This window comes from Condylura cristata, unplaced genomic scaffold (assembly GCF_000260355.1).
Source record: "Condylura cristata isolate star-nosed mole 26May11 unplaced genomic scaffold, ConCri1.0 scaffold00019, whole genome shotgun sequence".
NCBI lineage: Eukaryota > Metazoa > Chordata > Mammalia > Eulipotyphla > Talpidae > Condylura > Condylura cristata.
In genome coordinates this window covers 25,936,294-26,008,382 of record NW_004567120.1, presented here as the reverse complement: position 1 = coordinate 26,008,382, position 72,089 = coordinate 25,936,294, and the positions used below count along the sequence as shown (strand labels likewise).

The 72,089-nt window shown below is 39.0% G+C and overlaps 1 protein-coding gene across 2 annotated transcripts; it reads right to left on the bottom strand.

The window, feature by feature from the left end:
* Positions 1-29,478: 29,478 nt before the first annotated feature.
* XIAP (X-linked inhibitor of apoptosis, E3 ubiquitin protein ligase) lies at positions 29,479-58,912 on the bottom strand. Of its 2 annotated transcripts, XM_012727044.1 has the most exons (8): positions 58,825-58,912; positions 58,452-58,578; positions 42,271-43,181; positions 40,957-41,056; positions 39,629-39,707; positions 38,973-39,015; positions 35,557-35,757; positions 29,479-30,416 (listed from the first exon to the last, which is right to left on the bottom strand). In XM_012727044.1, the coding sequence occupies exons 3-8, from the start codon at positions 43,145-43,147 to the stop codon at positions 30,223-30,225; spliced, it is 1,494 nt and encodes a 497-aa protein (XP_012582498.1). In that variant the 5' UTR covers positions 43,148-43,181; positions 58,452-58,578; positions 58,825-58,912; the 3' UTR covers positions 29,479-30,222. The 2 variants fall into 2 exon arrangements, with proteins under 2 accessions (XP_012582498.1, XP_004685831.1); XM_004685774.2 differs by lacking the exons at positions 58,452-58,578; positions 58,825-58,912 and adding an exon at positions 57,984-58,017.
* Positions 58,913-72,089: the final 13,177 nt, after the last annotated feature.

The window sequence follows — 72,089 nt, the reverse complement described above, 5'->3', positions numbered from 1 at the left end:
AAACAGTGATTGCAAGCAGATGGGTCAGTGATTGCCAAGGGTTAGGTTTGGGGAAAGAGAGTGCCCATTAAGGGATAATCAGAGTGAAATTTTTTGTGGTTGTAGAATATCAATAACTTGTATCTTGATTGTGATGTTGCTTACTTAAATTTACAAATCAATAAAATTTAACAGAACTATACACACACATCTGCATGAAAAAAACCCTGAATTCTGAATAGTGTCTACACTTGAATTGATAGCATTGTGTCAATGTTTATTTCCTGGGTTTGACCACATACTGTGGTTTTATAAGTTATTATAAGTAAAAACTGTGAAGAATACATGAGAATTTTCTATTATTTTTTGCAACTTTTTAAGAGTCCTAAACTATTTCAAAAGAAAGAGTTGTAATAAAATGTTTAGTACTGGTAATAAAAGAAAATAATTTTTAAATTAATAAATTCAATTTCTAGTTTACGAATCAGCTTTGTATGAAGTCGTATATTTTGACTTAATTTCCAAGATCCTCATCATCGTCATCCCTGTATGAACTTACATGATTACAGGCCTAATTGTTTGATAATCAGGAGTAGACCAGGGCTTTTGTGTCATACCAGTAAGCAAATCTGGCACCTCAAATGCCATATGACTGATTTTGCTGGTTTTTCAATTTTTGAATGCCATGCAATATTTCCAGTATGAACTAATGGAACTGCAGCTACATATACTGAAGAGTCAACTAATGTCCAGTTGCTTTTGCACCAAATACTATTCTGGTTAGAATTCTACCCTACTTCTGTACTTGTTCTCTTCTTATTTGCTTATTTACTTTCATTCACTTACATACGCTTTTATTGACTCAGTTGGCCTACAGCAATACTCCTCAAATGTTAATGTGCTTAAGATTGACCTGGGAGGGCCCTCCCTGGTGGCGCAGCCGTTTAAAGCACAGCACTGAGAAGCTAAAGCCGCTTCTGCATGAGTTCGATCCGCCTGCCCCGGAGGAGACCACATGGCGTGGCAGACCTCTCCTGGCCCGCCCGCTGCTCCCCTCAGCAGTGTACTTCGTCCATCTGCCTGTTCTGCTCCCCGTTCAATCTCTGGTGAAGCCTCTCACCCCTCACCCTCCGCATGTCTGACCTGTACCCCAGTTCTGTACTAATAAATAAATAAATCTTAAAAAAAAAAAAGATTGACCTGGGAATCTTGCTAAATACAAATTCTACAGGAAGTCTCAAGCTAGAGCAAGAGGTGGAATTTTGCATTTCTGACAAACGCCCAAGTTAAGCCCAGTCTACGCTACAGATCTAAAGTCCACACTGAGTGCTAGGGCCTGAAGGACAAAGTACAAACCCTTTGGGCACCTTTCACTGCCTTCCACAGTCTTATCCAAATCACATCATGCATAACTATGAACTCAGGCAATGTCCAGTATAGTTCACTTTTGTACCCCCAACACTTAGAATAGAGCCTGAAACAGGACAGGTGCTTGAAAAATATTGTTGACTGAAGGAATAAATGAATAAAGAACTACTAACTTTCGAAACAAACTAAATTACTTTCTATTTACCTAGTACTTTCCAGTCTCTATACATGTGCTCAAACTGTTTTCTCTTCTTTCCCAACGTGACCCCATTCAAATTCTCTCCATCTTTAAATTCCCAGTTTAAGTGAGAAAATCTCCATAAAGTCTTCCCCTATGTCCCATTATGAAAATAATCTCATTTTGCATTCTACTAGATTTTGAATGCCTTGCAAATAATAATCATAAATAGTAATCATGTATGTTAACATTTGTTATGACCACCATATTTAGCACAAATGGTAGTTCATAGTAGGAATTCAATGTTTATTAAATTGAATTGGGAGAATAGAGAATTATGTAGGTCAGCACTATGTATTAAAATGTTTTCTTCCAATCATAACCATTTCTGTCTTCTGTGCTGTCCAGTACTGTGGCCACAGTTAGCTACAGAGCATTTGAAATGTGGCTAGAGGCAGGAATTGAATTCTTTATTTAAATTAATTAAAAGTTAATGTAAACAGACACATGTGGCTAGTGGCTCCATAATGAACAATAGCTGGCTAGATAATTCTAGTTGCAATTGTTCTTCATTCAACATTATTTACTGAGTGCCTCCTATGTGCCAGACACAAAATAGGCTAGGGGGTGGTGATACAAAGATGAATAATTCATGGTCCTTGACCTCGAAGAGCTTGCACCCTATTAAGGAAAAATAGTAGGGATTAAATAAATCCAATCAAATATGATCGTCGCTATTATAGATGACAGATAAAGTATAATGTGTATACAAAGGAGAACATAGGCAGGAGTCAGTAATGAGTCTTTGAGGAAGGTAAGAGTTGAAATGACATAATAAAATAGACACTTTGCCCAGGGAGGAGTAGGAACAAAACCTCAGTACATGGAAACAAAAAAACTCTCTCCTCCACAAGTAGCTCTTCTGGCCGACACCCAGGAAGTGAAAAGGGGGCCGACTAAAGGAAGAGCTGCAGTAGTTACTGCTAGAGACAGTCAGAATGCAATCACAGCGGGCCCTTGGAATAAGGCGCCCAAGAAGGAACTGGGTATCCGACAGGCAGGGGAAACCATGCAAGCGACCGGCTCTGCTTGGCGTTTAGAAAGATAGTCTTTGGAGGACGGGTTGAAAAGTGTAGACTGAAGGGGCTTGAAATAGGCAGTGACAGTGAAAATGCAGAGTGTAGACAGGATATATGTGCATATAGTCTGAAATGGGGAGGTAATTACAATTAACATAGTTGTTTTGTCTTTCTTTGATAATCCATTCGATTTCCCTTTTTTATTTTTTATTTTATTTTGCATATAGAGAAAGACACAGCCTTCACTGAATGGCCAGATCTCCATGGAAGCAGAGTGAAACTTGGTACGCATATGTGGAAATTTCAAGGAAAAAATTACCTCTTCCTTCTGCTTACATTGTTTCAGAAATCCTAGCCAAAATAATATACTCCTATCAGTAGCTAATTCTTCCACCACTTAATGCTGGTACTGGTCCTAGGTATTTGTATTAAGCAGTTAAACATGTCAGAGGATTTGTTTGTGTAGACAGATGACATTTGCATTATTGTTTGAGTGCCAGTATTTAATAAACAGCCACAAGAAAGACTTATCAAGGCACAGGCAGACCAATCAACTCAGACTTATGGATTACTTTAAAGGTCCTATTGAGATGCAGGATTTTTCAGTATGTTCAGGAGACATTTATCATTTTATTTAAGATTTATTTATTTATATATACAAGAACTGGGGTTCAGACCAGTAGTGAGAGGATTCACCAGAGATAGAGCAGGAAGCAGAACAGGTCGATCCACTAAAACACACTGCTAGGGGAGCAGCGGGCGAGACAGGAGAGATCTGCCATGCCATGTGGGTCACCTTCCTAAACGGGGACCAAACCCATGCTGCAGTGGCTACAGCTAGCTTCACAGTGCTGCACTTTAACCCGCTGTGCCACCAGGGAGGGCCCACATTTATCATTTTAAACCCACACAATTTAATGATTATGTTAGCATTTATTTTGTTTGTTTCTATTGTGGAACTATTGCTGGGAATCCATTTTTATAGGTATAGCAATAGTTTTTGGAAGAAAAGTATTATTGTTAGCAGAATAACAGAAAGAAATGCCCCCAAATAAACATTTTTCTGGCTATTTCCCTATATTGCTAAAATTGATTTGGTTAAAATTAGCATTGCTTACAACCTCCGATTAGACCCTCTGTTACTGAGACACACACAAGCTTATAAAACAAAGGTCAGATTAATAACTAAGATGGACACTAACATTAGTATCAACAAAGACTACTCCTTGAATTTAAGTGCATTAATTTTAAGTGCATTAAAAGTGTTTGTTACTAGTATCTGCCAAAGTTAAATAAAATTCAAACACTAGAACTACTGTCAGCATTTGATGTCTCTCATTGGTAACAAGTTTCCTGTTGTATGTTAATAGCACTTCTATTGTTAGACACTAAAAACTAATGCTAGAACTGCTTGTGGAAAGATTAAGAGGTGCGAAGAAAGGACGAACGGAGATTTGTGAAGCAAAAGGGCTTGAGTTAGAAACTTCTGAGAAAATACTCTTTTTCCTAAAAATGAATTATAGACAATACTGGATTAGATACTGTACCAAAACTTTTTTTTTGGGGGGGGGGGAGCTAGAAAGGGTATTATTGGGACAATTGATAGAATTTTAATAAGGCAAAGTCAGTCTAATACCTAGTATTTAAAGGTATAGAGAACATTATATAAGCAATTTATGCTTAAATGGTTTGGAAAGAAAGGGAATTAAATATATTCCTTATCTATGCTACATGTTATGGTAATGAGTACATCAGTCTTCAGGACTTGATAGTTACTTCACACTGGAAACTTAAAGTCTTCCATGGTGAGAACATTTACACCATGCAAATCAGTAACTGCTACATACTTGTTTTCCCCCATCTGGAGAGCCAGTAGCGAAAAAATTTCCATGGATGAAAATCAAAGATAATGTCCACTTCACGAAATTTTTGTCGGTAGCATTTCCTGATTTTCATGAATAATTGATGGACTATTCCATTTTGCTTTTGACCTGAATTGATACATTCACCAAAAACCTAGTGGTGTTAAATAAGTAAAATAATAATGCTTAATAATGTTAATATACCCTTCTCTAATCATCTGGAAGTATCTTTCAAACTTATCTTTCCAAGAAATAGGTAAATATGTACATTCTCCCAGTTTTGAAATTATGTATTATTCACTGTAATAAAATACAATCACCTAGGAACCAATTTAACCTTCTCCAAACACTTGTTTTTCCGAGTCCTTCGGGGACTTTGTGAAGCCCCCCATTCTCCATCGTGCTTTCTTGAATGCCACATTTTATATTGGCCCCTTCCTTTTGGTTCACAGAACTGTGTGGAAGCTACATAGAAGAACACTCAGACCACCGTCCTCATTTTTCAGATGAAAAAACTGACGAGTCCAGAGATCTTCATGCCCAGTATGCCACAATGTCCAGGCACAGAGTTAGGAGAAGCACCCCAGTTCTTTCCTCCCCAGAGAAGCCCTAGGCTATTTGTCTGCACCACTAGAGATCACTTACCAGACCAGATTGAGATACCAGACCAGAGTCCTCTGCTTTCTGACCAAACTTCTGTTTATTCATTTCAAGAGAAAGAACAACTATCTAGCACCAGAAACAATAAAACTTGGTGCTCAATAAACACTTGAGGTACCCAGTAACTTGGTTGCCTTCACACTGTTTTGTCTTTTTTTTTTTAAAGATGCTTTTTATTGACAAAGCAATATAACCTGACATGTATTTTCTTAGAGCTGTAAATGAAGAGTTGGCTACCAACAATAAAAGTAGATGACTTGGTTCACTGAGGGCGGACCATCTAAATGCCTAGGTGCCAAATTATAAAATGAGATCATCCTTGGAGTCTTTACTGAGGTTTTCATCTTTCAGATTTAAATAGGACTTATAGAACACTTCAAGAGTCAATTTAAAGTCATTGTGGAGGGAAAAACATTATAGTCATTTAGATATTCTTAAAGGAGAACTGTATCAATTAGTTGCAGAAGAAAGTGCAAAAAATGAGTAGCAGCAGTTTGTAGCTTTTTTTTTTTAAGATTTATTTACACTTACAGAACTGGGGTGCAGGCCAGAGGTATGGGGGTGAGCGGCGTCACCAGAGACAGAGTGGGGAGCAGAAGAGGCAGATCGATGAAGTACACTGCTGAGGGGAGCAGCGGGCTGGTCAGGAGAGGTCTGCCTCGCCATGTGGTCACCTCCGCAACGGGGAATCGAGCTCACACTGAAGCAGCTGCAGCCAGGTTGCAGTGCTATATCCTAATCTGTTGTGTCACCACGGAGGGCCCCGTTTGTAGCTTTTTTATTTTTATTTTTTTCTTGTTTCCCCACTCCATTTTTTAAAATAACACTTTGCTACAATTTAGAATGACAAAATGATAAAATTTGATTAGGCTTTCCAAAGGACAACCAGATGAAACTTAATGAAGCTAGTAGTCTAAGATGCCAATCATCACAGACTTTTTACTTGGGGTCTTTATTCCTTTATGAGTTGTTGAAACATTCTTAGGGTTTACAACCTACTATTCAGCAAGTTAAGACCTACTATTCAGCAATAAAACACCCACTTGACCAATTCAGTCTTTCCCAAGGAGAAATAGCAAAACAGTTTGAAAAGACATTCATTAGTTACAACTATTGAGACACAGAGCTCAAAAACCTTTGAAGTAACTTTTTAATAAAAAAAAAAAAAACCTTTGAAGTATAATGATCAATCAGATTTTTTTATACCTAGTATAAAAATGGTATGCTGTTTGATTTTCTATCATTCAATTTGCAAATATCAGTATGTGAAAATTAAAATGCAATCTAATTGAATTTATTACTAAGACCAGTATTTGCTGTTATGACATCATTACTTCAGCCAAATTGTAATTCTGTTGCTCAAATCTTTAGAAAATCACAAACCCTATTGATTTTGATGTCATGGAATGGATGAGACACATGGATACTTTGCCTGTAAAAAAAAATATATTAACGACATATTTTCTAAAAGTATGTCTCTCTAGAAAGTAAATTAAAGATGAAGAACTCTAGATAAATTCTCTCATATGTGAGATGTTCATTGCAGCGCTTTTTGTAATGGAAATGACACAAATGTCTATCGAAGAAGAGTAGATAGTGCCTCCCTGGTGGTGCAGGGGCTTAAAGTCTCAGCACTATCAAGCTATCACCAGCCACTGCAGCATGAGTTTGCTCCCCAATCAGGGAGCTGACCCACATGGCACAGGAGACCTCTACTGTCTCCCCCACTGCTCCCCTCAGCAGTGTATTTCAGTAGATCCATTTCTTCTGCTTTCCACTCTGTGTCTGGTGAATCCTCTCACTCCCATACCTCTGACCTACACCCCAATTCTTCTATACAAAGATAAATGAATAAATCTTTAAGAAGATTATAAAACAGGCTTACAAAGTAGGCATTATGACTCCCACTTTATAGTGACAGAAATGAGGCACAGAGACTTGTAAATTTCCCAAAGGCACCCAGCCAGTAACGTGTACTGCAGATGAGGCCCTCACTGGTGGCACAGCATGTTAAAGCTTAAAGCCAGCACTAGGAAGCTAGCGTCAACTGCTTCAAGATGAGTTCAATCCCCGGCCAGGGAGGTGACCCACATGGTGCAGTAGATCGCTCCTGTCTCACCTGCTGCTCCCCTCAGCAGTGTACTTCATTTATCTGTGTGTTCTGCACCCTACTCTGTCTCTGGTGAATCCTCTCACCACCCCTATACCTCTGGCCTGTACCCCAGTTCTTGTATGAATAAATAAATCTTAAAACATGTACTGCAGATATTCCAGACTCTCTGACTTTATGTTTGTGCTCTTACTCACAGTGCTATTCTGCTTCTAGTATTGATAGTGTGCTAGTATTTATATAAAGCTTAAAATATGCAAAGCAATTTTCTATACAGTTTATGAATAGATACCTACATAGTGAAAAATATGAAGACACTTGTTTAAAGAAAAGGCAACAAATTCACTACTGTCACTAGCTCCTGAGAAGATATGACAATGATGGGTGGTAGGTACATGGAAATTTATTATAGTATCCTCTATTTTCTTCTGTGTATATTAAAACATTTCATAGTTTTAAAAATAGAAATTTGCAAAGAAGAAATGAAAAGGTATAATGTAAAGACAATTTGTCTTGGTTCTCAAGTATAATAAACAATTCTGATTATAATTTTAAATACTTATGCAAATAATGCAAAATAAAGATTCTGTGAGAATCAGAAATCCTTTTTCATTTTATTTGAAATACACTAGAATCTGAAAAAATTAGATTGTACAGATATATATCATGAAAACTTCACAATAAAATACCATTAGCATACATTCACCAAAGTCACACATACATGGTCTCTTGAGAGACCATGTCTGAATTCAAACCAGAAAAACACAACCATTTTGGAATTCCTTAAATGCAGTTCTGTTATTTCATACATTTAAATTACATTGTTTTTAAAAAATCACAATCAGATAAGAGAAAGGACTCTGAAAACAGCCTTTAGAAGTATACAGATAAACTACCAGTTTGAAAAGATGCATAATTCCCTTTGAATCATAGGACATTTTATTCGTGTAACAAATGTACAACATTTTAAATTTAAAGGTCAAAGCATTGACTTGGAGCAAGGCAGGAGAAAGGAAACTATTCTATCTCTCTATTTACAGATATCCAAGAACTTACACAAGACCTTCCTACATCTAAGAGGCAGTGACTTTTTCTTAGTTTGGTGGAAAGGGGGTTTCTGCTTCTTGCAAATGGTAAGAAACAGCTTTGTATCTATGTTCCCCATTTTAAGTAAAACAGATAATCCCCCAAATAGGTATCATGCCACTATATCTCACCCAAGGGAGCTTGGGATTTCATAAATTATCATCTAATATTCCTCTTAATTTTTTTCTGCCTTCCTTTCACTTACATATTTCAAAGCACATTTTTTCTTGCCCAGAGAATTATCCCCTTCTTTTAACCTGGGAGGAAGAGGAATTTTGCACTGCAAATGTTGCTATCTAGTTACTGTGCCCATAAATTGTGTTTCTGAAGCATTAAATTTCAGTGATTTCTAAAGCAATATTCGCTCCACACTCTGGGGGTCAGGCAACTTTTGGCTCATCCTCCAATCTTGAAAGTAATATGGAGCTAATTACCATGTTTATGAGACATCTGTTGCCTCTTCTCTCTTCCTCCATTTGTGTGAGCTCACTCTTTGGTGTGGAAGATCTGAGAAAAGAAGGTGAGAAAAAAAATCAAGAAATGATAATACCTTTAATTTTTATAACAAAGGCCTCCAGACACTTTTATTTTATAATCTTGCATTTGTTTTTGCAACTTCCTGAGAACTATATGTGGAAGCTAAGAGGAAGGCTTTAAGAACTCGCTTAACCTTTCAGTTTCATTATCTGTTAACTGGGAATAACAGAACAAGCTTGACGTACTTTGACTCTCTGAAGGTAAAGTTAATAATACATATACTAGTTCATTCTCTTTTTAAAAAGTCAAAACATTAGAATGTTAAAGCTGTGTTATTAAAGGTTCACCAGAGAAGAGAACTTAAAGTATAGTGATATAGATAATTAATATTTATATCAACATTGATCAGCACATCTATATGTGTGCATGCAAATATGTATATGTTCATTAGTAAGTTTATTTTCTAGTAAACATAACAAATCACTATGTATAGTGCCATAAAGATTATATGTTACATATAAAGATATATAAAATATATAAATGTAATTTATATAAAGAGTATATATAAGGGGGAGGGACTTCCCTGGTGGCCTAGGGGTTATGTCTCAGCATTACCACAGCAATGGTTTTCCGTCTCAGCCTGAGTTCAATCCCTAGCCAGGGAGAATGCCCACATATGGTGCAATAGACCTTTCCTGAAATAACCCTCATCAGTGTATTTCAGTACATCTTCCTGTTCACCGCCCCACTCTGAGAAAAGGTGAGAAGAAAAAAAAAAATCAAGAAATGATAATACCTTTAATTTTTATGCCCTACCAAGGGCCTCCAAATACTTTTATTTTATAATCTTGTATTTGTTTTGCAACTTTCCTGAGAACTGTATGTGGGAGCTGACCCACCTGCCCTACACCACAGTTCTTCCACGCCAAAATAAATAAATTCTTTTTTTAAAAGATTATGTATAAAGAGATTTATTATAAGGAATTTAGTCAGCACAGTTATGGAGACTGAGAAGTTCCAAGATCTGCACTTGGCAAGCTGGAGACACGGGAGAGCCCACAGTCTAGTTCCAGTCCAGAGCTGGCAAACTTGAGACTCAAGAAGAGCTAAGGTTTCAGTTTTAGCAGCTCAAGCAGCCAGAAGGAGCGTGGGTCAGCCTTTTTGTTCTATTCAGGCTTCCAACTGATTGGATGAGGGCCACCCATGTTAGGGAGGGCAATCTGCTAAACTCAGCCTACTGTTTTAAATGTCCAAAAACTCCATCACAGAAACATCCGTTATTAATGTTTGGCCTAATATTTGGGTACCTTGAGGCCTAGTCAAATTGACACATAAAATTAGCCATCATAGACCCCTTGATCACCTCCCAGCTTCCTATAGATAACTATTTTTGAGTTAATGTACATTCTCCTAGATAAATCTTTTAACTACTTATACCTGAGAAGTATAGAAATATATTTAGTTTTGAGGGCATTAGGCTAAATGAAATAAGTCAGAAGGTGAAAGACAAATACCAGTGATTTCAGTCATATTTGGAATATAAAGAAACAAAGACAATGACAAAACTAATCCAAAACAAACCCTAGAGGGCCCTTCCTGATGGCAAAAGGGGTTAAGTCTCAGCACTACGCAGCTATTGGCAGCCACTTCAGTGTGAGTTCAATTCCCTGCCCCAGAGGTGACCCACATGGCTCGCCTGCTGCTCCCCTCAGCAGTGTACTTCGTCAGTCTGCTTGTTCTGCTCCCCACTCTGCCTCTGGTGAATCCTCTCACCTCCCCCACCTCTGGTCTGTATCCCAATTCTTGCATGCATAAATAAATAAATTTTTAAAAACCCTAGAAATCTAGAAATCTGACTGCAGAATTGAGACTACTGGGGGGGGGGGTGGGAACAAAAGCAGGAAGGTGTCCAATGTCTCAGGTAAAGCACTATATGTTTTTCGGTGGTGGGCACGGTGATAGTCTGAGGAGGTGTGAAATTACTCTCCTAAATCATGTACAGTACTGTCAACCAATGTTACCTTAATGAAAAAATTATACAAAAAATCGTATGTTGTCAAAAGGCAGTATTTGACACAAATAGTATCATACTGTATCATACTGTTTTTGAAATTTTAATCACCATACAAGATCCATGTGATCCATTGTATGAATGAGCTACAGACTGAGAGGGGAGCAGGGGTCATGAAGCATCCCTAAGGACTGAGTCTTTGTTTTTTTAATTGAAAATTTATTTATTTGTGCATACAGAACTGGGGTACAGGCCAGAGGTGCAGTGGTGGTGAGAGGATTCACCAGAGACACAGTGGGGAGCAGAACAGGCAGATCGATGAAGCACACTGCTGAGGGGAGCAGCGGGCGGGTCAGGAGAGGTCTGCCGCGCCATGTGGTCACCTCCGGGGCAGGCTGGACAAACTCATGCGGAAGTGGCTTTAGCTTCTTAGTGCGGTGCTTTTACCCGCTGCGCCACCAGGGAGGGCCCAGGACTGAGTCTTTAAAGAAAACTGGGAACAACACAGGCAGGGAGCAGGTAATGATGCTTTATAAAGTCTAGCATGGGCAAAAGCATACAGGAGCATGGCATGAATTGAGGCGCGACAAGTTTGGGATTGCTGAAGTCTGAAAGGCAAGGGCAGGGCAGAGTAGAGGAATTCATGAAGGTTTAGAAAGAGGGAGCTAGCTAGCATCAACAGCCCATTTGGATGAAGTATGGCAGTTGGTCAAGGGAGCAAGAATACTATCAGGGAAGCTCCTTAGCAGGCTATGACAATCAGTAAGAGGAGAAAAGAGGCTCTGGACTAAAGCCACACAGTATAAGGGAAGATAGACAGAGTCAAGAGATATTATGAATTGGAATAGGCTGCATTTGGAGGTAGATGAAGATTTGAGCCTCTATTTCTGCCATTCACCTAGAAAAGAGACACAGGAGAAGCAACTGGAAGAGAGAATATGTCCTTAACTTCAGTTCTTAGAGCTTGTAAAATAAAATCCAAATTCCTTAGCGTGGCATTCAAGGTCGGAGGTCTGACTGCAAACTGTATTTACAACTGCATCTTACAGCTTTCCTCTTATCAGCTATCTGAATGCTAATCTTTTAGACTCTGTACTTGTTTCCCTAAACTATTGCTTCCTTCAAGTGAGTTAAGGGTATGCCAGATCATAACTGATGAAACAGACATAGAAAGAAGGAACATGATTTTATCAACGAAATAATTATATGTGCTGGCCCTTGGTAGGAATGTGGCTACTTCAGTTCCGTCATTGTTAAAAATGGCTCCACAAGAATGGACTGGTAAAAATGCCTCCTGAGTTCTTGTCCCTTTGCAGTAATTCTGCAGTTCCTCCTATCAAGAGATGGAGTCTGTGCCCTCCCCGTGAATCTGGGCTGCCCGCGTAACTTGCTTTGCCAATAAAATGCAGCAGAGAAGAGACACTCTGGGATTTCAGGCCCCAGGTGGACCTTAAAAGAGAGTTAGCAATAGAGGAATCAAAGTGTACAGGCTGTTCCAGGCAGGGCAAATGGTATTGTGTGGTTAAAGAAAAGATAGAAGGAACAAGGTAAAGAGTAGCTCACAAAGGATAAGCTGGGTCTAGGTCTGGACAGGAAGTGTTACATTGTGTAATTTTTTATAAAGATTTGTTTATTCATACAGAACTGGGGTACAGGCCAGAGATGCCGAGGGTGAGAGGATTCACCAGGGGCAGAGCAGGGAGCAGAACAGGCAGATCAACAAGGTACACTGCTGAGGGGAGCAGCGGGCGGGTCAGGAGAGGTCTGCCGCGCCTCTGGGATGGGCGGGGATCGAACTCATGTGGAAGTGGCTTTAGCTTCTTAGTGCTGTGCTTTAACCCGCTGCACCACCAGGGAGGGCCCCACCATTGTATAATTTAATGCTGAACTTAACTATATCACACCTTGCATCATAATACATCATCATAATAACACCTCTCTGTGTTGTTCCTTTCCATTGTGAACTGTCTTCTATCAAACTTCTTCAAAGAAATTAAGTCTTTATCTAGTTTTGTTCAATGTCACCTTTCGAATTTAGCCATCTAGCCAGTGGGTAGCTTCATGTAGCTTTTCATTTTTGGCTAAGTTTGCTTTGCTGCTCAGTTATTAAAGAAGCAAATATTTAGTGAGGTCCTAGCACATGCTAGGCACTTGGGGTTCAGAAAAAGTAAGCCACATTTCTTATCTTTCAGAAGTTCATAGTCTATCTAGTGAGATTGACGGGTAGTGGGATATAACCACACTTTATGCTTAGCTCCAAGGAAGGAGTTTCATATGGTTATTATTCCCTAAGACAACACTGTATTTACAAAAGTATCACCTTCAAGATCCTTTTTTTCTGAAATAATAGACTCTAGGTTTTTTAAGTGGCCATGAAATGATTTTCTTGGTGCAGTGAGCTTTGGTTAGAGACCACTTTAGTATACTTGAAAATCAATGTAAATTTTGCTCCAAAAAAGCCAAATTACCTATGATCAGGCTCCCTTGCGAGTTCCTATGTAATACTTTCCTGAAATTCTCTTTTTTAAAAAGATTTACTTACTTGTGCATACAGAACTGGGATACAGGCCAGAGGTGCAGGCCAGAGGTGAGAGGATTCACTAGAGATAGAGTGGGGAGCAGAACAGGCAGCTTGATGAAGCACATTGCTGAGGGGAGCAGTGGGAGAGGCAGGAGAAGTCTGTTGTGCCCTGTGGGTCACCTTGTGCTGAAGAGGTTTCTGCTAGCTTCCTAGATGTGCTTTAACTCATTGTGCCACCTGGGAAGGCCCTGAAATTCTCTTTTTTTTTTTTTTAAAGATTTATTTATTTATTCGTACAGAGCTGGGGTACAGGCCAGAGATGCGGAGGGTGAGAGGATTCACCAGAGACAGAGCGGGAAGCAGAACAGGCAGATAGACAAAGTATACTGCTGAGGGGAGCAGCGGGCGGTGCAGGAGAGGTCTGCCTCGCCATGTGGTCGCCTCCGGGGCAGGCGGGAATCGAACTCATGTGGAAGTGGCTTTAGTTTCTTAGTGCTGTGCTTTAACCCGCTGCGCCACCAGGGAGGGCCTGAAATTCTCATTTTTTAAAGCCCTGATTGTCTTTTATTTTGTTACAGCCTAGGACCAACTCTATGTTCTGTGCATTTTTCATTCATGCAACATTTTTCAGTCACTTGGAAATCTTAGAATCAGTTCTGTGTTAATACTTGCCACCTCTGGATCTGGAGCTCCATCTTACTTCTTTTCTCCTTCTTGCTCCCAATAATCCCTTTTCAAGTTTCCTGCATCCAGTCCTTCTTCTGGTTCATTAGAAATTACTGTATAACCCTTAATTAGCTTAATAGTGTATCTGGCTGAGTTTCATTTTGCCCACATCTTTGAAAACCTCCAGACCAGGGTCCTCCCTGGTGGCGCAGTGGGTTAAAGCACAGCACTGAGAAGCTAAAGCCACTTCCACATGAGTTCGATTCCCACCTGCCCCGGAGGTGACCACATGGCTGGCACACCTCTCCTGACCCGCCCGCTGCTCCCCTCAGCAGTGTACTTCGTCGATCTGCCTGTTCTGTTCCCCACTCTGTCTCTGGTGAAGCCTCTCACCGCCCCTGAGCCTCTGGCCTGTACCCCAGTTCTGTATGCACAAATAAATAAATCTAAAAAGAAAGAAAGAAAGAAAACCTCCAGACCAGCCTTTCCCTTTCTCCCAAGTTTTACCCAGTGTAGTGGTAATCGTGATTGTGTGCCTGATAAGGTATGAATTCACTCCTATTCCACGCTGGCCCTGAGATCCCTAACTCAGCCTTCAGGAAATTATGTTCCTTTTTGCTTGGATGACATCCTTCAAGTCTTTGTGGAGATGGAAAATATCATCCTGTTGAGCCTTCAGGATATTGTTTGAAAGACCGTTGTTATTTGCAGGAATATGGTCCAGAAGCTGGACTTTCAGCATATGCATTAATCATTATTGTTCAGCCACACCTATTCTTGCTTATTATACTAATCAGATACAAGGCAGAGATTTGACTTTGACCCGGAATTCTTTTCAGTTTTAAATGAAGGTGTTTGTTACTTAGGTTCTATCTGAATTACCTCATTATTGACTCACAGAATAATTTAATTGGAGGAGGCTTTAATACTTAAACAGATGGGCTGGGCCGGTTCTTCTGCTTTTATTCCCTCAGGATAATAATTATCTAACAGAATATCAATGGCTACTGTAGAGTCTCAGCTCATTTTAGTCATATTTACTGTTTTGTTGTTGTTGTTCAATACCTAGTCAAAACCTAGACTAATATTTCTTCATTTCCACAAAAGTTTGTATCTGCATGACTTGCTGTCACTCAATGCTCTCAGTGTGAAGACTTAACCTTTGTAAGATTTATTTTTCCAGACAAATTTGAGCCAGTCATTTTGCAGTAATGGCACCTGGATTAGAGCAAATTTGTGCCCAAACTTCAGTATGATTTTCCCCACCCTTATTCATAAAAATGCAATTCTACAATAAAATAATGAAGCAGGCATTGGCAAGTACAGTGGTTTTGTAACCAGTGGCTGAAGCCAAAAGTCTGTTACAGGTGGTGCCCCCCTAGAGGGGGCTGCTGATTAGGATCGATAGCCCCAGGGAAAACGCTAAAAACTATCACATTTTGGGGTGCAGGGACTGATAAGAAATATAAGTGACTGAAGACGTAGCCAGGGAGATTCGTTTGGTCTTGGGGATTCCAGATTTTTGGATCATCAGCATTTGGGGATTCCAGCCCTCACACTGTGTTGATCTTCCAGAAGGCTGTTGTAGGCCTCTGACAATGGAGGTCTCCAGCAGCCAACCTCAGAGAGGAAATGTTCCGGGGCTTTGCAGGTGGCCAAGCAACTGAAACTTTTCCTGCTTTTGCTGCTGTTACAGTCTAGCAGAGAGGCAAAGCCCCAGAGCTGGGTACCTCGCTGAGCCGCATGATTGTGGCTGTTTTTCTGGTGCTTCAGTCACTGCAGCTGCTATCTTGTGTGTCTCTTGTCTGGTGCTGCACTAGGGGCATCCCAGAAGCTCTGGGAGCATCTTCTTGTATCTTGTCTTCATGATGGCCTAGAGTCTGGCTGCCGCTGTTCCCAGTGGCAGGAAGAGGCCATCTTGGACACATGGCCTATTGTTGGAAGAAGGGTTCTGAGTCCTCAGTGGCAGGAAGACACTATCTTAGCTGCTTTTGTGTAGGACTGAAAGACACTGGACACTGCTTCGAGTGAGGAAAATGGCCACTTTTGGCCTCAGTACCTATTTGTTTTTCCCTGGCTTGTTAAGTAAATCCCATTGTTGCTGTTCCCTTAATATAAGTAGTGGTTTGCAATTGTATGTGTGGGTGAACAACTCAGTGACCAGTAAGCTATTTGCTCAGTGTCCTTGGCCAGTTTTAGTGCCCCTTGCTGCCCTGTATCAGTTTATTTTTAAGAGTTATTATCTGGGGGCCTCCCTGGTGTCTCAGGGGTTAAAGTCTCAGCACTATCAAGCAATTGCCAGTCATTGTGACATGAGTTAGATCCTGGCCAGGTTGCTGACCCACATGGCACGGCAGACTTCTCCTGTCTCGCCCGCTGCTCCCCTCAGCAGTGTATTTCAGTCAGTCTGCTTGTTTTGCTTCGCACTCTGTCTCTGGTGAATACTCTCCCTCACCCCAGACCTCTGGCCTATGCCCCAGTTCTTGTATCTATAAATAAATAGAAACAAATCTTTTTAAAAATAATAAAGTTCATCTCAGACCAACTTTTAAAAGAAGAAAAAAGAAGTAAACAAATAGTGCACAGGTCAGCATGTTTATTATTATTATTATTATTTTTTAACTTTACATGTTAGGCCAAATTTTAAACTTTTTTTCTTGTTTTTTCGTCTATCAAATCTTGGTTCTGTGTCACTCAGTCCTCAGTGGCCAACTTTCTTTTTTATGTGTTAGCCATGGGCAGTTTGTCTCCTTGCCTCTATATAAGTGAGACCTAGGAAAGTCCTAGTTTTTATTTTTTTAAGATTTATTTTATTTTCTTTATGTATAGAATTGGAATATAGGCCAGAGGTAGGGGTAAGAGGAGTCACCAAAGACAGAGCAGGGAGCAGAACAGGTGGACTGACTGAAGTACACTGCTGAGGGGAGCAGCAGGCAAAACAGAAGTCTGCTGCCCCATATGTGGGACGTCTCCCTGGCCGGGGGAATCAGACTCAGGTCAGAGTGGTGATAGTGCTGATACTTAATCCCTAGGCCACCAGGGAGGCCCCTATTTAAGTTTTTTTTTTTAAAGATTTATTGATTTAGGCATACAGAACTGGGGTACAGGCCAGAGATGCGGAGGGTGAGAGGATTCACCAGAGACAGAGAGACAGAGTGGGGGGCAGAACAGGCAGATCTACAAAGTACACTGCTGAGGGGAGCAGTGGGCGGGTCAGGAGAGGTCTGCCGCGCCATGTGGTCACCTCCGGGGCAGGCGGGAATCGAACTCATGCGGAAGTGGCTTTAGCTTCTCAGTGCTGTGCTTTAACCCGCTGCGCCACCAGGGAGGGCCTATTTAAGTTTTTTAACTGATATTTTGTCGAGATCATTGTAGGTTGCCAACCATTGTAAGCAATAGTACAGAGAATCCATGCATATGTTGCCCACGTTCCCCCAAAGGTAATATCTTGCACAAGTACAATATTATATTACAAGCCGAACACTGACATATTATCTACTGGTCTTATGCTGATTTTCCCAGTTTTAATTGTACTCATTTGTATACAGTCTTGTCACCTGTGTAGATACCTATTACCACAGTCAAGGTAGAGAACAATCCCAACAGCACAAGGATTCCTGGAGTTGTCCTTTCATAATCTCCCTCTGCTCGCTCCTTATAAGACAACTTCTTATCTGGGCTCCATTTCTTCAATTTGTCATTCAAAAAAAGTTATATAAATAGACACGATTCAAAAGTTTTCTGCACTTCAAGTGAGAAACATGCAGCATTATTTCAAGAAGGGTAAAAGCCCCTTGTGTTTCTTACACCATTTGATGGAATATATTTCCCACTAGCAGAGTAAAAAAGTTAAATTGACTCACTCTTGATGGTCTCCTCGACGTTCTAGCTTTGTGATGGGTAATTGCAGTCTCTCAGGAATGGGAGATTGTCAAGGAAAACTACCCTGCATCCCCGTAGTGCAGACAGAACTCTGTGACCTGGGCATTGAAAGAGTTTGCCTTAGATTCATATATTGAAATTGCCACATGATGATAAATGACACATTTCAAAGAAAGATGAAGAAAAAGTTTTGATTTACACCACTGCCTCATATTCTGTTTCATATTCCATCTTGGAACCAGTGTTCAGAAAGTCCCCTTGAATGGAAGGCTGTCACTATTGGATCCCAGGTCATTAGGATCTATTAGAAGGACATTGTTTTTCCTGTGACGGGGAGGGATACTCACTTTCTTGCTCTCTTTGCTCAAATGGCAAAATGCAAAAGGAGTCAGTGGGAAGGTAGCTCTGGGTTAGTGGTTCATGGGTCTTTTCTCATGTGTCCTCAATTGGCTTTGTGGGTGGAGGTTTCTGCTTGCTACCCAGGGAGACGGCAAGGTTGTCACAAAACCCTGCTAGCTTGTCCCCACTAGTTTTCTGTTGGGCCAATCCCAGCCCCTTTCTCACTCTACAATTCAACTTCCTTACTTCACTGTCTCTTCTCCGGTGGTGAGTCATCTAAAGAATTTCACCTGCTGTGTGTTTCCCACAGATCAATTAAAATGGGGGAAGGGAGGGGAAAAGGAAGGAAGAGAAATAAGTACAGCAAAGAAGTCACCAAGCATTAAGCAAAGAAGAAGCTCCTGTTAGGTTTTAGAGACACCAGTGATATTTTATGATCTTCTGGGATTGACATCAGAAATAGAAGTGAGCCAGCTGAAGTGGAAAAATTGAGAAATGGAAGTAGAGAGTGACCTGGTAAATTGAATTCCCTCAAAGAAAAAACTAAGACCCTAAAACCAAAGAATTTGTGGTCCTTACTACCACTGTGATCAGCCGTCTATGTTTTTTTTTTTAAGATTTATTTATTCATACAGAACTGGGGTACAGGCCAGAAGCTCAGGGGAGGCGAGAGGCTTCACCAGAGACAGAGTGGGGAGCAGAACAGGCAGATCGACGAAGTACACTGCTGAGGGGAGCAGCGGGCGGGTCAGGAGAGGTCTGCCACGCCATGTGGATCTCCTCCAGGGCAGGCGGGAATCGAACTCTCATGCGAAAGCGGCTTCAGCTTCTCAGTGCTGTGCTTTAACCCGCTGCGCCACCAGGGAAAGCCCAGCCGTCTATGTTTTTAAAAGATTTATTTTTGTTAATATATGCACATGGGAACTGGGGTATAAGCCAGAGGTGCAGGGACAAGGAGGCCTGGAGGTGAGAGGATTCATGAGAGACAGAGAGGGAAGCAGAACAGGCCCATGGACTGAAATACTCTGCTGAGGGGAGCAGTGGGCAAGACAGGAGAGGTCTGCTGCACCATGTGGTCACCTCCCTGGCCGGGGATCAAACCCATGCTACAGTGGCTGTTGACAGCTTGATAGTGTTAAGACTAACCCCTGCACCACCAGGGAGACCCTAGCCTTCTATTTTAAAGGCAAGTGCTATCAGATGCCAAATAACATAGCCATAATATGAAAATAAGGAAAACCTACTTGATTAAAAAAATAAGCTGTGTCATTTTGAATACCTATTAAAGAGTGAGTAAAAGAAGTCAGTCTGAGAGACTCACTACAGTCTGTAATTACGCAATTTGAAAGCATCGTTCATCCATGGATCTCAAAGCACATTGCCAACTTTAATTATTTTTCATGACACCTCTGTGAGACAGAAAGGTTACTAGTCACCTTCAGTCACGCCATGAATCACCTGAAGAGTTTAGTTGCTTCTGTTCCAGATTTGTCATTTGAATTAATTGACCATTTCCTAATAAAAAGGGAATGTTTGAGTAGTGCTTTGAATTTTGGCTTCCATTTTTGTTTGGAAGCATGGGAGGCTAAGCTCCTTTTAAGATGGAATGCTGTTCAAAGAGTTATTATTTAATGGAGTGCATATTAAAATATTATTCAAGACACATTCCAGGACACACATAAAAGCCTATATAGCATAGCAGGCCAAGTGTGCTCTGTTGTTTTCCATCATTAACCTTGCCTAAAAAACAAAACAACAACAAATATATCCAACTGAAAAGATTTAGTGTCTGGAGTGGCTTTCAGCAATGTCAGGTCCTGTCACTTGGTCACACCACTCACAGGAAACCTACTCCAATTATTGGGCCATACCCTCACTTGCCCTGTGTTCCTGCAATAATGATAGTCCATGCCATGTAATCTAGCACCATGTCACACTATATTTATACTCTTTTGTTTCTTTGCTTTTCCGAGTTAAACAACGCAGTGGTTGCCAGTAGCATTTATGTTATGTTTGGAATGATGAATGACGAATGTAAATCTCTTTCTGCTAACAAGACTCCAGGAGGACCCAGCCTGAGTCTTATGTTTTCTCGCATCATTCCCTACCAGAATTTCGGAATACACTGCAAACACTTCATATACATTGTTAGTAAGATTAAGAGATATTTGGGAAGGCCAATAATGAAGTGAAACAAGGGTTCATTAAATTCGTTAAATAAGGTGGCTTAATTTGGATATATGTTTCAAATAAAATGGAACCTATGTGAGATTTCTCCTCCTTGCAACCCCAGCAAAGGCCAGGAACAGGTGATGGTTGCCTGGTGAAAAAATATCCTTTCCCTTACGCCCAGCTTATCTCACAAAGCCTACTTTAGGAAACATCTTGTGAGTTCCCTGCTCAGAAATTGAAAAGCCATCATACGACCTTAAATTTATCCAATCTAAGGAGAAAGATGACGTTTATCCAGAAAGTATGCCCCAAGAACCCCTGTGCACATCAAGGGTCCTTGAGTATTCTCAGTACATCTTTTGCCCTCTCATTCAAAACCTTTCTCACTTCTTCAGTGTGCCAGACTTTCTTGCCTCAGAGCGCTGCACAGGCTTCTCTCCCTTACTCCATCTCCTTGGCTACTTCCAGGGCTCTTCCTCCAGAAGTCTGTTCCCCAAACAATTTAAGTTACTATGTCAATAGTCTCTATTGCCTTTCATTATTTTAAGATGAATGTACATCCCCGTATCTAGCACTGAGTCAAGCACACAGTAGGTATTTACTGTTTGTCCATACAGAAGAATTCACTTTGTGAAAGATCAGTCCAAATACAATCCAAATTGTATTCTATTTTCTTTTCTTTTCTTTTTTTTTTTAAAGATTTATTTATTTGTGCACACAGAACTGGGGTACAGGCCAGAGGCTCAGGGGCAGTGAGAGGCTTTACCAGACACAGAGTGGGGAACAGAACAGGCAGATCGATGAAGTACACTGCTGAGGGGAGCAGTGGGCGGGTCAGGAGAGGTCTGCCGTGCCATGTGGGATCACCTGTGAGGCCAGCGATCAAATTCAAACTGAAGTGACTACAGCCCACTTGCAGTGCTGCACTTTAACCTGCTGCACCACCAGGGAGGGCCCCTATTCCTTTTTTAAAAAAGATGTATTTATGCATATAAGAACTGAGGTACAGATCATAGGTGTGGTGATTGTGAGGATTCACCAGAGACAGAATGGGAAGCGGAACAGGCAGATCTACTGAAATTCACTGCTGAGGGGAACAGGAGATGTCTGCTGTGCCATGCGGGTCAGCTCCTTGGCTGGGAATGGAACTTGTACAGTGGCTGTGGCTAGCTTCCTAGTGCTGTGCTTTTTACTTGTTGTACCACAAGGGCGGGCCCATCTTTCCCATTTCTAAACTTGTGAAATCAGAAACACAGGTTTTTTAGAAATCTAAAAAAAATTTAAATTTTGTTGTTTTGGAAGCTTTTTAAGAGTTTTTCAATTCTAATTTAGTAGACATGCTAAGGACCACATATATTTGCTTATTCTACTTGGTTTTGTGGTTTGGTATTATAGGGCCAGCCGTATCTTCCCATCAAAAAAACAGCCCAGATTTGGACACACATACCTTAAGTTCAGACAGTGAGGCAGCTAATTCATGATGAAAATTAGCTAGAAGCATTTTCACTGCCTATAAGAACAGCTTGACTAGTGATTCACCATGTGATTGAGGTGAGTCACATGACCTCTATGTCTGGGATTCCTCAGCTGCAAATTACAGGGATGTTAGGAATATAATGAATGACAGATACAATGGCATTGGGCAAGAACACCAGATCAATTATTTTATTGCACCAAAATCTATTTTATCTATTCTTAATTTTCACATGTTAGAAAATAGAGCTGACCTTACTGCCCAAGTACATCTATTTGAGAGCCACTTGAATGGCAGCGTTTATGAACACAATTTCCACAAGTGTACACAGTAACAATTTCTCCAATTATCTCTGCTCCATTACCCATGTACTTCCGATTTACACACACAGACTAAACATGTAGAGAGTGGAAGGCAAAGAGAAAATATTTGTAAGGTTTTCAGGAGCAATGGAAATGGCCAAGAAACTGTATACATGAATTTCCTCATTTTACATCACTGGCTTATCAGATATTGATCCATAATGGTTCATTTTGCATGAAACTAACCCATAATTAGTATAGTAAACTCTAATTAGATGAATGGTTCCTTGGATTTACTTACAGGGTTTATATTTTTTGAAGTTCTTTCATGTATGTTTACTCATAGGAGCTTTACAACAATCCTTTGGTAGATGGACTGGGAATGAAGTCCCAATGTATTAATATTTTTGTTACATCTCATTTCATATAACTGATCAAATAATGATTTATAATTCCTATATAACATGGGCTTTTTTACTTAATTTTTATAGCTAACATAAAAAACAACTGAAAAATTTATAGTAGAAAACCAAGAAAGGTACTAACAAAAGAGTATATTCTTTTTAAAAAAGATTTATTTATGCATACAGAGCTGGGGTACAGGCCAGCAGTACAGAGGCCAGGAGAGGATTCACCAGGGACAGAGTGGGGGGCAGAACAGGCAGACTGACAAAGTACACTGCTGAGGGGAGCAGCAGGGTGAGACAGGAGAGGTCTGCCGCGCCAAGCGGATCACCTCCGGGGCCAGAGATGGAACTTGCGCTGAAGCGGCTGCCGCTAGCTTGCCCTCCTCGGTGGCCCTCTGGGTCGCCAGGAGGGCCAGAAGAGTATATTCTTTTTGGTAATCAAAGAATAAACAAACAAACAAAAAATCTATTTGAAAGAAAAACAGGTTTTTCCAGAAGAGTTAGGTCATTCTCTTAATGATTAACAGAGGTCTTTGTTAAAATTCTACTAAGAAATCCATGCACAATATTTGTTTAATGAAAAATAAAATAATGTGAATTTAAACAAGTTTTTCTTGACTTCACATTAATTTCATGGGCTGAAATGGGGGTCCTTTGTAATACACAGAGTTCTTCTGAAACATCAGCAAGTGTTCATGAACATGCTCATGTGCTTGCTTTATTTCCTAACGTAACTGTCAGTAATCTGGCAGAAGCAGAGTCTAATCTCTGCTAAGCAAAATTCCAATATTTAATGAGAAAATACATTTTTGATGTTTAGCCAAAAAATGCAAACCCCACTATACAGGCTAATGACATTAAAAATACTTCTCTTGTAAATAAAGATAAAAGAAACACAGTGCACAGACTTAAAAAAAAATTAACTTTAAAAAAAAGTTTATGTAACAGTGGATATCTATAGTTTTGTATGTAAGCTATATTTCCTTGTTTTTAAAGTTTTATTTATTCATGCATACAAGAGTTAGGGTGGAGTCCAGAGGAGCAGAGGGTGAGAGGATTCACCAGAGACAGAGCGCGGAGCAGAACAGTTGGATCTACTGAAACAGAGTGCTGAGAGGAGCAATGGGCAAGACAGGAGAGATCTGCTGCACCATATGGGTCACCTCCCTGGCTGGAGACCCAACTCAAGCTGTAGTGGCTTTGGATTACTTTATTGTGCTGAGTCTTCACCCCTTGGGCCACCAGGAAGGCCCCATATTTCAAGTCTGTTGAAGTTAAAATTAGACTTTGAAGTAAAATTGGTTTGAATTCTCTTAATGATACCCTTCTCTTTTTTGAAAATTTTTTCTCCAGTATTTATTCATAAGCCTAAAATTAACAAATTCAGGCCCACATAAAATATTTATGTTGTCATAAATCATGGTGCACAGAGGATCTTAGAAACCTCAAATTAAATAGATCAATTGGAAAAGAATTCCAGGCAGACTAAATCTATATAAAGTCAAATGACTAGGATATTGAAGTATTTGTTGCAAGAAAATTAGCAGTTTGGAGGAAAAGACAAGACTAACTCATTTTTTAGATAGCTCAAGATGAACTTATTAGTGTGAATCTATGCAACTGTGAAGGTCTTTGGAGAGCTAAGATATTTATTTGAGATTTCTTTAGTTCTTTTGTGCCAGTTACTTCAAAAATTTCACACGTAAAAAAAGAATTCATAACTGCTACTTATATTATGAATTAGAGAGGCTGACCCCTTCCAACTCTTAAATTCTATCATTGTAGATTAACTGCCCACATTTTGCTGAAGTTTTGGCTCTTTCTGTACAGGTCTGTTCTGTACAATTCCAAGTGATTGCTGATGCACTAGCACTTATGAGTCTTCAACTAATTTAACTCCTTCATTGCTTGACTGGAGGATAGTTTAATAGTAATGGGCAGTATGGGGCTATACTGAACTGAGCAATTCAAGAGCAGAAGATTGATTCTTATTTTTTTTAGAAGATTCTTATTAAAAAAATTCAGAATACTGTATGCAAGCGTCTTATTGAAAAGTAGAATTAGAAAGGAGTCTGAAGATGTTGCATCTTACGCTTTTCACATTTTGATAGCAGGACAAAACAGGAATGGGGGGCCTCCCTGGTGGCCTAGGGGTTAAGTCTCAGCACAGTCACCACTATGGCCTGGATTCAATACCCAGCCAGGTGGCTAACACACATGGTGCAGCAGATCTCTCCTGTCTTGCCTGCTGTTCCCCTCAGTAGTAGATTTCAGTCAATCTGCCTGCTCTGTTCATTGTTTCTGGTGAGTCCTTTTACCCTGAACTTCTGACCTACACCCCAGTTCTATGTAAAACAATCAGCAAATAAAAAGGACTGTATCAGCAAAGCAATGGATTATGAAGAAAATAAAGATGAGGATGACTCATTTGCAGAATATTACATCAAATTCATGTTCAGGTCGCAGCCATTTAGTTTTCAGTTCTTTCTAGATTCAGACCCCACGCCATAGTCTAGTGGTTATCAAATTTTAGCATGTTAGCAGAACCACACAGAGGTCTTATTAAAACAGATACCTGGATGGGGCTCTCCCTGGCGCAAAGGTTAGGGTGCAGTACTATAAGCTAGCTGCAGCTGCTTCACTGCAAGTTTGATCCCCGCCCCAGAATTGATCCACATGGCGCAGCAGACCTCTCCTGACCCGCCCGCTGCTGCCCTCAGCAGTGTACTTCCTCAGTCTCCCTGTTCTGCTCCCCACTCTGTCTCTGATGAATCTTCTCACCGCGTCTGCACCTCTGACCTGTACCCCAGTTCTGTATGCATAAATGTTAAAAAATTAACATATTTATGTAAAATGCCCTTATCTGGTATAGGTAGGCTATAAGTCAACTACAGCAGAAATGACATGTGTAGGATTTCTACTACAACAAACCAGCAAAAAAAGCGGGGGGGCATCCCGGGCACTCCCTGGTGGTACATCGGGTTGGGGTGCAGCACTATGAAGCTATCAGCAGCCACTACAGCAGCAGTTTGATCCCCACCAGGGAGCTGGCCCACATGGCACGGCATACTTCGGACCTACACTGCTGCCTCCCCTCAGCTGTGTACTTCAGTAGCTTTGCCTGTTCTGTCCCTATTGTCTGTGCTGAATCCGCTTACCACCCCCCACCCCCACCCTTCTGGCCTGTGCCCAGTTCTTGTGTGCATAAATAAATAAACTTTTTAAAAAGTTGGGGCATCCCAGATAAAAACAAGACCAGCAAAGTATTGCTATTTGTTGAAGGGGAATCATGAAGACTTTGGGGTTCTCTACACATTCTACTGTTGTGTAAGTCTGAAAATTTCTGTAAAACTTTGAAAATTCCTATCATCAGTATTAATTGAAATACAATTGACATGTAAGAAATTATATTATACTTCAATATATATTATACTTCAGTATATACTATACTTCAATTATACTACTTTTTCTGAGAAATGGAAACAAATACAAAGTAATAAGATCATTTTAAAGAATAGCATTTTATTGAATAAGTTTTATTCACAGAAAAATAAGCTTTAATCTATGATGACTGCCAGATTTTACAGTGGAAAGCAATTTTCTGTTTCCCCATATTGATGGAATAGTTTCTAATAATTGAAAAAAGCCATAAAATTATATTCACAAATATAGTATTCTATCTCAAAACATGTCACATGACTATTCACAACACTAATACAGTGACATAAGAATCAGTCATTCTGTCATGTTAAAGTTTAACAATAAAGAAAATGCAAAATCTTCTAACCGAAATCATATTAGACTTTATTAAACCAAAAATGCAAATTTGATACTAACTATAAACAAAATGGCAAAATATACTTATGTAGTATTTTTAAATGTTACATTGACATACAATAAGAGTGCAGTAAATGCCCAAAACTCTATATGCATATATGCAAACTTTAGACTGCAAAATAGTATCTTACCACCCAAACATTATGTTGTATTGTACAATTTGAAGATACATATATAAGATTGTCCTACTGTATGTTATAAAGTGTCATTTAATATGTAGTGAGGGCTATAGTATAGAAGAAAGAATAGTTGAAGAAAATAAACATATGAGACCTCCCAGGAGAGGGAGCTTGAAGCTTTTCTCCTTCAAACTATGTCCCAGTCTGGGCTGTCACTAATTAGCTATACAGCTCTGAACAAATCACTTCACCTTTGAGCCTCAGCTCCCTCAACTATAAAATGAGGGGGATGAAGAAGATACTCTCTAAGGTCACTTCTAGCTCTGAGACCCAATGATTTTATTATGTCGCAAGTGAAATTCACATTGTGCTTAGTGTATAAGAGTCAAATTGAAACTGACTATGAAGGTGGGAATAAACCAATTATTTCTATTTGTTTTGTTGAGAATAATTTTTTCAAGTTTGTTAAAAAGGAATGTAAATATTTTAAAGGATTTGACCTATTTTATCTATAGGAATTTATATCTTAATTGTGCTAGACAACAGAAAAGATAACTAACAGCCACTGAGTTAGTTTTACATCAAATTTTCAGGATCAAGACAAACTCACAGGGGGTTACAATGTAAAGAATAGAGTATTTCTTTTCTTTTAAGGTATATTTGGCTAAAAAGAACTCTATCTGTCATATATTCCTTTCTGTTTTCCTATTTCTCTAGTGAAAACGACACATAACCTATCCCATTTCTCCCACCTTCCTACCCGCTTTTCCCCATCCAATACCTAGATAACCAGGAAATAATTTGGATGTAGGGGTACAATACAGGAAACTAATGCTGTGGTGGTAGTCTCCATTCAGAGCTTCGAGGATACAAATTTCTCCCTACTAAAATGAAAAACAATAACAACAAAACCTACCCAAAGTTAAACAATATAACAACAACAAAACACCATAATATATAGGGCCAAGTCATATTATATACATTCTCTATACCCACCCGACCTCATCTTAGCCCTTAGCCAAAGGGGGGAAGAAAAACAAACCAACAGAGCAGGAAAGGCAAGACAAAACCCTTACTTAACAAACTGGAATTTATAAACACTAAGCCTGTTTCTCAAAGACAAGGTTTACGACAAACACACTAAATTGCTATGAATAAAGATAACTATTTATTACAAAACAATTCAACTCTTTAAATGACTAAAGTGTAGTAAAATAAATGGTGACTTTGCAATATTCGTGTGAACTTTATACAGAAAAGGAATGTGTATATGTAGATAGTGATAACTATTTTGGAAGGGGGAGCAGAGAGTTGGATCTGGTTCTCTTGGACCTTGCAAGTGATCATTTTTTGTATAGTTAGATGGGAAGGTTTTAGGGCTTTTAGAGTGTGAACATAGCAAATATTGGTAAATCTTTAAAAAATTTTGTTTGGAAGTCGGAGTGCTGAGTGATTTAAGAACATGAAGCAACAGGATTTCTAAACATTTCTTAAAATAAACTTGTTAGCCACTTCAGCTTCATGCACTGAATTTCACAACTCCTGGGGAGAAAAGAGGTCTTGCTTAACTCTAACTGTACAAATTTTAAAAGAAGAGTTTTAATAAGCCGAGGCTTCCAGGACAGGAAAAGCCTTATGGTAAAACAATTCAGTCCAAGGCCAGCTACACTGAGCTAACTACATGATCTGGAACTGATATGTCCTGGAAAACATATTTTAAAACTTTAACATCTTCCTCCCTTTGTAATTTTAATTTAAAAGTTTAGACTGCACATGTAAAATTTAACGTAATGAATATATAACTAAGCTTAAGTGGAATATAGTGCAAAGATAAACTGAGGATTTACAAAAATAGGGTCCTCGTTTAATTAAAAGAAATCTCAGATTTGCAATGCTTTAAATGGGTATCACTTAAAGTAGTTATCAACAGAGGTGAGTAGAACATGACAAAACTCTTTAAGGAAATACAATGAAAATACATATTTTTTAACAGTTTCACTCCCAACCCTTTCTCTGCAGTAAAACATCTCACGCACCTTTACAACAGGTCACTGAAGGAAGCTTGGCATGTAAACCCTGGGTGTTCTACAAATCATTTTTAAACTTCCATTTTTTATCAACATGGACTCTAATTCAAGTTTTATTTTCTTTTTAAAAATTCTTCTCTCATCAGTTTTTTATAATTTCCAAAAGGTTTTTAAGGATCTTGAGAGAACAACTATTCAAAAGTACCTATTATTACTAGTCAAGAAAAACAATTTTAGGTAGGGGAAAGACTTGACAGTTTGTCTATATACATCTTAATCATCCTAACAGTAAAAAACTCACGCTAAACATCAAGATACAAGAGGATATGAGAATCTCAACATGGAAAGCTGTCACTATAGCTACAAGCAGTGTACAAACATGCTTCTACTTTACCTACATAAGCTGACAGATGTTTAAAATACTGGGTTAACAAAGATCTTTTAGTAAAGTGACTTAGGCAGGCTTAAACTAGCAAGGATTAAGGATGAATCCTTACTAATTAATTGGAAGATCTGAGACATATTTTATATTTCATTTTACAAAATCAGGAATATTTATTTTGAAACAAGAGAAGAAGACATGGTCTACCTGTCAGAAAACTACCACTCAGAAATATTTTTCATCCACAAAGCAGGAAAAACATAAAAACACTTAAATTTCACATTGGCACCAAAAAGGTTAACAGCCCTGCCTTCCTGGATTAGAAAAACTAAAACTGAGCAATAAGTAGTTTTGCAGGTGTTTGAACATGCCTAAGCCTTTAAATCAGTAAAATACTTTCTAAAAATTCTGATTACAAAAGTGATACATACTTACAAAAAAAATCAAACAGAATAAAACAAAAAAATAGAAAAGTGAAAGACCCCTATAAACCCCCTCTGGGACCCATCCCCCACCCACCCCCTCAATAGAAATCACATTTAACAGTTTGATACATATCTTTTCAAACCTTTTGTTCTAGACACACTCAAAACACACGCACCTTCATTTGGCTTATGCGATACAGTGTTTGCCACTTGCATTTTATACTTAATATATCTGACATTTTTTCCACATTAATACATGTAGACTACATGGTATTCTATCATTAAACATACTTTTAACAAAGGCAAAATCATTTTAAATATCATTCATCCAAGTACATGTATATAATTTTAAAGGGAAATGGACGGAGTCCTAAAACACAAAGACAAACATCTAAAAGATAATTTCTAAAAGGATGATCTACCAGTGTGGATCAGTTCCTTTCTCACACAAAACAGTTTATATGATTGGGGAGATTAACTCTAATCTCCACATTTACACAGAATACTCCATTTGCTAAGCCTATCAGAAAAGAAAGAAGAATTCCATTGATTAATTCACTCAAGCTTAGAAGCTAAGTCAGTGTACTACAAATACACACTGTGATCAGTTACAATGTGATGATTCTTAGTCTGGGATTTCAATTAAGTAATAATAAATAGTAAAAAAATTGGATAAATAATACAGCTACTATTCTGAAAAAAATTTAGATCACCAATTTACAACACTGTAGTTTACATTTTTTTTAAAAAACTGGCTGCAAATGCTAATGGAATTCAATGCTGATTAAAGTTGGTTCATATTACACATTCAAACAGGGAACTAAGACAGAACATAACACACCTACTATAGAGTTAAATTTTAAGACATAAAAATTTTTTGCTTGAAAGTAATGACTGTGTAGCACATGGGGCATTTGTCAACTGCTTCAGCACATTGTTTACAAGTGACCAGATGTCCACAAGGAATAAAAACTATAGCAATATTTTTATCCATACAGATTTTGCAAAGCTTCTCCTCTTGCAGGAGCCTTAGCTGTTCTTCAGTACTGATCTCTGCACAAAGAGAAAAGAAATGTGTTAATATTAGGCGTTTTTAGTAGCTTAAATTCATTTAAACATCTGAACCCCTACTGCATGCCAGGCACTAATCAAGTGTTGGGTGATGGGGTGACCACATGTGGCATCTGCTCTTTAGTTTGCCAGCTAGTGGGAGAGAAGGGCATGAGCTGAGGCTGTAGAGGTAAGCACAAAGTACAGAGTGATAAGAGCTATAATAAAGTTATGTGCAAAGTGTTTGGGACAGGAGGGGAAAAACTTGTGTTCAGGGGAGCTGGGGAAGGAAGGCTTCAGGAGTTGGTAGCTGCTGGGCAGGGGAGGGGAGAAGTTGAGTGACACTTCAACATGGCCAGCAATATGCTTGCAGAGTGCAAGGGTTAGGTCAAAGCAGCAGCATGTGGAAAGGGCATGGCTTGTGCCAGAAATAAAGGACAGACTGGAGGGACACTTCTGAAGTGGGACAAGTAGGTTTTAGTGATGCACTGGAAATGGAAAGATGAAGAAAAGAAAAGGAAATAAAGTAGATTTCAGTATTTCTAAAATAAATAACAAGAGGATGGTGATCTCAAGAGGGAAAAAGGATGGAATTTTCAAGGTATTTTTGAGGTGTTTGCAGAGGAGCCAGATCCAGATGCTCGGCAGGTAACTGGAAACTGGGCAGGCGTCAGGTCAGAAGGCAGGGACAGAAGTAAGAGACCTGGGTAACTTCAGGTATAGGTGCACTGAAGGCTAGCTTAAGTCAGCCTTTCCTTCTCAGGCTAGTTTTCATGTAAATGTTCTAGCTTTGTGACTAGACTCACAAAAATTCGCCTCATGTTACTATAATGACAACATCAATAGCAGTTAACAATAATATGGCACTTATTACTATGTGCCAGGCACAATTCCAAAGGCACTACATAATTTAACAATCTGGTAATCGTTTATCAGCGGTTTCCAAATCTGGCCTCACGTGAGAGTTACTTGGGGCACTTTTTAATAGTAGATTCTTGGACTCCAAGTACTGAATGTAAAATTTCTGGGGTTGAGCACACTGGCATTTGGGAAGCGTTGCTTTTGAGCAGAGGGAGGTATAGTTTGTCTAATTAGTGGTGGGCAGAGGAGATGGTATAAACTGGCTTCCAGGAGAGAAATAACAGGCACACAAGTACACAGTAAGGCTTGGGAGAATTTGGGAGGGGGAATTAGCACGAGATGAGGTTACAGAAGGCTGGCAGGAGCCTGATCACGAAAGATTTGGCAACCAGTGTAACGGAGTTTGAACTTGATTCTGAGATCTCTGCTACAGTGACGGGATATGAAGAGAGATACGATCAGATTTGTGCTTCAAAAAGATTCTCCTGGCCAGGAGTGAAGGAAAGGCTTATTTAATCTTCTTAAAAAGCACCCTCCTGGGCATAATCAAAACTACAGACTGAGACACTGAATGTATCAGAGGTAAGATAAAGCACGAGCCCTCAAAAAGTTTGGATTAATGGCCAGGACAGAAAACAGTTTCAAAACAGTCCCAAACGTTCCAGCAGAGTAAAGACGGGGCTATGAGCTCTGTTATCGGCATTGGGAAACACTCAAAGGATATGTTGGCAAGATGGTTTTAGGGGAATATAGGAGGTGAAGGCTAAGACTAGACATGTAGATGGGAAAGGCATTCTGGGCAGAAGAAACAACATATGTGAGGGGATGGCGTTAGAAACTGATTTATATAATGTGAAAGCATCTGATCAAAATAGTCAGAATAAAGTATTATATTCATGCCAAAAAAATCTAGAGGGAAATAACTAAGTAATTTGCATATTACTTATAGATGTGATGATGTAGTAAGTAAAAAAGAGCACTAGACCAGATACCCAGAGCAGTCACATTTATGGAGACAATAGAATAGCAGTTGTCAAGGGCTGGGTGAGGATGACTGGAGAATTGCTGTTTAATGGGAACAAGAGTGACAGTTCCCTAGATGCAGAAAGTTCTGGAGACTGGCCGCACAACAGTGTGATTGTACTCGACACTACTGAACTGTACACTTAGAAAGCTAAAATGGTAAATTTTATGTTACATATATTTCAAAATTATTTTTTAAAATTAAAAAAAAAAAAGAATACTGGATGAGAGGTTAGGAAACTGAAATTTCACCCCAACTATCTAAGCAATATTGGGCAATAGCACATCTGCACTGCAGCTTTCTCACTGGGGTGGTAAAAGACACTATGTGATCTTTCACGTTGCTCATGGTTCTGACTGTGATTCCATCTTTGAGGCCACAGTGGAATGAAAAGGCATTCTAAAACACTGGTATCAACTCTACCTTTTCTACCTTAATTCAGCCTTGCACACAGCCACTTGCTTGTGATAGTGGTATTCTAATATAGATTCCCACCACCTCCAGATTCTGAAAAATACTTCTTATTCTGGCTTTAGAGTAACTACTGGATTCCATGTCCTTCCCTCTGGAACATTTCCTTTTCCACATCCTACAGGGCCCTCTTCTAGTCAGAAGGGTACAGCTGGGCATATAAACAAGAGGGAACAGCTAGATAATTTGAGATGTTATTTGCTAACGTTTCTACTATATTATTTTATTTTAAAAGACATATTTTATTTATTTATGCATACAAAAGCTGGGGTATATACTAGAGGTTGGGTGGAAAGGGAGGGGAAAGGGGATTCAACAGACACAGTGGGGAGCAAAACAGGCGGACTGACTGAAATACACTGCTGAGGGGAGCAGTGGGCAAAACAGGAGAGGTCTGCTGTGTCATGTGGGTCACCTCCCTGGCCAGGGATCAAACTCATCTTGCAATGGCTGCAGAAAGCTTCACAGTGCTGAGACTTACTCCTTGTGCCACCAGAGAGGCCCATATACTGCATTTTTTCTAGCATAAACTTATCAGAGCAGATCTGTGTGGAAATATAGACTGATAGGAAATATGTATAGGTTGATTTTTTATATCATATACGCTAATACACAGACAGGGATTAAGATAAAATGTTTTAGAACACACATGAAGAGAAGGACTTTATGTCACACTATGATTCAGCACTATTTATAGAAGACTATTTACTGGAGCATTCTGTCACACAGTAATGGGGGGGGGATCCTGAGTCTAGGAATTCTCAGTAAGCAACATCATCACTATGCATTTCTGATAATTTCCACCTGCTTTACTTCAATTAGGCCTCTGTTTTGTATAAAATTAAGACTAAAAGACTCTCATCACCATTGGAAAGAGAAGTAGGCAGCAGCTCTAGCATGTGAAATAGCCTGTTATCAATTACTTGCCTTTCAATTTAGTGAGATGGTGGAGAAGTCAACTAATGAATTCAAGCCCTGTCTGAGGGCTGCCATTTGCTTAGGCCCTCCCCTTTGCCACATCATCTTAGCTTGTTGTCTCGGTGGAAATAAGAGCCCTACCCACGCCTGCTGGACAGAGTATGCATTCCCCAACTTACTCTGTTCCTTGTTCTCTCCCAACGGCAACCCACTAGGATCCTTTTGTGTAGACAACATCTACAGGTATAAATGCTAGCACCTTACTCTCAAACTGAATTAATCTTGAGTTGTGATTAAGATGCAAGGAAAATGACATAATCATTGGCATTCCTACGATAGTAGAAAGTTGACCAAATCAGCTTATTTTACTATTACTCAGACAAGCGGAGCTATTGTAGGTCTTAAATAAATGCATCCTTAGGAAGAGACTAGTAAGCTTTCTACTGAATCTTTTATATCAACTGATATAATTTTAAAAATCATTAATGTTAAGCTGTACTGAAGTATCCAAAAATGTATTCAGTTTGAACCATTTTCTTTCAAGTTCAATGGTGCTGGCATGCACTGAAGTAGCTGTCATCCTTAAAGTAGGAAGTAGTATTTTTTATCTTTTTTCTCTAAAAGGAGTTCATATGTATCCCTTACATTATTGAGTACACTATCTATATATGATTGATAGTATTAGGGTGCCATCCATTCAAGTTCCATTCCATAACAGGACCCTTTATATATTTACATCATGAGAGGTTGTAAAACACTTTAAATCCAAACCATTTCAACTACAAAACTTAGTCTACATACAATGATAAACATTAGCTTTTGTTGTCCTTTATTTAGATTATAAACTCACACTTTTAAAGCTGATGAAAAAACAGTGGATCTTATTGGATCCTGATTAGAACGGATCATCTGTAAAAACATTTTAAGACAACAGGGGATACTTAAAACCATCTAAGTTTCAGAGAGCCTAGAATAAACTGGCAATTTTGTAAAGTGTGACAATAGTATGTTTTAGACTACATGTCTACACCTTCCCAAAATTCCTACATTGTAGCTTTGACCTGATTCCACGCGCCCTTCACCAGTGTCATGGCCCTTAGAGACGGAGACTTTGTGAGGTAATTAGGGTTAGATGAGCTCATAAAGGTGGTGCTCCCATGACTGGTCTGGCCTGTAAGAGGAGAAGACCAGAGTGTTCCCTTCTCTCTGCATGTGAGGGCGCAAAGAGAAGACAGTCATTTACAAGGGACAGTCCTGGACAGAAAGCAATTCTGCCTGCATCTTCATTCTGAACTTCCAGGCTTCTAGAAACTGTTGAGACATAAATGTCTGTTGTTTAAGCCACCTGGTCTATGGTATTCTACTACAGCCTTCTGAGGAGACTCACACACACTACGGTTATGTTTTAAAAATGATTACTTATTAGATATATATTGAAACATTCCTAAGTAGGATGTCTTGCATTTATTCTGAAATACGATAGCAAAAAAAAAAAAAAAAAAACTGGGGGAAGAAACAAGGTTGGAAAATTGTTGATGATTACTAAAGCTGATAGATATAAATTTTAAGGTACCCATCATTCTCTTCATTTTTGAGTGTTTGAATATTTTTAAATGTTTGAAAGTTTTCATTATAAAAGGTAAAGAATGTTAGTAAAGAATGTTATTCAAGAGAGATATGAGAGGAAGGCAGTGAGTGGGTCACAAAGACACAAGATACTATCAATTTTTTTTTTACATTTTAAAAGAGGTTTATTAGGAAAAGGAGAAAGAAAAGAGAGGCTTTGCATAGTCACAGGCAGGAGAGTTGCTTAGATACTATTAGAAAATGCTCTTAGGTGCTTCTTGTTTTAAAAATAGCCATACATACCTTTTTGCAAAGAGGTCTGACTTGATTCATCTTGTGTATTGTCTTTCTGAGAGCTCACCAGATCTGCAACCAGAACCTCAAGTGATTTATAGTTGCTCCCAGAAGTCTGAATTTTTTCCTCCATAATTTTTTTAATGTCCCTGAAATTGAATCCCATGCGTATAGCTTCTTGAACCATAGGATTCTGAAAGATGGTATCATCTGAAATGAAAATTGGCAAAAAACAAACAAAAAAAGAACATAGAGTTTAAACTAGTATTTTTTTTTTTAATTTTCTGCTCACAAGAACTAGGGTACAGGCCAGAGGTGTGGGAGGTGAGAGGATTCACCAGAGACAGAGTGGGAAGCAGAACAGGCAGACCTACTGAAACACAGTGCTGAAGGGACCTCAGGAGAGGTCTGCTGCGCCATGTGGGTCACCTCCCTGGCAGGGGATCAAACTCTTGCTGCGGTGGCTGCAGATAACTTCATAGTGCTGCATTTATCCCATTGTGCCACCAGGGAGGGCCCCTAAACTAGTATTTTCAATGAACATAACTCAATAGCAAAATATAGTTCAAAAAAAAAATTTAAGCAGCAAGTAAAACAAAATTCACTCAACCAAAATTACTTGGGGAGGAAGCTTTTGAAATATTTAGGTGCTAAATGATGACTTTGCGAATCCCATGATCAACTGAAAATGAAGTATGTATTCTGTAGCACTATGAATTGACATAGTGCTGCAATATAAGATAAAGCAGAACAGATAAGAAAAGGGATAAGTGCTTCAAAAATCCTAATGCTTTTCAACTCAGCTGGGTTTATGAATAATTAACTTAAAGTACTTAAAGAGTGGGTATCTCTTTTTAAAAAGATTTATTTTACTTATGCATACTAGAGTTGGGGTATAGGCCAGAGATGGGGTGGGGAGTGTTAAAGGATTAACCAGAGACAGCCAATGCAGCAGGAGTTCAATCCCCAGTCAGGAAGCTGACCCACATGGCTCAGCAGACCTCTCCTGTTTCGCCTGCTGCCCCTCTCAACAGTGGTTTCAGTAGATGTGCTTGTTCTGCTCCCGACTCTATCTCTGGTGAATCCTCTCATCCCACCCTTCACCTTTGGCCTATATCCAAGTTCTTGTAATGCATACATAAAGTAAAAATAAATTTTTTTAAATTAAAAATAGGCCCTCCCTGGTGGTGCAGCGGGTTAAAGCACAGCACTGAGAAGCTAAAGCCACTTCCGTATGAGTTCAATTCCCGCCTGCCCCGGAGGTGACCACATGGCATGGCAGACCTCTCCTGACCCGCCCGCTGCTCCCCTCAGCAGTGTACTTCGTCGATCTGCCTGTTCTGCTCCCCACTCTGTCTCTGGTGAAGCCTCTCGCCACCCCTGAGCCTCTGGCCTGTACCCCAGTTCTGTATGAATAAATAAATCTTTAAAAAAAAATTAAAAATAAACAGGAATGTTTAAAAATTAAAAATAGAGAAAATATAATGCATACCCACTTCATACAATAAAGAAAAATTAACTCAAAATGCATCAAAGATGTGAATCATAACAATATTCTTAGAAGAAACTATAAATGGTGCCAAAAACATAAGTAACAAAAATAAATTGTAGTGCATCAAACATTAAAACTTACATGCTTCAAAAGATACTAACCAAAGTGAAAAGAACACACAAAATAGTGAGAAATATTTGTAAATTATTTAACTGTTAAGGGACATTCCTCCAAAGAAGAGATTAGCCATCAGAGAAATTCAAATCAAAATCACAAAGAGTTATCACCTCATACCCACTAGGATGGATGTAATAAAAAAGAGACAATAATTAAGTGCTAAAAATAATATGGAAAAACAAAATAGAACTTTCATATACTGCTGGTAAGAATGCAGAATGGAAAAATTATCTTGTGGTTTATCTTAATGTTAAACATGGAATTACCACAGGACCCAGCAATTGTATCCTTAAATATATACCTTAAAGAATGAAAAAAATTTTTTTTCACAAAAAATTATAAGCAAATATTCATGGCAACATCAACACCTAATAGCCAAAAAGTAGAAACCACCCAAATGTCTAACAACTGATGTATAAGTAACGTATTATCTATACAAAGGAATATTCTTCAACATAAAAAATAAAGTGCTCACATAAGTACTACAACATGAATCTTGAGGCCACACAGTATGACTCCATTTATGTGAACTCTCCAGAATGAGCAAATCCACAGGACAGAAAAAATGAGTGGTTGCTTGGTCTGAGGGGACAGGTGGAATGGCAATGAGTGAGTGTGTATGGGTAATGAGGTTCTTTTGGAATTATGATAATATTTTACAAGAATAGTGGTGGCCACACAATTTTGTGAACACACTAAATGTGTACATTTTGTAAGGGTGAAACTTTGTAGGAATTGTGTCACTTTGAACACATGAACCCTAAACCAGAGCAAGAGTCTCTTTAGTCTCAAGCATCTCATAAGAAAAATAGAATGCATTCGAAGGATAATTAATATTAAAAATACTATTGAGAAATGGTACAGAATCTTTGTAGGTGGAATAAATTGACTTCTTAAACTGCATTATTTACATCCCCTACAAAACACCTCTATCAAGCAACAGTGAAGTGGTTTTCCTTCTCAAGCCTACTTCCAGTATTGTCTTGCAGTCCTTAAGATACTAAATATTACAGACGATGCAGCCAATACAGGGGATCACCCGACAGGCTGTACATTAAAATTTTGACTAGTTTTGAAATATTTTGTTTAAGTTGAGAATGAAATCTGTAGTGTGATACAGAAGCTCTTGCTTAGTCTTAGTCCCACCAATGATCTGTAATGTAACTGCAGGCAGGTCACTTCTCTTGTTTCTTCATCAGATAAGTGGGGATAATCATGTATTTGTTGCTTAGCATAATATATCTTTCTCTTCCCACTTTCTGGTTTTTAAAGATGTCTATGAAGAGTAAACAAGCTTTCTGATAAATCTCCAGCTCTCTATGTGGTAACAGGAGGTAAACTAACCAAATATGACCCTTGTGAAGAAGCTGAGGAAGGCAAACAGATGGCACAGGCTAGGGAGCAGCGAGGGTAGGGCTGGTCATATGATGGCACACCATTTGCACAGTTTGGAATCATGATCCTCACTGGCCTAAGAAGCCCCGAAAACACACTAAATCCTTCCCCTTGCAATTTGGACACCCTATAGCTGCAATTCCTGAACTTGGAAAACCTACTTATCCAATGGCAATACAAGTGTTCTTAATATATAAATGTCCAACTTTTAGGCACTTCCTTAGATTCTTAAATTTATAGCAATTTCACCTCAAATGTATTTGGTGACACTGAAAGAATACATTTTTACCTTCCTACCTATAAACGGTAACTGTAATGGATCGACAGTGTAATTCAAGTATATTTTAATAAGAGTATTTACCAATTCTTTTAGTTAGTGATGGTGTTTTTTCAGCAGTTCTTACCTAAAATAGAAAGATGAATTATAAGTTAGGATTCTTTTTGGTAGAAGAGAACCACCTTAATTTGAAGTTACACTAATCATGAACTTATAAACTAGCTTTATTCTGATTCAACATGAGTGTACACAAAAGGTCTAGAATAGCCCAATGAAGCTAGAAGATTATCTAGCCGGACCCATTTACTTTATAGACAGGAAGCTGAGGTTCAGGGAAAGTAAGCTATTGCTCAGGACAGCAGAGCCATAATGGCAACTGTGATCTCTCATAGTGCAGAGCTCTTTCTGCTGGTGCTGACACTGTGGCCGCCCCAGCTCATGCTATCAGTTTGGGTATAGTTGAGATTTTAAATATCATCTGCGAAAAGTTTGAAATTACTGAAGGGTACAAAATAACTTACACAAAAGTCTAATTTCAGAAGGCCAATAGTGACACTTCAATCAGTTCATCCTGGTCTCCTTTTCACAATTTTGTTTCAGGTTTAGAACACAAAATTTTTCAAGTTCTCCCCTTTAAAGTGTACCATACACTATTAATTTGAAATATCATCCTGTGAACTTTACACCAAAAGATTATTGTAGAACAAATTGTATAATAGTGGAAAACATATGTGACTTACCAGAGACTCCTCACGTGAATGTGTTAAATGAATCTTGTTTATATAATCTTGTCCCTTCTCTTCTAACAGATACTTGCACCTAAACAATTAAAAGATACTTTTAAACTTTATTAGATGATAAATTAGGTAAGTATAAAGATATACCCATCATCCTTAATTCCATTAACTCACTTATTTGTATTTTTAAGCAGCTGCAAAATGAAATGTAACTTAATTCCCCACCTGACTGTCACTTTAAGGTTAAAAAGATGTACTTCTGTTAAGCTACTTATGTTGATGCTTGTAGAACAACAAAAAAACCAACTTGAGAATTTTCAACTTTTAAGAAAGTTATTAAATTAGCACTTTGACATTAAAAAACATTTAAAATGGCTAATCTGAAGATTTATTTACTAATAAACCAGTTGCACATTTTTCAGAGAATACTTATATAGACATTTCAACTTTTAAGGCTATAAGATTTTTCTTTATTTATTTATACATACAGGCCAGAGGTGCAGGGGGTAGAGGGGGAGTATGTGTGTGTGAGAGGATTCACCAGACAGCGTGGGTAGATGTACTGAAATACATTGCTGAGGGGAGTAGTGGACGGGTCAGGAGAGGTCTGCCATGCCATGTGGTCACCCCCCTGGTCAGGGATCGAACTCATGCTGCAGTGGCTGCGATAGCTTCATAATGCTGTGCTTTAAACCCACTGTGCCACCAGGAATGGTCCTTAAGATTTATTTTCAAATGACTGCTCAAAAGTTTTAAGTTGTACTATTTTGTAAGCAGAAAATTCATGACATATATCTGTGTACTTTATTTTAAAGAGGTAAGATGGCAAAGAAACATTTAGTATGTCATCATACTTGGACACCACTGATTTTAAGAAGTGTGATTATTTTACGTATCACTGCTGCCAATTAAACTATGACCTACCACCAGATGGTTCCTGATTTTGTATCTGAAAATGTGAACAAATGTGTATTTTAGAATCAATGAGATACAGTGATATCTGCTAAGGGGTGTAACGAATTTTTAGTCTCCTTGGCAACATGGGTTCTCTTGTGCCCATCATGAAAGCGCCTGCCTCAAAAGTATACTTTGGTGTTTAGAATCACCTGAATGTCATAGATACGATACACAAACAATGAGTGTGTCGGTCACCAGAGAAGGCTTAGGTGTTTTTTTTTTCCCTATAAAGTAGGTGACACCATTTTTATAAAACTGGTGCGAATTTCAAGCCACAGTGAAGGCAAAAATAGTTGAGGTGAAAAGTTATTCAAGTCCTCCCAATGCACACTGTCCAACTTGCCTGTTATTGTATTAACATTTAAGTGCCTTACCCTGGATACCATTTAGCATGCTGTTCCCAAGGGTCTTCACTGGGCTTCCAATCAGTTAGCCCTCCTCCACAGTGAAAGCACTCTACTTTATCACCTTCGCCTAAGAAACACATCAGTAAAAATACATGTATTTGTGCAATTAGAAGCTTCTACCAAAAAACTTTTTAGTATTATGAAATTATGACTTCTAAATTACATGAAAATCTCACAGATTCTAAGAAAACATTCAAACTCATATCTAAATAACAGATACGATCATTTGAGGAGGAACTACACACCAAATTCACCGACTCCAATTTGAGGTCTTTTACAGAAGACAAAAATAAAATTGCCCATTTTTATGTGAGAAATAGCAATTGCTATGTTCTTTTAAAATTCATTATTTTGGGCTATCACTACTACATATTCTTTTTAAAACAGCGATGCTGTAATAATAAAGTTTAGCATAATTAAGTTCTCAAAGGTTATAATTAGACACTAAACAAATCTTCATGTTTGCGGTATTATACTATGTAAATAAAATATAAGTGCTCTACATGTGAAAAAAACATACAATTTGAATTTAAACTATCTCATTCATCTTTTTATACTGAATATATGTGAAATGATAATCTAGGATATAATGGACTAAAATATACCATTAAAACCATTTTCACCTTTTACTTTTTAAAATGTGACTACGAGACTGAATAAATGTGGCTCATATTTAAAAAAGCAAAATAACCCTAAAGTAAAAGGGTCAGATATACAGTGGCATAATTTTTTTGATTATCCCTAGAAGCTCTCATACTAATAGCTCTTCTTGGCATGGATACTGAGTTCGTTTGAAAAACAAATACTCATTTCATACAGAAAGGCATCATATAAGGCAGCTTTCAAATATACAGACTACATACCAAAGATAGGTATCAATTTTAGTACTAATCAAACTAAATTCTTGTTAATTCTTCTTATACAATTATTGTGATGTATATGGGAAATGCATATGATATATGTATTAAACATACAAAATCACATTTAGTATTAATATCAGACCCATCGTACCATGGATATTGATCATATTTGGCATGCCAACTTTCTCAAAAAAAAAAAAAAAAAAGCAACTTACATGAAGATAAATATAACATGGTAGTCTTTCGCAAAAATTCAGTGGTTTCAATATAGATTCAACAATAAGGGTTTCTAGAATAATACTGATGTGATCATGTACCTAAATATTTACCAGTTTGGGGGCTGAAGTCATCTATTTACTTTTAAAGAGTCCTAGGATAGTTGGAAAGTTATTTATTAGCCTAGTTTTATAATAAAGTTTACCTAAAGCATAAAATCCAGCTCTTGCAAGCTGCTCCTTGTTAACTGAGTATATCCATGTGCCAAAAGTAATGATCCGTGCTTCATAATCTGCCATGGCTGGATTTCTTGGAGAATTTGATGAATTTGGGAAATTCTTATCAGAACTCACGACATCAGATTCACTTCGAATATTAACATTCCGGCCCAAAACAAAGAAACAATTAGGAAAGTGTCGCCTGTGTTCTGACCATGCACGATCACAGGGTTCCCAGTTTTTCAGTTTTCCTCCACAACAAAAGCACTGGACTTGATCATCAATGCCTGTGTAGTAGAGTCCAGCACTAGCTAACTCTCTTGGGGTTAAGTGTGCATAGTCTGGCCAGTTCTGAAATGACTTCAATCTAGCTTCTTCACTACACATGGCAGGATTCCTTGGGCATATAGTGTCTGACAGATCTACAACCTGTCCAGTTCTCAAAAGATAGTCTGCTTGAGTCTCAGATGGCCTGTCTAAGACAAAAAGATTTCTGCTTCCCAGATGGCTTTCAGTTTTGTACTGACCATTTTGGACAACCGGATCTGTAGGCTGTGTGATATTATTTTCAAAATAAAAGCCATTAATAAATCTGCAACTTGGGGAAGCTTTCCTGTGCCTTCCAACAGCTGAGTCTCCATACTGCCATCTATCTACTGCCGCGTGACAACTGAAGCACCGCACGGCATCTCCGGCACCAGTGTAGAGGAAGCCAGCCCGAGCTAGTGTGGATGCTGACACAGGACTGCTACTTGGAAAATTAGAAAAAGTTTTCAATCTATTAAACTCTTCTATAAACTCTTCGTCCTTATCGATGTCTGCAGGTACACAAGTTTTAGATCCTTCAAAACTGTTTAAAGTCATCTTCTCTTGCAAATAGGACTTGTCCACCTTTTTTCTAAAAAGAGAACATTACATTAGGAAATCCAAAATGTGAAATGCACACAACCTACTTTTGATATTAGAAGCTAATTACCTACCACACAATTACACAATATCTAAAAAACATTCTAAGTCTGAAAACTAGATTGCAACATTATCACATATTTCAAGTCCTATCATCAAACATAAGTAAAAATAGCACTTATGTTTTTTTCTTTTAGAGGAAAGTAATATTTAAGCAGATAGAACAAAAATAGTTTAAGTGTTTATCTTCATAAATGTGAAAACCATGTATAATGTGGAATGTATTACATTAACCATGTAAATTAGAGAAACACGAAAGCACAAATATGCAGTCTCAGTCTATACGTAATTGTTAACATGGACCACTGTATATTGAAGTCATCAAAGTTCAGTTTTTACAATTAAAAAGACTAATTTTCAGAATGTTAATAAATTATTTTTTTATATTTCCTTAGGAATAGATAAAGTTTATTCACAAGATTGGTTCCAATGTGCAATCAAGAACATCAACTGTTTCTGATTTTCATGCATGAGCAAAAGTCCATTTTTTGTTGGAACTGTATGATTTCAGATGTATATAATACTGCCCCCTAGAAGGTGGCTCAGGAAAAATACTATGTGCAGACTTTATTTGCATTTACTTTTGTTATCTATTTCCCATGGTCAAGGAACAGTTTGTTTTAGTGAAAGAGAAGTACAATTGCAGCATCATTCGAGCTGCTAAATTAAAGCTATATAGTATTTAACCCAGATAAAATATGAATAGCAACTGGTTAGCTAATGATAAGAGTAGTCAGATAATTTATTCTTCAAACCTAGACACTTGAAAGTGAAGACATGACACTACTAATGACAATACTGGGACAATAGGCATTAATAGGATTGCCCAAACAGAGCAAAGCATATGGTTATCTCAGCCATGAGGCAAACCCAGTTCTACAGAATCATGTTCAGTGCCTAGTATTGGGCTCAATACTTCACATATGCACTCACCGATTCCTTAAAATAATTAGCTCTCTTTCGGCATTATGTGATCACAACGTGTCATGAAACATTTCTCTTAGAGTAAAAGCACAAGGTGTTTGTTGTGCAGGCTGGGAAGGGAATTCAGCCATTCCCATACTGGTCAACTTATAATAATAGTATTAATTCATGTACCTCAAGAGTTGAGTTACATCTGCATGTAACTTTTGGAATACAGACTCTATGACTTTTGGCTCTTGTTTCTCTGGAGGAGAATCTCTATTTGAACCATTCAAGTGGAGACCTCATCTTTCCAGGGTTATTTCCATGATAATAGTTTACATTTCACCATAATGAAAAGCAGATATTTACTCAGAAACACTCAACTGAATTTTACATGTATATTTCAGAGTCTGAGCTTCTGGAAGTTAAGAGTGTAAGGGAGAAAGCTGACCAACAAAGATAGCAACCTTGGGATTAGAGGAAGACACCAACAGAAATGGGTGAGAGAATTTTTCAACAAAAGATTTAAATGAAATGAAGATGGGAAAGATTATTGAGAAAGTAAGTACACAGGTAGTATAGGAATTGTGAATACGAAACAAAATGGGGTATGAATATTGGAGAAGGGTGACAAAAGGCTTGGGATGTGAAAAAGTCTGAATATGACAGAAGTAGGCTGAGATAATTTAAGGCTTCTTTGTAAAAGTCCTTTCAGATTTGTACTGAATAAGCATAAAAGGCACGAAAAGATGTCAAAGGGAAGGGAGGATAGCTTGACTGAAGATCAAGATGTCAAAGAAACCTCTGACACTAAAGAGTCTATACAATCAAGAATCTAGAAGCAATGTGTGGGGAAAATGATATCATGGAAACCAACCCTGGACAAAGGATCAGGAAGCAGGGGAAACGGAAGCCATGAAGGTGGTGAAGTGTGGTATTTAAAATAAAAGATATATATACACACACACGCACACACACAGTATACGCGGTATATACACACACACACATAATTTTTTAGCCTATTCAACTGCTTTAAGACAACCATGGGCAGGTGCCAAGGAAAGGAAGCAGGTGGTTTTTATAGTGAGAAATTGGAAAAGAAAAACATACAGAAAACCCAGCCTGGTATCTGTACACAACACAAGAGCAAAGTGGGTAGGCTGATTACCCATTTACCTCCCCTGGAGCCTTGCAGTTCAGAAAGCTGAGGGAGAGCATTGTCTCCACTTGCTGCACTGCCAGGCCATCTCAAGTGGCCTGGTGGAGTTAGTGGCCTTTACACTGTGAACAAGGCTGCCAGTATAGGTGCGCCTGGTAAACTGCAGGCAGGCTCCTTGGAGGCAGCCCTGAGTGCACAGGCACCAACTTGGCTCCCAAGGGGCAGTCCTGCACTCCGCATGACCATGGCTATTGGGCGTCCTGGAGGTGATGAGCAGGTCTGGCACTGAATTTCACTGGTTTTTATTAAAAAGCAAAACTTAAACATTCTGCAATGTTTGTAAGATAGCTAATTTTGACATTCTAGTAAGCTACATGGACATTCAGGTAGACTTATTTAGTACCTATAAACAACAAATAATAATTATCATGAAGCTGTTTCAACAGCTGACTCTGCTTAAGATTTTTTATAAATGAAAGAAGAAAATGCTGCTTTTGGTACACACATGCTAACAAAGGAAAAAGTTTTAACTAATGCACTATGTTTTGCCAACCACAGAAAAAAGTCACATCCAGTCACTGGTATGCCTCAGACTTAGACCTGTGTCTTCTAGTATGGGAATGGCTCCTCCCCCAGGAACACACTCATAGAGCTGGTTTATCTTTAACAAACCTAACATTGAATATTCCCTAGGACCCTATAGCTGGAATGGTTTCAGCGTAAGGGAGCTACCACATAGCTTAGAGTGGGACCCAGGGATTTTACTGTGGTTTATTCCAGGTCTGGCTAATAACACTGGACTACTGGCTGTTCATGATGACATTTCAGATGTCAATGGTAAATGATTTTGGTCAAGTAACAGACATGGTGATTGTAAACAGCCGCAACCTCTTAACAGAAAGACTAGCAATCAGAAGAATGAAGTTACAACAGTGGGGCTTCTAGCAGCTCCAGCCAATCTCCCCGTAACAGCCTTCTTGACTATCCACAGCATGCATACTGAACCAAACACTGAGCCAGAGAATGAGATGTGATACAGATGACATGATTACTGAAATTAGTACTGTGTTACAGAAGATTTCTAAAGTTGTTCCTACTACTGAAAACCTAGACTGGTTGATACACATAGAACAAACTCAATTTTGAGTCTGGACAGTATGGTTTTATTCCTTCTAAGTAAATTTATTTTTTATTTATACATAAAAGAACTGGGGTACCAGCCAGAGGTGCAGGGTGAGAGGATTCACCAGAGACAGAGTGGGGAGCAGAACAGGTGGATCTACTGAAATATACTGCTGAGGGGAGCAGCGGGCAGTGGCTGGCAATACTGTGGGGAGCTTGATACCACCGAGACTTTAACCCCTGCGCCACAAGGGAGGCCCTCCTTCTACAAGAATTTAGTATCCCTACAAGTGGAGCAAACAGAACTTAAAACACATGTTCCACATCAAAAAATTTCAGAAGACAAAACAATCATAACATCGTGAAACCATCATGTGAATGTTTGCTGAGTGAGAATGTCACAGGCTTGTAACTGGCTAATTTAAGAGCTTTTAAATCTGAGTCAAAGACTTGGAATAGACATGAAAACAATAATATTGTACACTTAAAATGTTATTAAAAAATAGAAACAAAGTTGATTAGTGGTTGCTTAAGGGTGGCAGAGGAGGTGGATGGGAAATAACTGCAAATGGTTACCGGATCTTTTAGGAGTAAAATACTACTAAAATTAGATCACAGTGATGGTTGCACAACTAAAAACCACTTTAAAATTAATTTTTGGTATGTGAATGATATCACAACAAAGTTGTTTAGATGTTATTAAAATATTTTGATAATTGTTAGTATAAACTTTGGTGAACCTTGTTATTTTAAGTCTAAAATAAAGGGATTTTTACTAATGAAATTTTCTGCTTTTGGTCATCAAAAACTAGATGCTATAGTCAAGTTTCTAACTATGTGAGAGAATTAAAAATTTTAAGTGGTTACATATTTAACCTGTTTCAGAGATCCTAGTTAAGATTTCCTTTACCTACATCTTTAAATTCTAACGTGGGGCCCTCCCTGGTGGCGCAATGGATTAGGACGCAGTACTGCAAGCTAGCAACAGGCGTCTCAGTGTGAGTTCGATCCGCAGCCCTGGAGGCGACCCACATGGTGAGGCAGACCTCTCCAGACCGGCCCAACGCCCCACCTCAGCGGTGTACTTCGCCAATCAGCCTGTCCTGCTCCCCACTGTCTCTGATGAATCCTTTTACCACCCTTACCCCTCTGGCCTGGACCCTAGTTCTTTATGCATAAATAAGTCAGTCTTTAAAAAAATAGAAAGAAACAGTCACAGAGAAGAAAGTCATGTGAAGATGGGCTGCAGAATCTAGCGAGCTGATGCATCTACAAGCTACGTAACACCAAGGATGAAGGGCAACGCCAGAAGTTAACAGAAAGGCAAGGAACAGGTTCTCCTCTGGAGTATTTTAACCTCCCAAATTGTGAGATAATAAATTTCTGTTGTTTTAACTCAATTGTTTGTGGTACATTGTTATGGTAGCCTTAAGGAACTAATACAATGTTGTTAAAAATATAACCAAAATTATGCAAGCCAAATAAACCTACCATGCTATCTGAAACATGCTATGTAATTAAATAAAGGTATCTGTTTAAAACTAAGGCATATTTCAGAATCCATCTATATCTTTTGCTAATTCTTTCCACTCAGAAAAGGCAAATATTACTCTTTTTCCACCCTATTGTTTACATAATTTGCTGATGGCCCAAGTTGTATTATAACAAGATTTAATAATTCTGTATGTATGTATGTATGTATGTTTACATGCCTTTATGCACAAGTTGTTAAAACAAAGGTCCTTTATGGCAAGAGCAGAGGCTTACTATATGTGCATTCCTAATGCCTAAAGCAATTCATGACATACAGCAGCGCTTAAATAAATACTGGGCAAAATGCTGAACCACCTTTATTAAGCCATTGCTTAAGCATCTCACCAACCACTTCTCCTGGACTCCTGAGGCCACAGTAAGTATGAAAACTTGTAAATAGGCCATTGTTCGCAGGAAATGTGACTGAAGCATAAAATATATGTACACCAGGCAAACAAAATAACTGCACAGTCATAAAGAACTATACTAAAATCCCATTTCAAAAATATAGGATTCATAAATCTTTTCATAGTAACATAATAAAAATTTTTTATGTGCTAACCAAAACCCATCATGAATTAAGTTATCTCATTACATGATTTAAGTTATCTCATGACTTTGCTCATTACATGCAGAAATATTGCAAGTTTTCCTCATTAGTCATTTCTTTTTCCTCATAGAGGATCTAGCACAAGAGATCTCATCAAATGAGCAATATTCTCCCTGACCAAATGGAGGTAAATACCTCTTAATTACCTTAAAGTATCAGCCAGGTAGTTCCCAGTTTAGAAAAGCATTTCGATTTACAAAGCTGTAGTTATCTAGGAAATGCACCACAGAATGCAAAGGCTGAACTTAAAAACTGATATACCCTGAAGAAAAAGGGCTTATCATTTAAAAAATTCATCTTTTGTATTGATATATTTACATAAAAATCCAATCTTTAATCTAGTTATTCATTATGATACTGAGTTCTTCAAACCATGAAGCATATTTTTTGTTAGTTAAATGGTTAATAACGTTCTTTTGACCTTAATTATTCAGTCAAACCAGGTTTTTTTTTTTTCACTTGAAATTAAGTGTTAAGTCATTCAAGTAACTCAATGGCAGTAATGGCTTCTAGCCCATAAGTTTAGTCGACAACACAAACTTTTTAACACTGCAGGCAACAATATATGCTTGATAGTGAAACGTACTTCTGCAAACACCTGAAAGGCATATGGAGAATCTTATTTAGAAAATCATAGTAATACTTGAATTTGAGCACAGACCTCCAATCTTTGCCAAATTATTTATAATTAACTCCTCAGGTACTGATCGCTCAGAATGGACATACAGTAGTCCCTCATCTCTCCAACAAATTATGTGTGCTCCCCCAAAGAATATTTTGCATGAAGTGCAAACATATTTTTGTCTTAAGATCATAAAAAGGTTCAAGACCACTGTGATTCCCTCTTCCATTCATCTAAAACCTATTGAAAATATAACACAATTTAGTGTTAATCAGTAAAGTAGTCTTTAATTAAAATACAGATTATCTACAGTCTAAACTATATATCCATGATAGATTAAAACTGATGCTTATTTAGGGCTCTGATAAAAACCTCAACATTGATACTAACCCTATCTAGAAAACAAACTGTTTTCACTTTTTAAAAGGTATGGTGGTAGGAGGGGGGAGGTTCTATTTTCCAAGTTGTGACTGTGTTGGTATATTTATCCTTTAAGAATCTTTTCCATGAGTGTGAGTACATGTCCATTTTACATATTTCTAAAGGGGATCTATAGCACACCATATTTTATAATTTGCTTTTCCCCCTATTTAACACATTCCACATTATTTTTATCTGGGATAGAACAGTATTTTAAATGGATGGCCAGTACCTGACTGTATGAATATATGAATCATAACCTCACCAATTCCATATTGGTGAACATTAATTTTAGATGTGTATTTTTTAAAAAGAGACAATAACACATGATGAAACAACTGCAGAGGTACAAACGTTGCATCCACTGCTGTTACATAAATACTTCCACTCCTTCCTAGAATTAATCAATCTTATCAGTATTCCACTGGAGATGGTCTATGAACATATAAACATGTATGAGCACTTAAAAAACCACAAATGCTAACGTATTTTATATACAGGTGCACATCTTCATTACTGGACATTTAGAAAGATAATAATACTGTTATTAAAAATGTTGGCACAGTGTCCTATCTAAACCTGTTTATGTCCTTACCTGCTTTTTAGCACCGATATTAAATGGTCTCAAAGAGTATCATGTCATCACCTTCTGTTAATCTAATTTGGTTTTCACTACAAGTACCCTTAAGAAAATATTGAAAGTGCTTATAAATCTGTAGGAAAAAGATGAGCATCTCAATAGAGAATAGGTAAATTTATATAAATAACAAGTACATACAAAGTGGCCAGCATACACAAAAATATTAAGTAAAATTTAGCAATCAAATAAAAATTTTATGTATCTAATTTTTAAAAGACTGATTTATTTATGCATACAAGAACTAGGGTGTAGGCTAGAGGTGTGGGGGAGGGGAGGTGAGAGAATTCACCTGAGACAGTGAAATACACTGCTGAGGGGAGCAGCGGGCAAGACAGAAGGTATGCTGGGCCATGTAGGTCAGCTCCCTGGCCAGGGATGGAACTCCTGCTGTGGTGGCCATAGGTAGCTTTGGAGTGCTGAGACTTAACCCCTTTCACCTTCAGGAAGGCCCCATTTTGGACCTATTTAGCAGAAATCACAATCCCCACCAACATAAAAATTCAGTGGGGGGAACAATAGGCATTCTTGCTGGTGGAATTAAATACTGGTTTATGTCTTCTAAAGGTAATCTGGCAAGAAGTCCCCAGTCTTTTATATATGGTTACCTTCTGAACCAGCCATTCTAGTTCTAAACACAACTCTAATGAAATAATTGGAGATGTAAAAAAAAAAATGGATATATAAGGATTTTCACTACAGGCTATTTTTGTATAAACAAGACTCAGTGGCCAACAAAAAGACACTATTTTGGTAATGTGGATGTTATGGCAACCATTAAAAAGAACTCAGGTTTTAGAAAAATAATAAAGACATGGACATATGCATACTGCATTAAGTAAAAAAAGCTGGTTATAAAATAATATTGTACAGTTCCAATTATAAAAAAATACAAATATATGAAGACTCAGGCTAAATTATAAAGCAAATTCTACTGTTTGTTATCTCTGGGCAGTGTGGTTATTTTTATTTTCTTTTTTTGTGCTTTTCTTAATTTTCTAAAATTTTCCACTAAGTCCTTTATCAGTAAATACACTGGCCCAGTAAACTTATCAATAGCAAGGATTTGGCTTTTCATTCACAGATGGTAATTTTTACAGTTTATAACAAGGACATGGCAGGATATATTCTTGGTCTTTATTTTTTGCCAGATTGCTAATTTGTTATATTACTATTAGATAATTGCTCTGAGCAGCCCAGATGATGAAGGAGAAATGTTAAATTAATGTCAATCATCAGATTTGAAAAAAAAAAGAAAAGAAATGGAATACAGGCCAACTCACAGAGATAAAGCAGTAATCAGGTCATGCCCACGGTGCTTGGCTGTGAACAAGAGTCCAGAGCAGGGGTGGTAATGCATCACCAGCAGAGAGTGCTGGGAAACAGGTAATACTTGCTTGCTACTTATTGTTAACTTAAGTGGAAAATAAAATCTCTGCTGTGAAATGTTTGAGTGATGTCCACTGCTGGAGTTCTCAACTAGTCAGTCACTGCCTTATAACAATATTAATTAGTTCCCAGCCTGGTATGAAGAAAGGAATCTTCCCTGATCTTTGGCCAAAAATTTCCCAGAAATTATTTTTACAAAAGGACAGCTCACTGGAAAGTACAATCATTGTATTTTGTAGACACCCACAAGCAAAACTTATTATAACTGACAACAGTGGCGCTGAACATAATAAAAATCAATTTCATTTTAAAGATAAGGAAACTAAGATATAAGGAAGTTAAAAGGTTTGACTAAGGCCATAGAGATGGTTATTGACACAGAACTAGAAGTGAATTCTATTTTTTTACTAGTCCAGATAAATTATCCAGACAACAATCAGAATGCAGTAAAAAATCAGATGGTTCCACAAGGGCCATGCTGAGTTGAATAGATAATACCCTACATATTTCTCAGAAACTATTTTCTTCACGATCATGGGACCTCAAGCAAGTGCTGAGACAAGTGCTTATAAAAAGCCAACATCTTTTTTTTTGTTTGTCCTCAGTAAACATATTTACTTCTATTTGAAAGTCATTCTGCTGACTATACACTAACTACTAAGTTTATCTTATGTCTAGGTAGAATTTTCAAAGATCACTTAAATAGTATGACTTATTTTTTAAAGAGGAATTTACTTACGCACACAAGCACTGGGATGTAGGCCAGAGGTGGGGAGGGTTGGAAGGTGAGAAGATTCACCATTGGGGAACAGAATTGGCCGATCCACTGAAATACACTGCTGAGGGGAACCGCAGGCCAGAGAGAAGAGGTCTGCTGTGCCATGTGGGTCAGCTCCCTGGCCTGGAATCAAGCTCACACCAGGATTGGATCAGAACCCATGCCTCAATGGCTGGCAGTAGCTTGACAGTAGTGAGACTTTAACCTTTGCGCCACCAGGGAAGCCCATAGTATGACATTTCCATGTGTTCTAAACATTATATACAACTTTTATTTCCCTCCATTCCATCATTTCAGCAACATGTAAACATTTCCTCTCATCTACTAAAACATGCCTGGATACTGAAAATTTCTAACCCCACTTGTTTAAACATAAAGTCAAAATTTAAGCCTGAATTTAATGTGATTCCAGAGCCCACCCTCTTTATTTTCACCAAGATGAAAACTAAAATGTGTAATGTGCTTTACAATGTACAATGTTTTCATAAATGTTATCTCATTCAACCTACACAACATATCATACCCCCACTGGTAATATGGGGAAACTGTGGTTCTGACAGCTTGTTACTCATCAAAGATCATATGGTGAGTTAAATGAGTCAAAAATCAAATCCAGTGGTTGCTGTACAGAAATGACTGTCAGGATTACAGGCAGAAGGGGTAGTTTGGTGAGGAAGCAGGAAACATGAAGTTCCTCGCCCTTCCCATTGCTCCAGCACATTTATGCTGAGGCCTGTGTTTTGAGGCCAATAAAATCATTATAGGAATAACTATAAAAATTCAAACGACATAAGAATTTACATACAGGAAATCACAGTAGCACCAGCTCCACCCAATTAGCAAATCAGCAGTAATACACTTGTCCTCTGATCATGAGTTCAATCTATTCAGTTTATGCAAGTAAACTTCACTTTTTACCACAACCCAGATCCTTGAAAATATATTATAAAGCAGATCATGGAAATGGAACCAAATGTATCCTTAACAAAAACTGGGTACCAGTCATACCAAAATCAAATCCCAAAGTGTAACAAACAGCACCTCTACAACTATACCATAATTAAAAATAATACAAGTCCACACTGAGTCCTACAAAAATGGATATAAATATGCTTTTACCACACAAAGGACAACCTGTACTATACACAGAGCAAATAAAATATGCAATGCCTAAGTTTGACCTCAAATTCTTAGAGTAGATCAATAATTAACAACTGCTTTGCTTAATTTCTCCCAACATAATAAGGCCTTAATTTTTTGATTATATGGAAGAGGCCTTCAAAGTTTTTAATTTTTCCTTTCATGTCTAATACATTCATTTCTTTGTAACATGCAGAGGCATTCAATTGATTTTTTAGCAGGCACCTACTTACTACATGCCAGCCACTGTCAATACACTGAGATGTCAGAGCTCAGCTGAAATTAGTAGGTGCTCAAGGTGTGTTGGCTGGATTATTTCAGCCTGAAAACCATTTTCCTAAGTTCTAGCTCCAACTTGGCTCCTCGATTTATTCAAAGATATCAAATTTGTCAATATTTATCAAAACAACATCATCAAGAAAGGTGCTTACAAGGTCTTCATTTTTGAAATCCAGCAGGCAATGGAAGAAAAGGATGAGGACTAGAATCAGAAATCTAGATACAAATCTTACCTCCGTAACACAATAGCCACTTGGACCTTGGCAAGTTATATAACACTTCTGAGCTTCCACATAATTTCAGACCAAAGTCTCAAACCCAGTTCAGGTTCTGCCTCTTCACTTAGTCTATTCCCACCCTACAAAATAAAACTAAACGTGGCCAGTTTTTAGCGTAGTAATGACATATATATCATTTTATCTCCAAAGAAAATATATCCAAGAACATCTGACTCTTGAACAACACAGGGTGAGAAGTAACCTAACTTCTGTGTATAACCTCCAACTCCCCCAAAAATTGTGGTTTTCTCTTGGTATCTGCAAAGGGGTTGGTTTTAGGGCAACCAACTTCCGCTGCCCCTCCAAAATCCGGTGGTACTCAGGTACCTTGTAGTCTGCCCTCTCTCTCCATGTGTTCTACAAGTGCATATTCAACCAAATGACCTCTGGGGATGGTTGAATCCCTAGGATTTAAAAAAAAATCTGTATATAAGTGGACCTGTGAAATTCAAACCCATGCTGTTCAAGGGTCACCTGTACTTTGCACATGAACAATTTTAAGTAGAAACCAAAAAATTATGAAGGTTTATATGTACCTTGTTATTAGTGTCTTATACCTTTACTGGAGGTATTTCTTCCAAACAGATTGTTCAAACAGATCCCAGAAAGTTATCTGAGATTCTTTTTCCTTGATGAAATTTGAGATAATCAATTTAAAATAAATACTATAATGGGTTTTGAATCTGGAATCAACTAGCTCAAGCCTGTTACTTTACAGATGAAGGAATTAGGACATGGAATAATACACAGGTTAAATAAGAACTACATTTTAAAAACACTTGGCCACAGAGGAAATGTGGTCTATTCAGCATTCAATACAGAATGCTGAATAAGAGAGAAAAAGGATCAAGCCAACTTTCATAAAATAAAACCCTCAAAGAAAGAAGTAAATATAAAAGGACACGGGTTGTATTGAATTATTCTGTTTATGCTAGTCCAAATATCTTAAGTTTGCCATGATATATTTTTATAATTTAAAATATTCAAAATACTATTTGATGCTTTAAATTAAATGCAACAAATAAATCAAAAAAACGTTATTAAAAAAAAAGAAATGGAAGCACCTGAGAGGTTTAGTGACATACTTAACAATCCCACAGCTAGTTAGAAACAGTCAAAACAACAGCCCAGATACTGGCTCCAGCACTCCTTCTCCATGGTACATGACCTCAAAGATGTAAAAATATTTGTTCAATATAAATTTCTTATTTTATCAAAACTGTTTTGCGTCCTCTAAACTATGCACACAACGACATTAAGCAGCATACAGATTAGATTTTATAATACTATTACCAGGTTAGATCACAGAGATAAAAGCCTGAGAATTGACAGCTCGTGATAATCTCCCAGACTCCACATACAAGGGCATTTATTTTGCCATAGTAAAACACTGGAATGTTACCACATAATATGAGCCTTTCCCCCACAACACTAGCATATAGTATGTGCTCAATAGGTGTTCATTTTCTAACCCATTTTTTTTATGTTAGCACTAGATACCAGGCTTAAATACTAGATCAGGGGACTTCCCCAGCTGTGTAATGGGTTAAAGCGCAGCACTACAGGGCTATCTGTAGCATGAGTTTGATCCCTGGCCTGGTAGGTGATCCACACAGCGTGGTGGACCTCTCCATCCTGTTCCCCTCAGCAGTGGATCTCAGTAGATCTGCCTGTTCTCCTCCCCACTCTGTCTGGTGAATCCTCTCACTCCCCACACCTCTGGCCTGTACCCCAGTTCTTGTATGCATAAATATTTAAAAATATATACTAGACCAAATAAAAACTGAAATATCAATACTCTGTATTTAGGATCTAAAAAGCATTGACAATACACACAAATAATTCACTAATATTAATATTTACAACCAAATATAAAGGGAACAATTATGTAATTAAAATATTCCAAAACACTATACAACTTACTGGGCACATCAGTTATAATAATTTTTACTTACTGAAATGAGCCTGACTAACCTTTAGTCAGCAATAGTTTGTCAGCCTATTCTGAGCCATGGAAAGCACTTAGAAAGCAATAAAATTACAAATGTTGTACAAGGGGCATTGAACTAGGACCTAGACTCTAGTCCAAGTTCTGTTAATAATCAGATACAAAACCTTGGGCAATTCACTTTTTCTTCTTTGAGCCCTAATTATCCTACTCATAAAAACAAAAGAGCTGAATCACCAGGGGCCTTTCCCAGTCTTGATTTTAAAAAATTATTCTTATTCACAAAAATTCTACTTTCTGATACTTTTATTATGCCAAATTTGATGTCCTAAATTTTATAGTTTGTTACTATAAAGATTATTTTGAGCTGGTTATTTTTAAGAAACAGTGAACATAGGGAAAGCTTTGAAAACTGAGAAGATACTCTTCTGCAAGTGACATTTACATATACAAGGGGGAAATCTCCATTTGTAAAGTATCTCCTTCCTTGTTCCAGAAAAGAGAGATTTCAGTGGTATCTACGAAGAATATGAATTAAATGTGGCTGACTGGGGGGAAATCTCACCAAGTCAGCTTGTTAAAAATTTCTGTTGTTTTCCCCATCTCCCTGTAAATTATTTTTGCCCCCTTTAGTCTCAGGTCCTAAGCCTCAACATTTGGTCTTTAACTGAAGATGGTACTTGAAGATGATGGCCTGAGACAATTCGGGGAGTTTCCTGGGTCTTTCCGTAGACACATAATTAAACTTTTTTTTTCTCTTGTGCTGACCTGTGCTTTTTATTAAAACTTACAAGATTTCCCAGCTAAGATGTTAGAAGGGTAGAAGGAAATTACTTTCCTACCCTATACCACTACTTCATTCGATAATCAAAAGCAAAACACATTTTGTAAAAATATTTAGACCAGTAACAGATATTTTTACCATCTTATATTAGAACAAAAGGACAAAACCGAATAAGAAATATGAACAATAATTGGGCGGGCTCTGCTAGGAGCTGGGCTGACATGAACCACGCTGGATTTTTACAAGAAACCACTGATCTGTAAATAAACATATACATACCATGGATAGTTACTTATATTGCTATACACAGTGTGGCATTTAAAAGGTTTTTAATTAAAAATTAGCTAATGGCAAAAATTCAAATAGTAACACAAGGCTACGTGTGAGAGCAAAGCCTCCCATCCCTTTCCACCCTCCAGCAATAACCAGTTCCTTCAAGTATACGTATGTACAAACATTTTAAATCTAAACTGCTGTCACCCCTTAAATGATGGTGAAAAATATCTCAAGCAACCACCTCTTAAGTAAACATGCACAAGTTGTGAACAGTATAGCACAATGTGGAAGAGCTTCAGGAAGGACACTGAATTAAACAGTTATTTTCCTTGCTTGGAAACTATGTGGAGCGGTTGCAAAGAGCAGTGAGCAAGAAGCCAGTCAACCTGGGTGCTAAGCTAAGCAGTCGGTTTACGGTAGGCAAGCCATGAAAACTTTCTGTGCTCTAGTTTCTGCTTTAAATAAAACCTTCTCACCAACTCTAAAATGTTAGAATTCTAAGATGGCCGTCTGTAACAGTGTTCTCTTGAACTGGTTCTAAGAAATGCTAAGTAAAATGAACACTTAGCACCCTCCGGTCTTACAAAAAAACAATCCTGTGTGGCCACTATCAAGGTATAGTTGGGAGAATACTAGTGACATCATTACATTTGAAAGCATAGTAGTAGGTTATTAAAATCTGAGGTTTTTTGCAAAGCTTTGATTGACATTTTCTCTTTTTGGAAGTGGAGTGGGTGGTTGCTTAGTTTCAGCAATAACCACTCCCCCTACTCCCCTCCAAGAAACCAATTGAGTATATTATGGGACGAAAATAAATAAAACTGAAAGTTAGACTGAATTTTGTTTTACTCACACAATATGCTAGGGTGCTGACTAGCACAGCAAATATTACTACTCAATTTCCTCTTCCGGAAGATCTTTGACTTCTATTCTTTCAGTTTCACACGCTCTCACCACACATTCCTCCCGCAGCTCACAAGCCACAGGCATCACATGGGAGGGGATGGGGTGAGGGCGGTCCCTCTGATGATTAAAAAAAAAAAAAGTTATTTGACTAGTTCTACCTCAGGGGTCTGGGTGTTTAGGGAGGCAGCCAGGATGGCCTGTAGCCACCCACCCACCCACCCCTCCACGCTTTCCTTCGGCCGACCCGGTTACCCGGGCCGGGAGCCCCTGCCGGCCACCCCGGGCGGGCGCGGCCTTCCCACTCTCCCCCGCAGCAAGGAGCCCAAGGGGAGGGATGGACGAGGAGACCAGAGAGGGCAGAAGGGAGAGCAGAGCAGGCGAGAGGGGAGGGGGAAGCTGTACTCACAGTACCCACCGCGCCCGGAGAGCCGGCCCGGATCGCCCGCGGCGCCCTGCGCGGTCCCGAGGGGAGGGTGCTGGAAGATGGGCGGCCCGAGCCACAGTCTGGAAAGGCCAACTCCGCTCAGCTGCTGGGCCCCAGCCTAGAAGGAAACGGAAGTCCCTTCGTCTCCCTCATTCGCACCCGCCAGTCCGCCCATGCCCGGGGGAACCAGGAGTCCGGAACCAAAGTGGGCACGTCAAGGCCTCGACGACACGCCGGGCGCGGTCTGTTCGTGCGGCGGTCGCGGCCGCGCCCCTGGGAACCCCCTGCAACGTCCTTCCCACCGCCCGGCCGGCCTCCCGCCATGCAAAGCCCCTCCTTTCCCTTCCGCCATTTTCGAACTTACCCCTCGGCCCAGTGTCCCCCCGATTGGCGCTGAGCCCGGTCGGGCCACCGCCAAGGTCCTGCCACTTCCCGGGGCCGGAAGGGGGCTGCTAGGACCAATGACTCCCTCGCCCCCCCCACCCCCCCTCAAGCTGGAGCGGAGAGGGCGCGCATGCGCAACGGGCACCGCGCAGTTCCCGCCCCCCACCCTCCCCCCAGTTGTTCCAGCTTTACGTCTTTGAGGCTCTGAAGTGTTTTTTTCCCACGGTTTTTACCTGCGGAGCCCTGGGGTTGAGGGGTAGGGTAATGGAGGTAAAAGGGAGGTCAAACTGAAGGCAGCAAACGTATTGAGTTGCTACTATAGTCCAGGACATGGAGAGCAACAGGGGAGGATTGTTGGAGGTCATTTTGGTGACTAGCTATGTAGGTCTTTATAAATCTGGTTTTTGTTGAATAAACCTGAAGTCCTTGAAGGATTTGGGCAGAGAAATGACAATGATCTGACTCATCGGGATTAACTGACTGCTGTGAATAGACTACAGGGTTTGGGACACGAGCTGGAAGACCAGTGAGGAAGCTTTTCCAGCCCAGTGGAGTTGATGAGAATTGGTGATATTCTAGATAGATTTTAAAAATTGACATGACAGGATTAGCTGGTGGGATTCAGGGTAGGAGAGACAGAAATTAAAAGTGACTGCAAGCATTTTTGAAAGAATTACAAAAATGAGTTACACCTAGATCTTATCATAAATGAATTTACGACATAGGTGAGCTAAATAAAGCAGGTACACACATAGATAGCTATACTGCCTGGCAGAAACCATCGTGCTCCATAACACAGACACCAAATCAAGTACCCAGTAAGATGAAAAAGTCCTGGAGATGCCTTCAGCTAAGGGAATCAGAGAGAGCCTGGGGGATAAGGACCATCTTTTTACCTAGACAGATGGGGCAAATTAATTTGATCTAATTAATGAAAGTCAGGCAAGCTTGGAGATAGGTAGGGACATAGTGAGTAGTTCAGTTTCATTGGAATATAGGTTAGAGAGACAACTACGAAGAGGCTATGCTTACCTGTATAAGGATGTTTTATTTTAATTGTTTTTGGTTGAGGAAAAAGAACATTTAGGGAGGGAAAGAATGAAGGTATATTAACTTGAATCATGTGAAATGGTCAATGTTCCACAACTGCCAAATGTCCCAACAGCAACGTAATGTGGTTCCACCCAGTAGGAAGAAAATGAGGAAGAGATAGGATCACGTATGAGCAGTGGCGTTGGCCTTGAACAAGAAACAAGACACATCCACAGAGGCCAAAGGGCAAGAGTGGTGGCTTGTGTGGCCACACCTCAAAAGCAGCTACATTCTATGGAAAGTAAAATGTGTAGTGATTTACTGAGGAAAACCACAAAGGTTTGGCACTGGAACACTTTTTGCAAATGCAGTTATAAGTGAAAGCCCAAATAAAATGGATAAAAGGCAGAGCTGCCTTCGGTGAAAGGGGTTAGGGAAAACCCTAACTTCCAGGTTTTGCCTTTTGAGTCATCATTTTTATTTACTTTTTTCTTGCAGGAAGGAGTGCACACCTGCATAGGGTTTCTCTGGTCTCATCATCAGTGAACAACCTTTGTGAAGATTAGTCATGTTGAGCCCTATCTGTGGCCAGCACCTGTTTCTCAGTCTCCTGACTCTTAATCACTAACCTCTTATTCCCTCCTTGCTGCCAGAAGACTGCAGCTGTAATTTCCTCCCTTTGACACTTATAAAGATGCCTGCCCTTATCTTGTGCCAGCAAAACTATCATCTCCAGCCAGCCCTCCCTTTCCCGTCTCTGCCTTTATCTTCCAGGGACCCAGTCATACAGAAGAGACTTGTTGCTTATGTGGGGTGAGGAGGAAGAATATAGTCTCTTTCAAACGAATGGAAAATTGCACCTGGGCTTTCTGAATCTCACTCTATGGTCATACACCACCAACTCAGTCTGCAAAAGCCTGATGATCCAACAGCAATATCATGACTACGATGACCTAAAAATACTGGAGTTGAGGTCTAGAAAAAGATCACCACCCAGGGTACCACTGAAAACTGTTTGGAAAGATTATGAACTAGTGGTCAAAGATATCAATGGCCCTAAGGGAGTGTCCTGAATATTTATAGATAATAATAGCATTTACTGAATATCATATGCCAGATAATACATCTTTTATCTCTTGCAATCATCCTAGTAACCAATGAGCTAAGTGTTCTTTTTATGCTGGTCTTCACACAGAACCTAGAATTGTGCCTGGCACATTGTAGGTAATCAAACCAGATCGGGTCACTCTTCTTCCTAAAACTCTGCAATGACTTCTCACTTGGTAAACACAAGCATAGGGTGCTGTGGGGGCTCAGAGGGGTGCCCTAGCTTGGGGAGGATCAGAGCTGGGTCCATCAGGAAGGACGAAGAGTTAACTAGATGAAACAGTGGGAGAAAGTCATTCCAAGCAGACTTGTCAGCATGGGCTCACTCCTGGAAGTGAAACAAAACAGCACACACTTGGGGAATGACAATTAATGCCTTATGACTGCAGTGTAGTTGCTAGCATTCACTGAATGATTTTATGCCCACACATTGTTAATGCATTACATGGATAATCACATATAATCCTCACTCAACCCTATAGAGATAATATCCTCACTATACATACAGAAAACTGGGTACAAAAAGGTTTTATTGTCCAGGATCTCAAAATTAATGAGTGGTGGAGATGGGGATGGGTGGTGATGGAGGATGGAGCCCAACAATGAGCTAAGGCTCTAGAGAGGTAGGTTCCAAATAAAATGTTCATGTATTAGGGTCCTCGTGGCACAATGATTTAAAGTGCAGCAGAACAAAGCTAGCCTCAGCACTTCAGCACGGGTTCTTTCTCCGGTCAGGAGGTGACCCACACAGCCTAGCATACTTCTCCTATTTGGCCCACCCGCTGCTCCCCTCCACAGTGTACTTCGTCAATCTGCCTGTCCTGCTCCCCACTCTGTCTGGTGAATCCTCTCACTGCTCCTGGACCTCTGGCCTGTACCCAGTTCTGTATGCATAAATAAATAAAGATTTAAAAAAATCTCATGGGCCCTTGCTGGTGAAGCAACAGGTTAGAGCACAGCACAATGAAGCTATGGCAGCTACTGCAGCATGAGTTCAATCCCTGGCCAGGGAAGTGACCCATATGGTGTGGCAGACCTCTCCTGTTCCTCAGCAGTGCTTTTCAGTAGATCTATCTGTTCTGCTCCCCATTCTGTCTCTGGTGAATCCTCTCACCCCCGCACCTCTGGCCTATACCCCAGTTCTCTATACATGCATACATAAATCATTTTTTAAAAAGCTCATGTATTAGTCTGCTAGGGCTGCCATCCCCAAATTTCTCTGGATTGTTATTGTAACCATTATCATAGGTATAAAACTGTTCAAAATATTTTATGCATTTTAATAAACAAATTGGAAACACAATAAAATCAAATTTTATGGAATTCCAACATTGAATGAGCTAGATTTTCCCCTTCCCATGTATATATGTATGAATACTAGTTGCTAGAATGAGAATTCAGCATCAGTCTATTGCTATTTTTATTTTTATAGATATACACGTTGAGGAACTTGTTCAAACATATACGACCATGGGATTATAAAGAGTCATAATAGCACTAGTAGTTAATTAGTTGAACTCCTGAGTTGACTGCCAAAAATCACAGTGTTCTATCAGAAATGCTTTTTTATGGTCTATTATCTGACTATCTGATTTGATTTTCCTTAGAATTTGTTGAAAGCAATGGACTGAAAACCACCTGACTTGCAAAAAGGACTTGTTACTCATTCACTAGTTATTTACTTACACAATGTTTAGGAATTATACCAAAAGACTTTTTAGCTGAGTAGTAACTCTACTTGTTTACTTTTTTACTTACATGCAACAGATTTAACTAGATACATTTGGAAAGGGCTGAAAAATTGAAATGTTTTTACACGAATGAATTTTTACTGATATAGCTTAACAATCATGTGATTCTATCTTCTGTTTTAGATACATTTTCATCAAAAATTTGGAAATGCTGATTTAAGTTCTTTCAATTTATGGAAAATGCCCATCATATCATCTAACTCGTTCAGTCAGTCCTTTTTGTCAAGAAAATTATCAAATGAGACTTATTTTGTTCTTAAAAGCCTGACTTTGGGGCTCTCCCTGGTGGCGCAATGGGTTAAGGCACCGCATTATGAAGCTCTCTGCAGCCGCTGCAGCACAAGTTCAATCTCCACCCTGGAGGTGACCCACATGGCGTGGCAGACCTCTCCTCACCCACCTGCTGCTCCCCTCAGCAGTGTACTTTGTCAATCTGCCTGTTCTGCTCCCCACTATGTCTCTGGTGAATCCTCTCACCCACCACACCTCTTGTCTGTACCTCAGTTCTGTAAGCATAAATAAATGAATCTTTAAAAAAAAAAAGCCCAACTTTGTTTTTTTCTTCAAAAGAATAAACATTACATGTAGAGCAGAAAAAAATGACTCTGTCAAGGGAAACAACCCCAGAATAGTGGTAACCTGTTGGGAGTGGGGCCAGGAATTGACTTGGAGGGGAATTAAGAATGACGGTAATATTCTATATTTTGATGGTGGTTTGGGTTACACAGATACGTGTGAATTTGTTAGAACTTTAGCTAATATTATAATTATTATTTGGGCATTCAGTGGTATGTAAATTTTACCTTAAAAATCTGTGAGCACTTAAGTTGTTTCCAATTCTTGGCTATTGTGAATAATGCTATGATGAACATGGGGGTGTGTGTAGCATTTTCAATTAATATTTTTGTATCCTTTGAATAAATACCCAGTAAAATAGTATAGTACATTAGTTACAATTAAGGAATCAATATTGATATGTTATGATTAACTACAGCATATACCCCATTTAGATTGCCTTAGGTTTTTAAAAAGATCTATTTATTTATGCATATAAGAACTGGGGTACAGGCCAGAGGTGTGGGGGGGGTGAGAGGATTCACCAGAGACAGAATGAGGAGCAGAACAGGCAGATTTACTGCTGAGGGGAGCAGCGGGATAGACAGGAGAGGTCCACCATGCCATATGGGTCACCTCCCAGGCCAGGGATGGAACTCATGATTCAGTGGCTTTGGCTAGCTTCATAGTGCTGTGCTTTAACCTGTTGTGCCACCGGGGAGGGCCCCAGATTGCCTTAGTATTTACCTAACGTCCTTTTACTGTTTCAGAATTCCATCCAGGTTACCACACCATGCCTTTAGCTGTCATGTCTCTTTATACATTTCTTTTTAAAAACATTTATTTATTTATGCATACAGGAACTGGGGTACAGGTCAGAGCTACAGGAGGGGTGGGGAGCAGAACAAGCAGACTGACTGAAATACACTGCTGAGGGGAGCAGTGGGAGAAACAGGCAAGGTCTTCTGTGCCATAAGGGTCACCTCCCTGGCCAGGGGTCTAACTCATGCTGCAGTGGCTGCAGATGGCTTCATAGTGCTGAGACTTAACTCCTTGTGCCAACAGGGAGGGCCTTTTATATGTTTCATGACTGAGACATTTTCCTGATTTTTCCTCACATTTTATGGTCTTGATGGCTTTGAGGAGTGTTAGTCAGAGGTTTTGTAGAAAACTCCTTAACTGGAATTTGTCTGATGCTTTTTTCATGAGTGATGCGTTTTGGAGAGAAAGAGCACAGAGTAAAGTCCAAATCTTGTTACATAATATTCAACATTTGATCAACATGACTTGTTACTGCTGATGTTGACCTTGATCACCTGGCTGAAATAGTGTTTGTCGTAGTTGTCCACTCTGAACTCTTTTTTGGCCCTTTCCAATCTGTGCTCTTTGGAAGGACATCACTATATTTACTGGTCAGTAAGATGTGGATAGTCTGTAAGGATGGAATACCTACATAAATTATTTGAAATTGCTCTGCATGGGATATTTATCATCTATCTATCCATTCATTTAATCATCATGCCAATAGAGACCCATGAGTAAATATTGCTTTATTGTATTGCTTAAATCGTTCCAGCTTTGGCTAAAGGGATTTTTTTTTTCAGCTGACTCCGGTGTCCTTTTGTTACGCTTCTCCATCACTGAGGGTTTTCATTTGATCACTTCCTTACTTTCTGGCAGTACAGGTTGTTTCAGACTCATCTTGAATATCTTTTGACCCACTCCCAGAATTAGCTAGTTTTGTAGGGAGTCAAATTCCTTTTATTGGAGAATGAAACTAGAAATCAAGATCTGGATGTGTTACTGGATGGTTATTGATTCTAGGTTCTCATAGCCAATGGAGAAAAAACATATGTGTCTATTTAAGCCATCTATATATACATATCCGTAAGAATTTTTACATGTAATCATCAGTATCGTAGTAAGCTAAAAATTAGTTCTTATTGATGTTTCTAACTGTAGTGCATCATCACATGGATCACGCAAGTCCTTTCCTCTTATCTGTAACCTCTCGCTCCAACAGTGAGATACATATCTTCTATTTATTTAAGTTTTCTATCCTAGTTTATTTGTATGGCAGTTTCAGAATTGTTAACCTTTATGTCCATGAGAAAAAACTACCAGAGTTCAGAACTTAAGAACAGTCCTTTTTCTTTTCTTTTTTTCCTCTCTCTCTCTTTTTTTAAAGATTTATTTATTCATGCGTACAGAACTGGAGTACAGGCCAGAGGGGCAGGGGCAGTGAGAGGATTCACCAGAGACAAGGTGGGGAGCAGAACCGGCAGACTGACAATGTACACTGCTGAGGGGAGCAGCAGGCAGGCCAGGAGAAGTCTGCTGCGCCATGTGGGTCATCTCTGGGGCGGGGATGAACTCATGCTAAAGTGGCTTTAGCTTCTTAGTGCTGTGCTTTAACCCGCTGTGCCACCAGGGATGGTCTTCCTTTTTCTTTTAATCTTACAGATTTTACTGATTTTCAAAGTTACTTAGGCTAGCAATTTCCCCCAACTTTTTCAGTCAGGAGACTTTATGCATTTGCAATAGTTATTCTTTTGTCACACTCGATCTCAACCTGATATTCTCTCTACCTCCCAAATGATATTTTCCTTAATTAGCATATATTTAGGTTCACTCCTTTTGCTATAAAATTCTATGGTTTTTACTTCATAACATAAGCTTCAGCAATGTCTCTATAGATTTGTCTCCAGCAGCAAGGAAAATATAAGAGAATAAAAATAATTGGGACTATGTAAAACTAAGAGCTTCTGCACAGAAAAAGTAAAATGAAGAGACACCCTACTGAATGGGAGAACACATTTGTACACCATGCATCTGACAAGGTACGGATATCAAAGATCTACAAAAAGCTCATACAACTTGAGGGGGAAAAAAGAAAAACAAACTCAATCAAAAAATGGGCAGAAGAGCTAAATAGTCCCTTCTACAAAGAAGACATATATATTACCAGTGGGACATGAAAAAACATTCATTACTTATCATCACAGAAATGCAAATCAAAACCACAATGAGATACCACTTCACACCCATGTAACCAGAAGCAAGTGCTGATGAGGATGTAGAGAAAAAGGAGCCATCATACACTGCTGATGGGAATGAAGACTGGCCCAGCGCCACTGGAAAACAGAATCAATGTTTCTCAAAAGATAAAAAATGCATCTGCCATACAACCAAGAAATTCCACTCCTAGGTATCCACCCAAAGAATGCAAAAATACTCATTTGAACAGACACTTGTCCTCCTGTGTTTATTGCAGCACTTATGAAAACAGCCTAAGTGTGCAAATATGGATAAGTGGCTATACAAGAAAGTGCCATGTATATTCCACACAATGGAATACTACTTTGCAATCAAAAAGATAAATTCATGCCATTCATGGTAACATGGATGTAACTGGAAGGGATCATGCTAAGTAAAATAAGTCAGAAATAGAAAAGACAAATACTGGATAGTGTCCAGTAATATGTAGAATACAGAAAACAAGACAAAGGGCTAGATAAAATCATACGTAACATTAGCCCTTGAAAGCTGATGGTAGAACCGAGACATCCAGAGAGAGAGGAGTGAGAACAAAGTGGAGAGAGAGCACAGTGGATTATGGGTGGTGTGTTGGTGTATGAGGTGTGTAACTACACCTGAAAGAGGAGAACCTGTACTTCTGAAATTTGACAATGATATATTCCAATGAGAGTCCAATAGACAATTTAAAGAAACAAAAATTCTATGTGTTTTGATAACTAATAGCAACCAAGATATCCTTTGATATGTGAATGGGTAAACAAACTGTGGCACATCCATACAATGGACTATTTTGCAATCAAAGGAATGTACTATCAATCCATGCAACAGCATAGATGATTTTAAATGTATATAGCTAAAAGAAGTAGTCAACCTGAAAAGGCTACATAATGTATGATTCCAACTATAGAATCCAACATAGAAAAGGCAATACTATGGAGACAAGAAAAATGTGAGTGGTTTTCAGAGATGAGGCAGATGCAAATGGTGTTAAGAGTAACAAAACTGGGCCCTCCCTGGTGGCGCAAGGAATTAAAGCTCAGCACTATGAAGTTATCACCAGTCACTGCAGCAGGAGTTCCATCCCCAGCCAGGAAGTGACCCACATGGCCCAGCAGACCTCTCCTGTCTCACTTGCTGCTCCCCTCAGCCAGTGTATTTCAGTGAATCTGCTCTCCACTCTATCTGCTCCCCACTCTATCTCTGGTGAATCCTCTCACACCCCACACCTCTGGCCTGTATCCCAGTTCTCGTATGCATAAATAAATGAATATTTTTTAAAAGTCTCAAAACGACTCTGTGTGATATTATAATAGTAAATACAAATCATTATATCTTTGTGTGAACAAATGGAATGTAAGACAGCAAGAGTGGATGCTAACAGAGACTGTGGGCTTTGAGTGACAGTGGTGCATCCATGTAGTTTTGGCACCTGTAACAAATGTACTACTCTGGAGGTGGATGGTGATGTTGAGGAGGCTGCACATGTCAGGGGACAGGACAGGGAGTCTATGGGAAATCTGTGTTTTCCTCTCAATTTTGCTATAAATCTAGAACTGATCCAAAAAAGAAATAGTCTATACAAAAGGGGAAAGGTTGAATGGAGGGTTACACAGGTACCCCTTTTACAATATTATTCTTTTTAAAAACATATTTCTTTTTATTTATTTATGCATATGAGAGCTGGGGTATGGACCAGAGATGTGGGAGATGAGTGGATTCACCAGAGACAGAGTGGGGAGCAGAACAGGTGGATGTACTGAAATACACTGCTGAGTGGAACAGCAGTTAGACAGGAGAGGTCTGCAGCATTGTGTAGGTCACCTCCCTGGCTGCGGATTGAACTCATGTTGCAGTGGCTGCTGGTAGCTTAATAGCACTGAGACTTAACTCCTGTACCATCAGTGAGGTTCCCCTACAATATTATTCTTCATATGTTTTTTGTATGTTGAAATGCAGTTACTGCACGATGATGCTTTTGTCAATAATGGATCACATATATGACAGCATTCCTATCTGTAACTTGGGTATATAGTTGGTCACAATATCTAGGGTCATGTAAATATACTACCTAATGATGAATTTCTCAAAGCAATGCGTGACTATGTTCCATGATAAGAGTAAAAGATGTTTGCAAACAGACATCTCCTCAAGTTTCAAAACAATATTGGATTGTATATACATGTACATACAGTTTTATTCATAATAGTAAAAAAAATGGAAATAATTTTATCAAGTAAATGAACAAGCTGTGGTATATCCATGCAGGGGAATACTACTCAACACTAGAAAGAAGCCACTGATTTGTGCAACAACCTGCAAGAATCACAAAAACATAACATTGAGCAAAAGGAACTATACATAGGAGTTCATATATTATGATTCCATTTCCAAGAATTACACATAAATGAAAATTAGAACAATGACTGCCTCGGGGGAGAGTGCTGGTGATTGATTGAAAAGAAGCCAGTGGGATTTTTTTTTTTTGCCATTTTATCTGATTTTAATGGAATAATCAGTAGTGTTAACAACACACATTGTTGTGAGACCATTTTCTTTTTTTTAATAATAGTTTATTTTTACATCATTTTGTGCATTTTTCCGTCTCATTTCTAATCCCCTTGGGCTTCCCATCACCAAATCATCCATGTGCCATCACCATAGTCCAGTGCATTTCCCTCTCTCCACTGTTTTTGATCCCATTCCCCACAAAATGTCTCTGGTACATAGCTGTTCATCATTATCATTATTTTCTCACCTGCTCCATTATATTTCTGCTATGAGAGAAACCATCCTGTATTTTTTCTTTTCTTTCTGAAGCCAGTGGGAAATTTAAAAATTGAAATAGAACTGTCATCTAACATTGTGTAAGTTTAAGGCATACAAAATATTTATTCGCTACATTTGTAATATTACAATATGATTACTACCATAGGGTTAGCAAACATTTCTATCACATCACATAATTACTATTTCTGTTTTTTTTTTCTGGTAAGAACAATTAAGATCTGGTCTCATAGCCCCCGCTCTGTCTCTGGTGAAGCCTCTCATCGCCCCTGAGCCTCTGGCCTGTACCCCAGTTCTGTATGCACAAATAAATAAATCTTTTTTAAAAAAAATCTGGTCTCATAGCAACTTTGAAATTTATAGTGCAGTGCTGTTAATTATAATCACTATGTCATGCATTAAATCTCCAGGACTTATGGATCTACTGGTTGCAACTTTACACAGGAACTTTCTGAGGTGATCAAAATGTTCTATATATCAAGAGGAGAGTGGAGTTGCTGGTGTGGGTGTATGTATTTGTTAAAAATTCATCAAACAGGCCCTCCCTGGTGGTGCAGCGGGTTAAAGCACAGCACTGAGAAGCTTAAGCCACTTCTGCATGAGTTCGATTCCCGCCTGCCCCAGAGGAGATCCATGTATCCACATGGCGAGGCAGACCTCTCCTGGCCTGCCCGCTGCTCCCCTCAGCAGTGTACTTTGTCCATCTGCCTGTTCTGCTCCCCACTCTGTCTCTGGTGAAGCGTCTCACAGCCCCTGAGCTTCTGGCCTATACCCCAGTTCTGTATGCACAAATAAATAAATCTTTAAAAAAAAAACTCATCAAACAGCACACTTAAAGTCTACATTTGATTCTATGTAAATTATCTCAATTAAAAAAAATAGGAAAGCGCTAGAGATGTTATTGTGTCTCAGAGGTGATCTTGGTTGAAGTATAAATCTGGGAGCGAATTAATTGCTAGGCCCCTTATTAGTGTTAGAAATAGCAACAGCCTCGAGTGGCTTGGAGGACTGAGTCCTTATCAATGGAATCAGCTATGGTCTCAACCCATCATGACTTAGATGCCTTCATGACTTGGTTGTGAGGAATGTCTCAAGGCTTGACAAGCTCAAACATAAGACAAGGCAAGACCAAGTCTGACTGATTTGGTTGGTAAAAATAAAATGAGTCACTTTTAGACTTAGGAACTTTATTACTTAGCAAAAAGAATAAGCCTAACGTGTCAACTTCCCAAAACCCCCATCCTCCACACTAAAAAAGACAACAGTGGTAAATTGTGAGACATTCTGTTGCTGAGGAGCCCAATGCAGGAGATCACTAAGGGCTTTTTGTTTTTGTTTTTAATGTCCTGAAGCTCTATTTTGAGGGAGTTAAGTAAGACAGAAAGTTCCAACCTCATTAGAACACGGAAGGTGAAGAGGAACTGTCTCATCAACTATCCCAAGGGAGGGAAATGAGTGGGAAATGGCCTCATAGGAACTCTTGACAGGCCTCTCCTCCTCGTATGTTCCAGGAACATCAGAGGCATGTTGCCCAAACCCGCATGGTTCAAGCATTTAGCCTGTGCGGATCCATGCAATATGTCTAGGGCAGGACTGGCTCCCTGATAATACTTTCTTTATTGTCAACAGAGAGAAAGAGTAGTGGTAGCCTTGGGTTAGTGGAAGCGCTCAGGTCTCTCTTGACGGATCTGGCAGTGACTTGAGTTGCTCATGACCCATGTTCAGATTTTTCAGGTAACAGGATGTGTTAGTTCCTAGAATCCTTGTGTAGCCCTAGAAATTGATTCACTTCCCTTTGCCACCCACACCTTGCTAAGTTAGGAGAGACAAAGAATTGCTGGTAGTTCACAAGTTTGGCGTTTATATTAAATGTAATATGCTTTACTTTTTGTGGTATTGTTCTTTCTAATGTGTAGATTCCATTTTCTCAATTCATCCTTTGGATTTTTCTCTAGAAAGTCCCAAGCAAAGATCTTGCTGTGTTAGGGAAAGACCCCTTAACCTGTGGTTGGGCCTAAATAACAGATGTAGTCAGTTTTCTGTCCAGAGAGAAAAGACTGTGTCAACAGTTCTGCTTCAGGATAGTGTCTGAAAAAGGCCTATTCTTCTTTGGGTGTGCTATCTGTTACAAGGCATTAGGAAAAATGAAGACTAACACGCTAAAAGTCAAAAACCCACAGAAAGCCTGTGGACTGATTTTAAAATACTGTGTTAGAAGGGGAAGAAAATGTATGCCGACCAGCAAAAATACTAGGCACTTGGGAAATAAAGTATGCAGCTTGGTTAACTGGCAAAGTCAAAGAGGCTATTGTAAGGGCGGAAAGGGCGTCTTTCAAAAATGAAAATATAATTTCTTATGGGGAGAACAGGAAAGTGTGGAAAACATGGCAGCTCAGATATAAAATAGAAGTTACATGGGCTAAAAAAGAATGATGGAGTACTTTGCCAGGGACGCTAAAGCTCCTCTCTGAAATATATCCGGGAGAAAGCCAGCTAGAGAATCAGTAGGATTACAAGGATTAAAAAGGGATTTGACATGTGGCAGGAGCCTGGGAGGTGGGGGTTTCGGGTTGCTAGCCGCTTAAATGAGAGGACTTCTGCAAGCTTTGGGTGAAGCCCCAGAGAGGGAACTGAGTAAGAAAAGTTTTATCGTTCTGTCTCTCAGTCCCTTCTTTCCTCCTTCTAGTTCATTCTCTTCCTGGTCTTTTCCTGAATCAACTTTGTTTTGCTCCTCTTTTGCTTGATCGTCTTTTTTGGGCCTTTCCTTGAGCTTATCTTGGTCATTTCCAAATTGCGGTGGACTACAGAACCCTTCTAAATGGGCTTTTTTGTAGGCAGATGAGTCCGCGCCTAAGTTGGTACTAAGAAATTTCTGCTTCTATGTAACTATGATCAGGAGTAGGCGAAGGGCAAATAGTCACACCTAGGTGTTTTTCTTCTTCCTAGGTATTGAAGAGGGTAGACAACCTGGTCACCC

Excerpts from the sequence above, each read along its gene's own strand:
- XIAP (XM_012727044.1), bottom strand. The coding sequence starts at position 43,147 with ATGACTTTAAACAGTTTTGAAGGATCTAAAACTTGTGTACCTGCAGAC. Across the intron at positions 41,057-42,270 it reads AGCTGGATTTTATGCTTTAG|GCGAAGGTGATAAAGTAGAG; the intron begins GTAAACTTTATT and ends TGTGTTTCTTAG. Across the intron at positions 39,708-40,956 it reads CATGCTAAATGGTATCCAGG|GTGCAAGTATCTGTTAGAAG; the intron begins GTAAGGCACTTA and ends TTAATTGTTTAG.